The 70749-nt window shown below is 50.0% G+C and overlaps 1 protein-coding gene across 1 annotated transcript; it reads left to right on the forward strand.

Moving 5' to 3' along the window:
• Nucleotides 1-8401: 8401 nt before the first annotated feature.
• On the forward strand, nt 8402-28420 carry AHNAK (AHNAK nucleoprotein). The gene is made up of 5 exons (XM_068978780.1): nt 8402-8558; nt 8981-9168; nt 10062-14579; nt 14742-15528; nt 15934-28420. The coding sequence occupies exons 1-5, from the start codon at nt 8402-8404 to the stop codon at nt 27588-27590; spliced, it is 17307 nt and encodes a 5768-aa protein (XP_068834881.1). The 3' UTR covers nt 27591-28420.
• Nucleotides 28421-70749: the final 42329 nt, after the last annotated feature.

Below are 70749 nucleotides of genomic sequence, written 5' to 3' on the forward strand. Positions count from 1 at the left end.
AAGAAGGCGACGAAGTCAGGGGAAAGGAGAGAGGTTGAAGGTGCATTGGAAGGCATTTTAGGGCCCCCTCACCAGAGCTGGGTCTTAATTCCGGGAGTAGATTCTTCTTTGGTGCTCCCTCTCTTCTGCCCCCAGGAGGGAAATCCCTGGGGCAGGGTGTGGCGCTCACTTCCTTTCTGAAGCTCAGTGGGGAAGCTTCCTTCTCGTTGGCCCCAAAGGATGGTGGGTTGCGCTAGCCCTTGATTGGGGTGTGTTTGCCGAGTGGGGAGAGAAGGGAGCCCTCGGCTGAGGGGTGAGGTCGGGGTGTTGGGGTTGGGGGGAGAGGACGGGGAGGGGGGTGGGGGCATGAGAGGTGGTCTAGCAGAGGACAAAGGGTCTGGAGTATTAGCCACGGGGATCGGAGGGTGTCTGTGGCCCTCCCCAGAGCCTTGTCCTTAAAGGTTATACGCAGGGACATTGTTCAGGGAACCAAGACACATAAGAAGCCACATAGGTGGGGCTTACTGCAGATGCTGGGGGGGCCCCAGCAGTGATTCGGGGGTCTTTGTCAGGGCAACTTTGTGAAGAGCTGAGGACTTGAACCAGCCAGACTCCGGTTGGCTCCTCTCCCACCCACGGAGCAGTCAGCCAGTTGAGGGGGATGTAACTGCAGGTCCAGGGCTCAAAGTGGGACCCAAAGGAGTGACTCCTGGGAGACCTGTGAAGGGAGATGGCCATCATTGGGTCAAGGGCAGGGAATGGGTTGGCGGGGTCCTGGGGTCACCTTCGTCCCAGGAAGGCCTTGGCTGGGGGTTCCCCGGGCCCCACCGACCTGGATTCCTAGGCTCAGTTGGAAGGGGCTGGCTGGCCCTGGCCGAGCACACCACCCCGAGCCTGAGGAGCTGGTTTGAGAGGTTGGGGCGAAGCTGTGGAGCTGGAGGAGTGTGTGGGTCTCTGGGGCGTGGCCATCACCTTCCTCAGCACTTGGGAACCGCCTGGGGTCAGGCAGAAGCAGACTGGGAGAGCTAGTCCGACTCCTGCTGGTAACTCTCCCCTGCTGACTCTCACCTCTGCACCACACCCAGGAAACCCCAGCTTTTCTCTCTCCCTGGATCTGGGCTGACCGGGGGGCATGTGCACACGAGGCAGGGGGGTCGCCCCTGGAGAGGGGTGGGAATGGACTGGAGGTCGCTAGGGCTTTCTGCTCTCCCATTGCTCCCCGACGGGCTTCATCCAGGCTCCCAGGGAGCTGGCATTTTCCCAGGCTTTGACCATCTCGCTGGGCTCCCGGCCTTCCTGAGCTGACTGGTTTCCTCCAGGCTTGAGTGGGCCTAAGAGGCACAGTGAGGGGAGTGGGGGGTCCCCTGGGTGGGCCACAGTGGGCTCAGCCAGAATGTGTGTGTTGATGGACCCCCTCTTCTTCCCTTCAGCCTCCAGACGGCCAGATGGGCTGTTGGAGAGGAGGTCCCAGCTCTGGGGTCACTGTTTCATGGTGGCCTTGAGACTCTGACTGCTCGTGTCAGAGCCGAGAAATGAGTGTTTGTTACCTGTGAAAGGGTGTCTCTGGCTGGCAGGCCGGTCCTGAATGTGTCGTCTCTGCTTGCATCTGGGGCATAGGGGGCAGGGGGTAGCCATGGGACTCTGCCCGGTGGTGGTGGAGGTTTCATGGGGGCTGCGGGGGGCTGTAGGGAAGGACTCCAGTGAGTTTCTCCGTCTTGGACGGTTCTAGGTCCTGGAGTTTGTGTCCAGAGGCCTGAGGAAGGCTGAGCACAGGCCTGGGCGTGAGGCCGTGGCTCATGGAGGCTTCAGGGAGGGGCATCCTGCCCTGTCCCCCGGGGGCCGGAGCGGAGGTTCTAGGGGAAGGGGAAGCGCCTGGCCGGGTTGGGGGTGGCTCTTTGGCAGCTGGGCCGAGCAGCCTGGCCTGGAGCCCCTGCACTATCCGGGCCCGGCCGCTGGGCGGAGAGCTGGGCCGTGTAGCTCCCAAACTGTAATCTATCCCCCAGGGCGAGACTGGGTGAGGGAGTGAGCTCACCCCTCCTCAGCTCAGCAGGGCCCTTCCCACCCACCGACCCCACATCCTTGAGCTGGTGTCTTCATCCTAGCCGTCCTGGGTCAAGGCCTACTCTTCTCTGGAGAGGTGGCCAGGTGTGGGGACTGTTCGTATGGGGAATGTAAAGCTGCCGCAGAGCCGCCCCCCCGACCCCCCACCAAGAACTTCCCAGTCCCACAAGGAAGTCCCTCTGGGTCAGGGAAGGAAGATAGAATCTCTCTTCTGGCTGGAAGCTTGAACTTGGAGTGCTGGGGCTAGGGAAGTGTGAGGGGCCAGGGGACGGAGGTGGAGAAAGACCGCTGAGCCGAGCCCTGGAAGCAGCTGGCCCCCAAGGGTGGGGGTGGGGAGCTGCCCTGGAAGCCCAGGCGCGAGGAAACTCCAGCATGGTGGTGAGGGGCCAGGGAGAGGGACTGGGGGGGAGGAAAGGGCTGGGCGATGAGGCTGGAGAAGCTTCTTCCTGGTGGGAGGTGTGGGAGGGGCCAACGGCCCAGGCAGCCAGGGAGGAGCTCGAAGGTGCACGCAGACTCTGGACACCAGGTTAACAGAAGCAGGCTCCCTCCATGATGGACAGGGCTTGGGGCTGCCCAGACTCGAGTCTGTTGAGAACTGGCGGAGGCAGGGACTGTGAGCCTGCTCTGGGCTGGGAGGGGTTGGGGCTTCAGGAGTGTCTCTGCACGCATTGGGTGGGTCGTCTGTTGGCCTTGCGAGTCTTTGATCATCTTGCCAGTGCCCATATTGCCCGTGTCTTGCAACATGTTGGTCAGATTCTCGCTGATAATTCGACCTCCCCAACACACACACCCTATCCAAGTTGAAAGTGCCCCTGGGGGTGCGCTGCCCAGAATCAGCTGACCTCAGAGTTCTTGGTGCCAGCGTAGACTCGGGAGATAACTGCGCAGATCTACTCCATTTAGAATGGGATAGGTTTTTTTTTCAGACCAAGGTCTGGCAGCTGCATACATGGAGGTCCACTTGGAGGTTTTAGCACCCGGGAGAGAGGCCACCCCTCTCTTCCTCCTTGTCCTCTGACCTGGCCTCTGCCTGTCATGGCTGTTCCCATTTCCCAGTGAGTGGGAGTGTTTGCCTTAACCTGTCGGGGCCTGTCTCCAGATGGGGCTGTCTCTTGGTCTCACCTGCTGGGGTCCAGAGAGTCTCCAGGTGAGCTGGGTTCTGGACAGCTCAGGACTTCTGAGTCCTGGGGACACAGTGCTGATGAGCCTAGAAGCACAAGGGCCCTCAGATCCTGGGCTTTGGGATAGCTGGGGCTCTGCTCATTCTGGGTTTGGGGTCTCCGAGCTAGGTCGGGACGAGGCTGATGTGTGGGCACAGAGGCTTGTGGCCAGTCACCTTTCCTCCTATGCTTGTGACACTTGATGGGCATCAATGCTTCCTGGGGGTCTCCTGCCCCTATCCGAACCTCAAGCCCTCTCTTTCCTGTGTTTTAATGTCCCCTGAAGCATCCTGGTCCCACTGTGTGGGCCTCTCTTTGGACGAATCTGGAGGCCTGTCCGCCTCCCTGTGGGAGTGTCTCTCCGGCTCTCACTGGGCCTCCTTCCATGTAGATCTCTCTCGCCTGGGTATCTCCTTTGTGCATCTTTCTCTGTGGTTTCTCATCCTGTGTCTGTTTATTCGTGTCTTCATCCCTTTCCCTGGTTAAGACTGGTTGGCCTCAGAGTCAGAGATCCCTGGGCTTGCATTTCACTTCTGTCTCATACTCGGGCAAATCATTTAACCTCAGGGCCTGTTTCTGCACTCTAAAATAAGGATATTAATTCTTAATCACATGGGATTGTTGGGGAAAGAAAGGGGACCCCAGGCATGGAACGAGCACAGTCCTGGGGCGCTATGGGAGCTTGACAAAATTCTTTCTCTTCACCTGGGAGGGGTTGTTTCTTTTAATGTGGCTCTTTCTCTTCCTCTTTACTGCCCGGTGAGTGTTCACGAGAGTGGATGGCCCTCTGGGTGTGTCTGTCTTTTCTCTGAATATCCCAGCCCCTGCTCCTTGACTCTGTGTGTGTTCGTGGCTTTCTGGCTGGTGGAAGTCTCAGCTCTGGTTGTGAGTCATCTTGTTCTCACCTTGGGGTACTGCTTCTCCGGGGCCTGTGTGTCTGGTGGGTCAGTTTGCCCGTGTGCTGGGTAGAAGTTTCATCGCTGTCTATGTCCTCCCCATTGCGGGCTGGCGTGCTTCTTTCCGTCTTGGCATGTCACCTTCGGCGTCCTGCCTGTGGCGGGCATATGCGCAAACTCAGGTCCCCCTGCTGTGTATTTTGACTTCAGGTGTGGCGCATGGAGGCGCTGAGGCGTGCGGACCTGACTCTCAGGGTGTGTGTGTGTGTGTGTATCAGTTCCTGTCATCTTGACACTGACCTTGGCTGCGAGGTTGTCTTTGGCTGCAGCAGCAGTTCCACTGCGCCCCCTCCCTGGCTGTGTTCACACTGGCTCTTGGACAGAAGGGATTTCCTGGGACCCGTGGGAGAACATGCCCTTCTAGGGGGTCACAGCTGGCGGGGACCATCTTCCCCGGGCAAAGGGTCTGCTTCCTGGCCTTCTCCTGGGTCTGCCTGGGTGTTGCCCACCCAGGGCAGAGATCTGCAGAGATGGCATGGGCAGAACCCTGCTGCACATCCTCTTTGTGGTTTTGAATCATCAGGGCAGCTTCGTTCTCTAGCTGCTTCTGGCCTGAATTACTTGCACTCTGTCCCTGCAGCCTCAGCTGTGTGTCCTCTCTGCCTTGAAGCTGGAGTGTCCCTGCCATGTCGCTCCTTTTTTGCCCTCCAGGCAGCCCTCTGCCTTAGGGGGTCTCCACTCCAGCCCTTCCCACCAGGAAGGTTGCTGTGAGCTGGTGTCAGGTGCCGACGGGGAGCTGGCAGACCTGGGCGTTCCAGGGCCCCAGCATTCCCCCATTCTCAGGGCTCCAGACCTCACTCTCCCCATCTGTCACTAGCAGGCAGTGCCATCCCACAGAACTTTCTGCAGTGGTGGCAGTGTTCTGTATTTGCGCTTTAATGTGGTAGCCGTGCGTGGCTGTTGAGCTCATGAAATGTAGTTCCTACAACCTACGGGCTAAATGTTTAATTGAATTTAAGTTAGGGCTTCCCTGGTGGCTCAGATGGTAAAGAACCTGCCTGCAATGCAGGGGGAACCCAGGTTCAATCCTTGGGTGGGGAGGAGCCCCTGGAGAAGGGAATGGCAACCCACTCCAGTATTCCTGCCTGGAGAATCCCATGGATAGAGGAGCCACATGTGGCCTAAGGGCTCTTCCAGCTCTGACACTTGAGGAATGTGTAGAATTCCCCAAGGCTCCAAAGACTCAGCTTTGGGTGGCAGCAGGGTGGAGCCCCTAGCCCCCAGGGAAGCTGGCTTCACCTGACATGTGGGAGAAGAAGGAAGGACCCCCTGGGTTTGGTACAGGCCCCAGGGGTGGGGGAGACCACAGGCTGGGATCCAAGTGCAGAAAATAGGCCCTTGCCACTGTGGCCTCGAATTCCCTGTCAGCACCCTTGTGTCTCGCCAGGTCAGATGGAAGGGGCGGGGAGGGGAGTCTTGCCTGGCTGTGCCAGGAGGTGAGGCTTGAGCCAGGGCAGGCAGGGTGGTTGGCAGCCCCACCTGGCTGGGAAGCCAGCGGGTGCCCCGCCAGGGTCAACCTGCAGCCTCGAGTCCAGCGCCTCCCGTTCTCACAGGCTGTGGTCCCTTCTCCACTCATGATGTCCTCCTCATTAGCCCCTGGGGTGGAAGCATGTGGCTGATCCCTTCTGGGCCTCCCACTTGGGCTTCCAGGGGCTCCGGGCCGGGGGCTCCGGGCCAAGCAGCTGGCAGGGAAGCCCATTGCCTCTTCCTGGAGCCCCAGCCCCTCTGGCACCCAGGAGTCTGGCCTATGAAGCGGGTTTTAGGTGTGACCCTTGGCGTGTCTGGAGCTGTTGCAGCCACAGTGACTCACTGGGGAAGGAGGGAGGGTGGGGCTGAGATGTGGGCGAGGGTGAGCTGGCTGGCTCTCTGCCCACCTTGCTGGCTGCTGGCTCAGCACCAGGATGCGAGGCTGAAAAAAGGGGCCCTGCTCAAGGAGAAAGAGAGGGTGCCAGCACACTCGGTGGCTTCGGGGAGCTGCAGGGCCCTTGGGTGGAAGCCTTTTCCTTCCCCTCCGGGTCTGGCTCCCCCCTTGTCTGCCGGGCTGGCTACTTAGTGCTGGAGGCTGGGGGAAGGACTGTTGAAGTCCCGGCTTTTGCTGTTTCTCTGTGGGAAGGGTCAGCTGGACTTCCGATAGGAAGGGAGGAGGTGATTGCCCCAGCTAACACCTGTGCCAGCAGGCTGCCCCCTGGCTTCCTGGCGGGCACCTGCGCTGACATAAATACCACACAAGTGCGTGCAGGTGGTTGGGGAACAGGGTGTCTGTGGCTGTCTTCATCAGTATTATGATCTGCCTGACATTGGAAGTCCTACGTGCTCATGAATTTCCGTAAATCTTATCCTCAAAGACAAACTCAGTACCTTCAAGATCCCATTTAGATTTCATCCCCCCTTCAGAAGGCTCCCAAACCTTCTGGAACATTCTGAGGCCAGATTAGTCACGCCCTGAGCACCTTGCTCATAATTTATATCTGGGACAGGAACTAAATCTTTTTTTTTTTTTTTTTTGGCTTTGCCATGTGGCATGTGGGTTAGTTCCTTGATTGGGGCTGGAACTTGGCCCCTTGCATTGGGAGCTCGGAGTGTTAACCACTGGGCCATCAGGGAAGTTCCAGGAACTAGGTCTTTTAACTCTCCATACGTGGCCCGTGGAGTGCGTTTGGAGGATACATCAGTGACGTTAGGTAACAACCTAGCGGAGCGTGTAATTCAGAGCTGGGCTGAGTGCCTCCATCCCTTTCTGGTTTTCTCTGCAGCGGTCTGTACAATGATACAGGGGCGATCGGTATGCATGTATTAATTGATTGGTTGGCTGGTTTCTGGATGTCAGCGGTTTTCGGCTTAGGGCGAAACTCTCCACAACTTAATAGCACCCCCTCGTGGTTTCACAGACGTGCTTCTGGGTGGCTGCCGCTGCCATTTTGTGTGGGTGGCTGGGGGCTGGAGGCCCGCCTGCTTTCTCCCCGGGTGCCCCTGCAGCCAACAGCTGTAGCTGGAGGGTGTCTTTGCTCCTTACCTATGGGAACCTGGCTCCGGGCCCAGCCGGGGCAGCCCAATGTGACCTGGCTCGCCACATGCCCGAGATGGCACCACTGCAGCCTCTCAGGCTTGGGCCAGTGCTGAGGGGCCCGGGGCTCCCGTTGCTCAGCCTCTGCCTGTAGCAGGGCCCCTGGAGCTCCAGCTGGCAAGTGTCTGCCTGGACCCAAGGCCGGGTTAGACAGGGTGACCCAGCGTCGCTGACCGTTGGCCACCACCAGCCCAGCTTGCAGGTTGCCTGTGACCCCCAGGGCTGGAGGCTCTGAGGAGGAGGGGTCTCACACCCATTAGAGCTGCACGCTGGATGTGGTGTGTCGAGGGAAGAAAGAGTTACAGGCTCAGAGCCCAAGCTTGTTGCTCGCTTATGGTGGACCCCGGCCGGCTGGCCTCTCTGAATCTCAGTTTCTCCATCTGTGCTGTAGGGCAGTAACATCTCCCTCCTGAAGCTGTTCCAAGGGACCCAGTGAGGATGTGGATGTTGGGAGGCTCCCGTGGGCCAGAGCTTTCCACTCATGCTCTCTCTCCTTCCTTCAGCCCTCATGGGGATCCTTTAGCGTCTCCATTTGCACAGATGAGGAAATGGAGGTTCAGAGAAGTTAAGTGACTTGGCCTGGGTCACACAGCTGGCGAGATGCTGAGCCAGGATTGGAACCTGAGTCTGGCCTCTTCCAAAGCCCCTTCCCATGATCCCAGCCTTGGAGAGTCACATGTGAACGGAGTTGATGACAGTAGCAGGGTTGGGGTTTTGGTTTGGCCCCAGCTGACAGGACATCCAGCCATCTCTCTTGTAGAGCAGCTGGGGCAGGGCTTCAAGCGAGCCAGCTGTTGAGTGAGAACCTGAACATGACCTTTCCCCTAGACAGTGTGACCGAGATTCCCAAGAGATATCCTGAGGAGAGAAGAGGAAGGAGGGGCGGGCTCCTGGCAAGGCATCCGCTCCTGACCCAAGTCCTGCGAAGGTCAGTAGGAGGGAGGGGGAGGTGACTGGGTGGGGAGGGGCGGGGATCAGGGTGAGGGGCTGGTTACCTCCGTTGTGGTTGCATCCACTGGCCCATTTCCGATTTCTCCCTTGTGCCTTGAGAGCTCGCCCACAGCAGAAGCCGGCACCTTGGAGACAGTGCCCCACTCCCGGGGGACGAATCCCTGGCCTCCTCATCCCCCCATGGCCTTGCACCCCCACTGCCCTGAGCTCTGTTTTGTTACGCCAAACAGATGGAGAAAGAGGAGGAGATGACCCGGGAGCTGCTGCTGCCCAACTGGCAGGGCAGCGGCTCCCACGGGCTGACCATCACCCAGAGGGATGACGGCGTCTTTGTGCAGGAGGTGATGCAGAACTCCCCTGCGGCCCGCACTGGGGTGGTCAAGGAGGGTGAGTCTTCTCGGGGTGCGGCCGGTGCTGGCATTAGCGGGGAGGCTGGTGGAGGGGAGGGCGGGGGGCAGCACAGGCGGGTGGGTGACTGTGGAGTGCCCGGTCTCAGTGGCATCAGGATGGTCGGTACCCAAGCCCTGCCCTCCCCTGCCCACTCTTTGGTGCTTGTTCATTCACAGTCCTCGTGGGAGGTGGTCCCGTGGGTTGGAGATGTTGTGCGTCCTCTGTTCCGACTCCACCACCCAGGAGCTTGGCCGCTTTGGGCCAATTAGTTGTCCTCCCTGCCTCAGTTTCCTCATCTCTACCATGTGTGTTACCACACCTGTGAATCAGCCCAAGGGCCCAATGCAGAGTGCTGGGTTGTGGGTTGTTTCCCCGAGACTCTGGGTGGTCTTACTCACATCTTGCTCCTTCCTGCTCAGGGGACCAGATTGTGGGTGCCACCATCTACTTTGACAACCTGCAGTCGGGTGAGGTGACCCAACTGCTGAACACCATGGGCCACCATACCGTGGGCCTGAAGCTGCATCGCAAGGGGGACCGGTCCCCTGAGCCTGGCCAGACCTGGACCCACGAGGTCTTCAGTTCCCACAGCTCCGAAGTGGTTCTGGTGAGTTCCTGGCTGGCCGGCTGCTCCCTGAGCTCCTCTCGCCACTCAGCTCCCTTTCCTGGGCCTCACTTGTCCTTCCTTGCTTTTCTCTTCCACTCTCACCCTCTGCTCTCTGTCGAGCCAGCCTGTTCCTCCTATTCACGTGTGGCTGCTACTGCTGCTAAAAAGTCTACTGTTGGCCTCCTCAGTGGGGACCCACCGATCAGTCTGGTCCGAGGTGCCGGGAGGCAGGTCGGCTGCTTTGCGAGGATCTTTGAAAATTATTTTCTCGGTGCCCAGCTCTGCCTCCCAGACATCATTTTTCTGCTTCCAGAGGCCTGGACTCATCTGTGAGTCAGAGGCTGGGCAGTGAAGTCCCTGAGGGACTCTGCTCCTTCCGCTGGCTTGCTTATTTAACATATAATGAGTCCCTCAAAGTGGAAGTGTTAAGCCCAGCACAACTGGGCTCCACTGATGCTGTCTGAAGGGTCCCTGAGAGGACTCCCCTCTGGATTAAATGAACAAGGCCAGGCAGCTGAGAGCTGAGAACTGAACTAAGTCAGCACAGAGCTGGTCGCCGGGAGGCGTCTGAGAAACTTGATGGGCTGACTCGAATCTAGAATGGCTGTGAATCCTTCTCCCAGGTCCCAGTGTCCAGGAGTCTACTGTCCCCAGTCTTCCCCATGGCTTTTGCTTGCCAGAGTTTCCCCAAATAATTTGTTTTCTTCCTGTGATGTGGCTGTCAGCCCCTCTCTTTAGCCCCTCATGCTGGGTCCCAGAAGGCTCCGTGGCCCTCCCTAACGGTCCCGGCTTCTTTGGGGAGCAGGTGACCGTGTTGTCGGCTGGGCTGTGGCCGGGCGTCTGTCACTCACGCAGACTCTGCTGCAACCTGTACGGGGCGTGTGTTTCTGCAGAGCGGGGATGACGAGGAGTACCAGCGCATCTACACCACGAAGATCAAGCCTCGGCTGAAGTCAGAGGATGGAGTGGAAGGGGATGCTGGGGAGACCCAGAGCCGCACCATCACGGTGACCAGGAGGGTCACGGCCTACACTGTGGATGTGACAAGCCGTGAAGGCGCCAAGGACATTGACATCAGCAGCCCAGAGTTCAAGATCAAGATCCCACGGCACGAATTGACCGAAATCTCCACTGTGGATGTGGAGACCCAGCCTGGGAAGACAGTGATCAGACTGCCCTCAGGTTCAGGGGCTGGGTCTCCCACCGCAGGCTCCAGCGTGGACATCCAAGCAGGGTCCATTTCTGCTGCGGGCCCAGAGTTGCCAGGGGCTGGCCACTCGAAGATCCAGGTCACCGCGCCTGGGGTAAAGGTGGGAAGCCCGGGTGTCAGTGTCAATGCCAAGGGCTTGGACTTGGGTAGCAAAGGAGGGATCCAAGTCCCAGGGGTGGACGTTTCGTCCTCTCTTGGGGGCGGGGCAGTAGAGGGACAAGGCCCATGTCTTGATGGGAAGATTAAATTTCCCACCATGAAGGTGCCAAAATTTGGTGTCTCAGTAGGGCGTGAGGGCCAGGCCCCCGAGGCAGGGTTGAGCGTTTCCCCCCTTGAACTCTCTGTGGGGCACAAAGGTGGCAAACCAGGCTTGACCGTTGGTGGAAGCATCCAGACCCCTCAGCTCAAAGTCAGCACTCCCTCTGCCAATATTGAGGGGCTTGAGGGGAAGTTGAAGGGTCCCCAGATCACTGGGCCCTCCGTTGAGGGTGGCCTAGGCCTGAAAGGTGCCAAGCCACAGGGGAGTTTAGGGGTGGACATCTCTGTGCCCCAAATTGAGGGCAGCATCTCTGGCTCCAGGGTGGAAGTTCAACCTCCTGACATTGACATTCATGGGCCTGGGGGCAAAGTGAGTGTGCCCAAGGTGAAGGCCCCCCAGCTCTCTGTATCGGGTTCTAAGGGAGACAGGCCTGGCATTGATGTGGCACTGCCCACAGGGGAAGTGACGCTTCCTGGGGTCTCTGGGAATGTCGACCTGCCTGAGGTTGCTTCTGGGGATCTGGAAGGGAAGCTGAGGGGTCCTAAATTCAAGGCTCCTGAAATGACTATTCAGAAGCCCAAAATCTCCATGCAGGATGTGGATCTGAGCCTTGGGTCCTCTAAATTGAAAGGAGACATTAAGGTTTCTGCTCCTGGGGTGCAAGGTGATGTTAAAGGCCCTCAAGTGGCAGTTAAAGGTGCCAAAGTGGACATAGAGACACCCAGCCTAGAGGGAACCATGACTGGCCCCAAACTTAGTGGTCCTTCTGGGAAAGCAGGAGCCTGTAGTATCTCTATGGCAGACGTAGATTTGAATGTGGCTGTGCCAAAAGTGAAAGGGGGTGTTGATGTTATGCTTCCAAAAGTAGAGGGGAAAGTCAGTGTCCCTGAAGTTGATGTCAAAGGCCCCAAAGTGGATGTGAGTGCCCCAGATGTGGAAGTTCATGGTCCGGACTGGAATCTGAAAATGCCCAAGATGAAAATGCCCAAGTTCAGCACTCCAGGAGTCAAAGGGGAAGGGCCAGATGTAGATGTGAGTCTCCCCAAAGGTGATGTCAGTATTTCAGGGCCCAAGGTCAATGTGGATGCCCCAAATGTCAATATCGGGGGCCTGGCAGGCAACCTGAAAGGCCCTGATGTTCAGCTGCCTGAAGTGAGTGTCAAGACACCAAAGCTCTCCATTCCTGACGTGGATTTGCATGTGAAAGGCCCCAAAGTAAGAGGGGAGTATGATGTAACAGCACCAACACTTGAAGGAGAGCTGAGAGGCCCCAGAGTGGGCATCGATGTCCCAGACGTGGATAGCCAGGGCCCAGACTGGCACCTGAAGATGCCCAAGCTGAAAATGCCCAAGTTCACGGTTCCAGGGTTCAAAGCAGAGGGCCCTGAAGTCAATGTAAACCTGCCTAAGCCTGATGTGGACCTTTCTGGGCCCAAGGTAGATGTCAGTGTTCCAGATGTGAGTATTGAGGGACCAGAGGGGAAACTGAAAGGACCCAAGTTTAAGATGCCTGAGATGAATATCAAAGCACCAAAGATTTCCATACCAGATGTGGACTTACACTTAAAAGGCCCGAGTGCAAAAGGAGAATACGATGTCACAGTGCCAAAGGTTGAAGGTGAGATTAAAGTTCCTGATGTTGAACTGAAGAGTGCCAAAGTGGACATTGATGCCCCAGATGTGGACGTTCATGGCCCAGACTGGCACCTGAAGATGCCCAAGATGAAAATGCCCAAGCTCAGCATGCCTGGCTTCAAAGGAGAGGGCCCGGAAGTGGATGTGAACCTGCCCAAGACTGACATTGATATTGCTAAACCCAAGGTGGATGTTGAAGGTCCAGATGTGAATATTGAAGGACCTGAAGGAAAGCTAAAGGGTCCCAAGTTTAGGATGCCAGAGATGAATATCAAGGCCCCCAAGATCTCCATGCCTGATGTAGATCTGCATATGAAAGGTCCCAAGGTGAAGGGGGAATATGACGTTACAGTGCCAAAGCTGGAAGGGGACCTGAAGGGGCCCAAAGTAGACCTCAGTGCACCAGATGTTGACGTTCACGGTCCCGACTGGAACCTGAAGATGCCAAAGATGAAGATGCCCAAATTCACCATGCCCAGCCTTAAAGGAGAGGGCCTGGAACTGGATATGAATCTGCCCAAGGCGGATCTTGACATTTCTGCACCAAAGGTAGATATTAGTGCTCCAGATCTGAGCCTTGAAGGGCCAGAAGGAAAGTTGAAAGGCCCCAAGTTTAAGATGCCTGAGATGCACTTCAGAGCTCCTAAGATGACCCTGCCAGATGTTGACATGGATCTTAAAGGACCCAAAATGAAAGGCAGTCTCGATGTGTCTGCACCAAAAATGGAAGGTGAGATGAAAGCTCCAGAGGTGGACATCAAAGGCCCCAAATTAGATGTTAAAGCACCAGATGTGGAAGTTCAGGGTGCAGACTGGAGTCTAAAGATGCCCAAGATGAAAATGCCTAAATTCAGCATGCCAGGCTTCAAAGGCCAGGGCCCAGATGTGGACGTGAACCTGCCTAAGGCTGACATTGATGTCTCTGAGCCAAAGGTGGACATTGAAGCCCCAGATGTGAGCCTTGAGGGGCCTGAAGGAAAACTCAAGGGTCCCAAGTTCAAGATGCCCGAGATGCACATCAAGGCCCCCAAGATCTCCATGCCTGATGTGGACTTAAACTTGAAGGGCCCCAAAGTTAAAGGGGATGTGGATGTGTCTGTGCCCAAGATAGAAGGTGAAATGAAAGTGCCAGATGTGGACATCAAAGGCCCCAAAGTGGACGTCGATGTTCCAGACATGGATGTACAGGGCCCAGACTGGCACCTGAAGATGCCCAAGATGAAAATGCCCAAGTTCAGCATGCCTGGCTTTAAAGGAGAGGGCCCTGAGGTGGATGTGAATCTGCCTAAAGCTGATATTGATATCTCTGGCCCCAAGGTGGACATTGAAGCCCCAGATGTGAGCCTTGAGGGGCCTGAAGGAAAGCTCAAGGGTCCCAAGTTCAAGATGCCCGAGATGCACTTCAAGGCTCCCAAGATCTCCATGCCTGATGTGGACTTAAACTTGAAGGGCCCCAAAGTCAAAGGGGATGTGGATGTGTCTGTGCCCAAGATAGAAGGTGAAATGAAAGTGCCAGATGTGGACATCAAAGGCCCCAAAGTGGACATTGAGGTCCCAGACGTGGATGTCGAGGGCCCTGACTGGCACCTGAAGATGCCCAAGGTGAAAATGCCCAAGTTCAGCATGCCTGGCTTTAAAGGAGAGGGCCCAGAGGTGGATGTGAATCTGCCTAAAGCTGACATTGACATCTCTGGCCCCAAGGTGGACATTGAAGCCCCAGATGTGAGCCTTGAGGGGCCTGAAGGAAAGCTCAAGGGTCCCAAGTTCAAGATGCCCGAGATGCACTTCAAGGCTCCCAAGATCTCCATGCCTGATGTGGACTTAAACTTGAAGGGCCCCAAAGTCAAAGGGGATGTGGATGTGTCTGTGCCCAAGATAGAAGGTGAAATGAAAGTGCCAGATGTGGACATCAAAGGCCCCAAAGTGGACATCGATGTCCCTGATGTGGATGTTCAAGGCCCTGACTGGCACCTGAAGATGCCCAAGATGAAAATGCCTAAATTTAGCGTGCCTGGCTTCAAAGGAGAGGGCCCTGAGGTGGATGTGAATCTGCCTAAAGCTGACATTGACATCTCTGGGCCAAAGGTGGACACTGAAGCCCCAGATGTGAGCCTTGAGGGGCCAGAAGGAAAGCTCAAGGGTCCTAAGTTTAAGATGCCTGAGATGCACTTCAAAACTCCAAAGATCTCCATGCCTGACATTGATTTAAACCTCAAGGGCCCCAAGATGAAAGGGGACGTGGATGTTTCTCTGCCCAAAGTTGAAGGGGATCTGAAAGGGCCAGATGTGGGCATCAAAGGCCCCAAAGTGGACGTTGATATCCCAGATGTAGATGTTCAAGGCCCAGACTGGCACCTGAAGATGCCCAAGATAAAAATGCCCAAGTTCAGCATGCCTGGCTTCAAAGGAGAGGGCCCAGAAGTGGATGTGAATCTGCCCAAGGCCGACATAGACATCTCAGGACCAAAGGTGGATGTTGAAGTTCCAGATGTGAACATTGAAGGTCCCGATGCAAAAGTAAAAGGTCCTAAATTTAAATTGCCAGAAATGAATATAAAGCCTCAGAAGATATCCATGCCAGATGTCAGTCTGCATTTGAAAGGCCCTAAAATGAAAGGAGATTATGATGTTACAGTTCCAAAAGTAGAAGGAGAGATTAAAGCCCCTGATATTGACATTAAAGGTCCCAAAGTGGACATTAATGCACCAGATGCAGGAGTTCATGGCCCAGACTGGCACCTGAAGATGCCCAAGGTGAAAATGCCCAAGTTCAGCATGCCTGGCTTCAAAGGAGAGGGCCCAGAAGTGGATGTGAACTTGCCCAAGGCTGACATTGACATCTCAGGACCGAAGGTGGACATTGATGCCCCAGATGTAAATATTGAAGGTCCAGAGGGGAAACTAAAGGGCCCCAAATTCAAGATGCCAAGCATGCATATACAGACGCACAAAATCTCTATGCCTGATGTTGGACTTAATCTGAAATCCTCTAAACTTAAAACTGATGTAGATGTTTCTCTTCCTAAAGTGGAAGGAGACTTGAAAGGTCCTGGAATTGATGTGAAAGCCCCCAAAATGGATGTGGATGTTGGTGATATAGATATTGAATGTCCAGAAGGAAAGCTTAAGGGGCCCAAGTTCAAGATGCCTGAGATGCACTTCAAGGCTCCCAAGATCTCCATGCCGGATGTGGACTTAAACTTGAAAGGCCCCAAAGTCAAAGGGGATGTGGATGTGTCTGTGCCCAAGATAGAAGGTGAAATGGAAGTGCCAGATGTGGACATCAAAGGCCCCAAAGTGGACGTTGATGTCCCTGATGTCGATGTCAAAGGCCCTGACTGGCACCTGAAGATGCCCAAGGTGAAAATGCCCAAGTTCAGCATGCCTGGCTTTAAAGGAGAGGGCCCAGAGGTGGATGTGAATCTGCCTAAAGCTGACATTGACATCTCTGGCCCCAAGGTGGACATTGAAGCCCCAGATGTGAGTCTTGAGGGGCCAGAAGGAAAATTGAAAGGCTCTAAATTTAAGATGCCTAAGTTGAATATCAAAGCTCCCAAGATCTCCATGCCAGATGTGGACTTGAATTTGAAGGGACCGAAACTGAAAGGAGAGATGGATGTTTCTGTGCCAGAACTAGAAGGTGATCTCAAAGGTCCTCAAGTTGACATCAAAGGTCCCAGTGTCGATGTGGAGGTGCCTGATGTTGATCTGGAGTGTCCTGATGCAAAGTTGAAAGGCCCTAAATTTAAGATGCCTGAGATGCATTTCAAGGCCCCCAAGATCTCCATGCCTGATGTGGACTTACACTTGAAAGGCCCCAAAGTCAAAGGGGATTTGGATGTGTCTTTGCCAAAATTGGAGGGAGATTTGAAAGGCCCCAGTGTGGATGTGGAGGTGCCTGATGTTGATCTGGAGTGTCCTGATGCAAAGTTGAAAGGCCCTAAGTTTAAGATGCCTGAGATGCACTTCAAGGCCCCCAAGATCTCCATGCCGGATGTGGACTTAAACTTGAAAGGCCCCAAAGTTAAAGGGGATGTGGATGTGTCTGTGCCCAAGATAGAAGGTGAAATGAAAGTGCCAGATGTGGACATCAAAGGCCCCAAAGTGGACGTTGATGTTCCAGACATGGATGTACAGGGCCCAGACTGGCACCTGAAGATGCCCAAGATGAAAATGCCTAAATTCAGCATGCCAGGCTTCAAAGGCCAGGGCCCAGATGTGGACGTGAACCTGCCTAAGGCTGACATTGATGTCTCTGGGCCAAAGGTGGACATTGAAGCCCCAGATGTGAGCCTTGAGGGGCCTGAAGGAAAGCTCAAGGGTCCCAAGTTCAAGATGCCCGAGATGCACTTCAAGGCCCCCAAGATCTCCATGCCTGATGTGGACTTAAATTTGAAGGGCCCCAAAGTTAAAGGGGATGTGGATGTGTCTGTGCCCAAGATAGAAGGTGAAATGAAAGTGCCAGATGTGGACATCAAAGGCCCCAAAGTGGACGTCGATGTTCCAGACATGGATGTACAGGGCCCAGACTGGCACCTGAAGATGCCCAAGATGAAAATGCCCAAGTTCAGCATGCCTGGTTTTAAAGGAGAGGGCCCTGAGGTGGATGTGAATCTGCCTAAAGCTGACATTGACATCTCTGGCCCCAAGGTGGACATTGAAGCCCCAGATGTGAGCCTTGAGGGGCCAGAAGGAAAGCTCAAGGGTCCTAAGTTTAAGATGCCTGAGATGCACTTCAAGGCTCCCAAGATCTCCATGCCTGATGTGGACTTAAATTTGAAGGGCCCTAAAGTCAAAGGGGATGTGGATGTGTCTGTGCCCAAGATAGAAGGTGAAATGAAAGTGCCAGATGTGGACATCAAAGGCCCCAAAGTGGACATCGATGTCCCTGATGTGGATGTTCAAGGCCCTGACTGGCACCTGAAGATGCCCAAGATGAAAATGCCCAAGTTCAGCATGCCAGGCTTCAAAGGCCAGGGTCCAGATGTGAACGTGAACCTGCCCAAGGCTGACATTGATGTCTCTGGGCCAAAGGTGGACATTGAAGCCCCAGATGTGAGCCTTGAGGGGCCAGAAGGAAAGCTCAAGGGTCCTAAGTTTAAGATGCCTGAGATGCACTTCAAGGCCCCCAAGATCTCCATGCCGGATGTGGACTTAAACTTGAAAGGCCCTAAAGTCAAAGGGGATGTGGATGTGTCTGTGCCCAAGATAGAAGGTGAAATGAAAGTGCCAGATGTGGACATCAAAGGCCCCAAAGTGGACATTGATGTCCCTGATGTGGACGTTCAAGGCCCTGACTGGCACCTGAAGATGCCCAAGATGAAAATGCCTAAATTTAGTGTGCCTGGCTTCAAAGGAGAAGGCCCTGAGGTGGATGTGAACCTGCCCAAGGCTGACATTGACATCTCTGGCCCCAGGGTGGACATTGAAGGCCCAGATGTGAGCCTTGAAGGACCAGATGGAAAGTTGAAAGGTCCTAAGTTCAAGATGCCAGAGATGAACATCAAAGCTCCCAAGATCTCCATGCCTGACTTTGATTTACACCTGAAAGGTCCCAAGGTGAAAGGAGATATGGATGTTTCTCTGCCTAAGGTGGAAGGTGACCTAGAGGCCCCTGAAGTTGACATCAAAGGCCCCAAAGTGGATGTTGCTGTCCCAGATGTGGACGTTCATGGCCCAGACTGGCACCTGAAGATGCCCAAGATGAAAATGCCCAAGTTCAGCATGCCTGGCTTCAAAGGAGAGGGCCCAGAAGTGGATGTGAACCTGCCTAAAGCTGACATTGATATCTCTGGACCCAAGGTGGATATTGAAGGCCCTGATGTGAGCCTTGAAGGTCCTGAAGGGAAGCTCAAGGGTCCTAAGTTCAAGATGCCAGAGATGAACATCAAAGCCCCCAAGATCTCCATGCCTGACTTTGATCTACACCTGAAAGGCCCTAAGGTGAAAGGAGATGTGGATGTTTCTCTGCCTAAGGTGGAAGGTGACCTAAAGGCTCCTGATGTTGACATCAAAGGCCCGAAAGTGGACATTGATGTCCCAGATGTGGACGTTCATGGCCCAGACTGGCACCTGAAGATGCCCAAGATGAAAATGCCCAAGATTAGCATGCCTGGCTTCAAAGGAGAGGGCCCAGACGTGGATGTGAACTTGCCCAAAGCCGACATTGATGTCTCGGGACCCAAAGTGGACATTGAAGGCCCTGATGTTCATCTTGAAGGACCAGAAGGAAAGTGGAAAAGCCCAAAGTTTAAAATGCCTGAAATGCATTTTAAAACTCCAAAGATATCCATGCCAGATATTGATCTTAATCTGACAGGTCCAAAGATAAAAGGTGATGTGGATGTCACATGCCCCAAGGTAGAGGGAGATTTTAAAGGACCTGAAATTGACCTCAAAGGTCCCAAAGTAGACATTGATGTCCCTGATGTGGATGTTCAAGCCCCTGACTGGCACCTGAAGATGCCCAAGATGAAAATGCCCAAGTTCAGCATGCCTGGCTTCAAAGGAGAGGGCCCAGAAGTGGATGTGAACCTGCCCAAGGCTGACATTGATGCGTCAGCACCCAAGGTGGACATTGAAGGCCCTGATGTTAGCCTTGAAGGACCAGAAGGAAAGGTGAAAGGCCCTAAATTCAAGATGCCAGAGATGAACATCAAAGCCCCCAAGATCTCCATGCCTGACTTTGATTTACACCTGAAAGGTCCCAAGGTGAAAGGAGATATGGATGTTTCTCTGCCTAAGGTGGAAGGTGACTTAAAGGCCCCTGAAGTTGACATCAAAGGCCCCAAAGTGGATGTTGCTGTCCCAGATGTGGACGTTCACGGCCCAGACTGGCACCTGAAGATGCCCAAGATGAAAATGCCCAAGTTCAGCATGCCTGGCTTCAAAGGAGAGGGCCCAGAAGTGGATGTGAACCTGCCTAAAGCTGATATTGACATCTCAGGACCCAAAGTGGACATTGAAGGCCCTGATGTGAGCCTTGAAGGTCCTGAAGGGAAGCTCAAGGGTCCTAAGTTCAAGATGCCAGAGATGAACATCAAAGCCCCCAAGATCTCCATGCCTGACATTGATCTTAACCTGAAGGGCCCCAAAGTGAAGGGAGATGTTGATGTGTCTTTACCAAAAGTTGAAGGTGAGATGAAAGTTCCTGAAGTGGATATTAAAGGCCCCAAGGTGGGCGTTGATGTCCCAGATGTGGATGTTCATGGCCCAGACTGGCACCTGAAGATGCCCAAGATAAAAATGCCCAAGATGAGCATGCCTGGCTTCAAAGGAGAAGGCCCAGAAGTGGATGTGAACCTGCCCAAGGCTGATATAGATGTCTCTGGACCCAAGGTGGACATTAACGTTCCAGATGTGAACATTGAAGGTCCAGATGCTAAACTGAAGGGTCCCAAGTTCAAGATGCCAGAAATGAATATCAAAGCTCCTAAGATCTCCATGCCAGATCTGGACCTTAATCTTAAAGGCCCTAAAGTGAAAGGAGAGGTGGATGTTTCACTTCCAAATGTAGAAGGTGATTTGAAAGGGCCTTCTCTTGACATCAAAGGGCCGAAGATGGATGTAGATGCACCTGATATTGAAATTCATGGCCCAGAAGGCAAATTAAAAGGTCCAAAGCTGAAGATGCCTGACATGCATGGAAACATGCCTAAGATCTCCATGCCAGAAATTGACCTGAATTTGAAGGGCTCAAAACTTAAGGGAGATGTTGATGTTTCTGGGCCCAAATTGGAAGGTGATATTAAAGCTCCCAAGTTGGATATAAAGGGCCCAGAAGTGGACATTTCTGGTCCTAAGCTGAATATTGAAGGCAAAACAAAGAAATCACGTTTTAAGCTTCCCAAATTTAATTTTTCAGGCTCCAAAGTTCAGACACCTGAGGTAGATGTCAAGGTCAAAAAACCAGATCTTGATGTAACAGGTCCAAAAGTTGACATTAATGCTCCTGATGTTGAGGTCCAAGGAAAGGTGAAAGGACCCAAGTTCAAAATGCCTTTCCTAAGTATTTCATCTCCTAAAGTGTCAATGCCTGATGTGGAGTTAAATCTGAAAGGTCCTAAAGTCAAAGGAGACTTAGATGTTGCAGGTCCTAATTTAGAAGGTGAACTTAAAGGACCCAAAGTGGATATTAAGGCACCAGAAATTCATCTGGATGCACCTGATGTGGATGTTCATGGTCCAGACTGGAATTTGAAAATGCCCAAGATGAAAATGCCCAAGTTCAGCGTGCCTGGGTTAAAAGCAGAAGGACCAGACATGGCTGTGGATCTGCCGAAAGGAGATATCAACATAGAGGGTCCCAGAATGGACATTGAGGGCCCAGAAGTCAAAGTGGAAGGTCTAGACGGAGGCTTAAAAGGCCCCAAATTCAAGATGCCTGACATAAATATCAAAGCTCCCAAGATCTCCATGCCTGATGTTGATTTAAACTTGAAGGGCCCCACGGTGAAAGGTGATGTGGATGTGTCTTTGCCCAAAGTTGAAGGTGACCTCAAGGGCCCTGAAGTTGACATCAAAGGCCCGAAAGTGGACATTGATGTCCCAGATGTGGACGTTCATGGCCCAGACTGGCACCTGAAGATGCCCAAGGTGAAAATGCCCAAGTTCAGCATGCCTGGCTTCAAAGGAGAGGGCCCAGAAGTGGATGTGAACCTGCCCAAGGCCGACATAGATGTCTCAGGACCCAAGGTGGACATTGATGTTCCAGATGTGAACATTGAAGGTCCAGATGCAAAACTGAAGGGTCCCAAGTTCAAGATGCCAGAGATGAACATCAAAGCTCCCAAGATCTCCATGCCTGACCTTGACTTAAATCTGAAAGGACCCAAAGTAAAGGGAGACGTGGATGTTTCTCTGCCTAAGGTGGAAGGTGACCTCAAGGGCCCTGAAGTTGACATCAAGGGCCCCAAAGTGGACATTGATGTCCCAGATGTGAATATTGAATGTCCAGATGTGAAACTGAAGGGTCCCAAATTCAAGATGCCAGAGATGAACATCAAAGCTCCCAAGATCTCCATGCCTGACCTTGACTTTAATCTGAAGGGTCCCAAACTGAAGGGGGATGTGGATGTATCTTTGCCAAAAGTAGAAGGTGACCTCAGGGGTCCCGAGGTGGATATCAAGGGTCCAAAAGTAGATGTTGAAACTCCTGATATTAACATTGAAGGTTCAGAGGGTAAATTGAAGGGGCCCAAATTCAAGATGCCAGAGATGCACCTAAAGGCTCCCAAGATCTCCATGCCTGACATTGACTTAAACCTGAAAGGACCCAAAGTAAAGGGGGATGTGGATATTTCTCTGCCTAAGGTGGAAGGTGATCTCAAGGGCCCTGAAGTTGACATCAAAGGCCCCAAAGTGGACATTGATGCTCCAGATGTGGACGTTCAAGGCCCAGACTGGCACCTGAAGATGCCCAAGATAAAAATGCCCAAGATCAGCATGCCTGGCTTCAAAGGAGAAGGCCCAGAAGTGGATGTGAACCTGCCCAAGGCTGACATTGATGTGTCAGCACCCAAGGTGGACATTGAAGGCCCTGATGTTAACCTTGAAGGACCAGAAGGAAAGGTGAAAGGCCCTAAATTCAAGATGCCAGAGATGAACATCAAAGCCCCCAAGATCTCCATGCCTGACTTTGATTTACACCTGAAAGGCCCTAAGGTGAAAGGAGATGTGGATGTTTCTCTGCCTAAGGTGGAAGGTGACCTAAAGGCCCCTGAAGTTGACATCAAAGGCCCCAAAGTGGACATTGATGCTCCAGATGTGAACGTTCATGGCCCAGACTGGCACCTGAAGATGCCCAAGATAAAAATGCCCAAGATTAGCATGCCTGGCTTCAAAGGAGAGGGCCCAGAAGTGGATGTGAACCTGCCTAAAGCTGACATTGACATATCAGGTCCCAAGATGGACATAGACACTCCCGACATTGATATTCATGGTCCAGAGGGAAAACTGAAGGGTCCCAAGTTTAAAATGCCTGACCTGCACCTCAAGGCACCCAAGATCTCCATGCCTGAAGTTGACCTGAATCTGAAGGGCCCCAAGGTAAAGGGTGATGTGGACGTCTCTCTGCCCAAAGTTGAAGGTGACCTCAAGGGCCCTGAAGTTGACATCAAAGGCCCAAAAGTGGACATTGATGTCCCAGATGTGGACGTTCATGGCCCAGACTGGCACCTGAAGATGCCCAAGGTGAAAATGCCCAAGTTCAGCATGCCTGGCTTCAAAGGAGAGGGCCCAGAAGTGGATGTGAACCTGCCCAAGGCCGACATAGATGTCTCAGGACCCAAGGTGGACATTGATGTTCCAGATGTGAACATTGAAGGTCCAGATGCAAAACTGAAGGGTCCCAAGTTCAAGATGCCAGAGGTGAACATCAAAGCTCCCAAGATCTCCATGCCTGACCTTGACTTAAATCTGAAAGGACCCAAAGTAAAGGGAGACGTGGACATTTCTCTGCCTAAGGTGGAAGGTGACCTCAAGGGCCCTGAAGTTGACATCAAGGGCCCCAAAGTGGACATTGATGTCCCAGATGTGGATGTTCATGGCCCAGACTGGCACCTGAAGATGCCCAAGGTGAAAATGCCCAAGTTCAGCATGCCTGGCTTCAAGGGAGAGGGCCCAGAAGTGGATGTGAACCTGCCCAAGGCCGACATAGATGTCTCAGGACTCAAGGTGGACATGGATGTTCCAGATGTGAACATTGAAGGTCCAGATGCAAAACTGAAGGGCCCCAAGTTCAAGATGCCAGAGATGAACATCAAAGCTCCCAAGATCTCCATGCCTGACCTTGACTTCAACCTGAAGGGTCCCAAAATGAAGGGTGATGTTGATATCTCTCTGCCTAAAGTTGAGGGTGATCTCAAGGCCCCTGAGGTGGACATCAAAGGCCCCAAACTGGATATTGATGCTCCTGATATTAGTATTGAAAGCCCAGAAGGAAAACTGAAGGGGCCTAAATTTAAGATGCCAGAGATTAACATTAAAGCCCCGAAGATCTCCATGCCTGACTTTGACTTAAATCTGAAAGGGCCAAACGTAAAGGGTGATGTGGACCTTTCACTGCCTAAGGTAGAAGGCGATCTGAAAGGGCCAGAGGTGGACATTGAAGGTCCTGAAGGGAAGCTCAAAGGACCCAAATTTAAGATGCCTGATGTCCACTTCAAAACCCCACAAATCTCCATGAGTGACATTGATTTGAACTTGAAAGGACCTAAGATAAAAGGAGATTTGGATACTTCCATCCCTAAATTAGAAGGAGATCTGAAAGGCCCAAAAATAGATGTTAAAGGCCCTACGCTGGACATAGATACTCCTGACATTGACATTCATGGTCCAGAAGGAAAACTGAAGGGTCCCAAGTTTAAAATGCCTGACCTGCACCTCAAGGCACCCAAGATCTCCATGCCTGAAGTTGACCTGAATCTGAAGGGCCCCAAGGTAAAGGGTGATGTGGACGTCTCTCTGCCCAAAGTTGAAGGTGACCTCAAGGGCCCTGAAGTTGACATCAAAGGCCCGAAAGTGGACATTGATGTCCCAGATGTGGACGTTCATGGCCCAGACTGGCACCTGAAGATGCCCAAGGTGAAAATGCCCAAGTTCAGCATGCCTGGCTTCAAAGGAGAGGGCCCAGAAGTGGATGTGAACCTGCCCAAGGCCGACATAGATGTCTCAGGACCCAAGGTGGACATTGATGTTCCAGATGTGAACATTGAAGGTCCAGATGCAAAACTGAAGGGTCCCAAGTTCAAGATGCCAGAGATGAACATCAAAGCTCCCAAGATCTCCATGCCTGACCTTGACTTAAATCTGAAAGGACCCAAAGTAAAGGGAGACGTGGATGTTTCTCTGCCTAAGGTGGAAGGTGACCTCAAGGGCCCTGAAGTTGACATCAAGGGCCCCAAAGTGGACATTGATGTCCCAGATGTGGATGTTCATGGCCCAGACTGGCACCTGAAGATGCCCAAGGTGAAAATGCCCAAGTTCAGCATGCCTGGCTTCAAGGGAGAGGGCCCAGAAGTGGATGTGAACCTGCCCAAGGCCGACATAGATGTCTCAGGACCCAAGGTGGACATGGATGTTCCAGATGTGAACATTGAAGGTCCAGATGCAAAACTGAAGGGCCCCAAGTTCAAGATGCCAGAGATAAATATCAAAGCTCCCAAGATCTCCATGCCTGATGTTGACCTGGATTTGAAAGGATCCTTAGGCAAGGGTGATTTTGATGTATCTGTTCCTAAGATTGAAGGGACTTTCAAAGGCCCAGAAGTAGACCTTAAAGGTCCAGGTTTAGATGTTGAAGGCCCTGATGCCAAACTCAGTGGCCCACGTTTGAAGATGCCATCACTGGATATTTCTGCTCCTAAAGTGACTGCTCCTGACATTGATTTGCATCTCAAGACACCCAAAATTGGAATTTCTGGTCCCAAATTAGAAGGTGGTGAACTGGACCTCAAGGGACCCAAAGTTGATTTAGAAGCTCCAAGCTTAGATGTACACATGGAGAGCCCAGATGTTAACATTGAAGGGCCAGATGTAAAAATTCCCAAATTTAAGAAACCCAAGTTTGGGTTTGGGGCAAAAAGCCCCAAAGCTGACTTTAAGTCACCTACACTTGATGTGACAGTTCCTGAGGCAGAGCTGAACGTTGAGGCTCCTGAAATTAGTGTTGGTGGCAAGGGCAAGAAAAGTAAGTTTAAAATGCCAAAAATTCACATGAGTGGGCCTAAAATGAAGGCCAAGAAGCAAGGATTTGATTTGAATGCTCCTGGGGGTGAAATTGATGCCAGTCTCAAGTCTCCTGACATAGATGTCAATGTTGCGGGGCCCGACGCCTCACTGAAAGTTGACGTGAAATCTCCCAAGACCAAGAAACCTATGTTTGGGAAAATGTACTTCCCAGATGTAGAATTTGACATTAAATCTTCTAAATTTAAAGCTGAGGCATCTCTCCCTAGCCCCAAAATGGGAGGTGAAATCCAGGTGCCTGATCTGGATATTTCTTCACCAGGGATTAATGTGGAAGGTCCTGACATCAAGCTGAAGGCTCCCAAGATCAAGGCACCAGGTGTCGATGTCTCAGGGCCAAAGATAGAGGGCGACTTGAAAGGCCCCAGGGTGCAGGCAAGCCTGGATGCACCTGACATCAGCATTGAAGGCCCAGATGCTAAAGTCAAAGCACCATCATTCGGCATTTCTGCCCCTCAAGTATCCATCCCTGATGTGAATGTTAGCATGAAAGGACCAAAGATAAAGGGTGATGTCCCCAGTGTGGGACTGCAAGGACCGGATGTAGATCTGCAAGGTCCGGAATCGAAAATTAAGTTCCCTAAGTTTTCGATGCCCAAGATCGGCATCCCTGGTGTGAAAGTGGACGGTGGGGGAGCTGAGGTCCAGCTACCCTCTCTTGAAGGAGGCTTGAGCGCACCAGATGTCAAGCTTGAAGGGCCTGATGTGTCTCTCAAGGGGCCAAAAGTAGACTTGCCATCAGTGAACCTCTCTACGCCAAAAATCTCTGGACCTGACCTTGACCTGAACTTGAAAGGACCAAGTTTGAAGGGAGATCTGGATGTATCTGTTCCCAGCATGACGGTGCATGCCCCCGGGCTTGACCTCAGAGGTGCTGGTGGAAAGGTGAAGGTAGAAGGTGACGGAGTGAAGGTGCCTGGAATCGATGCCACAGCAGCCCTTGACACTGGTGTGCCGGATGTGACCCTGAAAGGACCAAGCCTGCAGGGCGACCTGGCCGTCTCTGGTGACATCAAGTGTCCCTCGGTATCAGTAGGTGCTCCTGATCTAAGCTTGGAGGCACCTGAGGGTGGTATTAAACTTCCCAAGATGAAGCTGCCCCAGTTTGGCATCTCCGCTCCAGTGTCTGACGTGGACATCAACGTCAAGGGGCCACAGGTGACTGGAGAACTCAAGGGGCCTGGCATGGACGTGAACCTCGGAGGCCTGAACCTGAAAGGGCCTCAGATCTCTGGCCCTCAAATCTCAGCGCCAGATGTGGACTTGAACTTGGAAGGACCAAAAATAAAAGGCAGCCTCGGGGCCGGTGGTGAGATGAAAGGCCCCACGGTTGGTCTTCCGGGCATCAGTGTTCAAGGCCTGGAAGGAAACCTCCAAATGCCTGGAATGAAGTCATCTGGATGTGATGTGGCGCTGCCAGGTGTGAATGTGAAACTCCCAACCGGGCAGATTTCTGGTCCTGAAATCAAAGGTGACCTGAAAGGTTCAGGGATAGGTTTCCGTGGAGCTGCTCCCGACATTGGCGTGAAAGGGCCTTCATTGAACGTGGCATCTCCTGAGTCAGATTTCGGTATCAGCTTGAAGGGCCCGAAAATCAAAGGAGGCGTGGATGTTTCAGGGGGTGTCAATGCCCCAGATATCAGCCTAGGAGAAGGGCACGTGAGTGTCAAAGGTTCCGGCGGGGAGTGGAAAGGACCCCAGGTCTCCTCTGCTCTCAACCTGGATGCACCTACGTTTGCTGGAGGACTTCATTTCTCAGGACCAAAGGTAGAAGGAGGTGTCAAAGGAGGCCAGGTTGGACTTCAGGGTCCTGGACTGAGCATGTCTGGGCCTCAAGGTCACTTGGAAAGTGGATCTGGAAAAGTAACATTCCCCAAGATGAAGATCCCCAAGTTCACCTTCTCTGGCCGGGAGCTGGTGGGCAGAGAAGTGGGGGTGGATATTAACTTCCCTAAAGTGGAGGCCAGTGTCCAGTCTGGTGCCGGAGAGGGCGAGTGGGAAGAATCGGACGTAAAACTTAAAAAGTCCAAAATCAAGATGCCCAAGTTCACCTTCTCCAAACCTAAAGGGAAAGCTGGCGTCGCCGGCTCACCAGAAGCGTCTGTTTCAGGGTCCAAAGGTGACCTGAAGAGCTCCAAGGCCAGTCTGGGTTCCCTGGAAGGCGAGGCCGAGGTCGACACGTCTTCACCCAAAGGCAAATTCTCCTTATTCAAAAGCAAGAAGCCAAGCCACCGCTCAAATTCCTTCAGTGACGAAAGGGAGCACTCTGCCCCTACGACCCCCACGGGGACTTTGGAGTTCGAGGGTGGGGAGGTGGCGCTGGAAGGCGGGAAAGTCAAAGGGAAACACGGCAAGCTGAAATTTGGTACCTTTGGTGGATTGGGGTCAAAGAGCAAAGGTCATTATGAGGTGACTGGGAGCGATGATGAGGCAGGCAAGTTACAGGGGAGTGGAGTGTCCTCGTCCTCTAAGAAGTCCCGACTGTCATCTTCTTCTAGCAATGACAGTGGGACTAAGGTTGGTGTCCAGCTTCCCGAGGTGGAGCTGACAGTTTCCACAAAGAAAGAGTAGCCGGCCTCTGTGTATGTATATATCTGTATAGAACTCCATCAGCCTTGGGTGTGTTTGTATATAAACTCCAAAGAGAAACACGCCAACAGCCTCAGCAACAATGCAAAGATCTGGCCTCTGCCAGGGGCAAGTGCTGAAAAGCCAGCCTCCTTTAGGCTCCTCCCGGAGCTTTACAGATAGGTTCCAAGTTCTTCGTCCAGCCCACGTGCAAAATCAGCAGTATTTGCCTTCAGATTTCAGTTTTTTGTTTTGTTTTCTTTTTTGCATTGAATGCTGAGAGCTCCTGTTTACTAAGCCAGCTTTTGTGTTTATTATCTTCATTTTTACTGAACATTGTTAGTGTTGGGGTCATGGAAACCCACTTTTTTCATTGTAATGACTTTTGGGAGCTTTTGTTAGTAAGGGTGGGGTGGGGTAGAAGGCAGTAGAGGGGGGACAGACCTTTTTCTCCTACAATTGGGTCTACTCAAGCAGCAAACACCCAAAGATGGCTGAGAGGAGCCGGCCAGCTGGGTGTGTGGGTGTTTGTAGAACTGTGTATCATTGCTTTTTGTTTCCCCAGGGGTGGCGGTCAGTCCCAGCCTGTTCGGTGCTCACGGGGGAGAGGGAATTAGAATCTTTGTAAATTAGGCCACCCACCCACTCGCTCCACATGAGAGCCTTCCATTCTGTGTGTTGTAAGGGAAATGTTTTCTTTGTGATCGCCACTTTCCTGATACTAGTTCTGATTTCCTTTAACAAATGTTATTGTGATTAAGAAAATTTCCAGCACTTTAATGGCAAATTAATTGAGAATGTAAGAAAATTGATGCTGTCAAGGGCAAATAAAGCTGTTTATTAACCCGGATATCCTGTGCCTTTGCATTCTGTGTTGGGAGGATGAGGCCTGGGGAGGCTGCAGGTCCAGTCCTGACAGGTCAGGCTGGGTCCACTGAGTGGCGTTTCTGGTTGCATTAGTGGGTAGTGGGAGGGATTCTTTGCTTCTCGATTCTCACAGTGAGGCTGTTTGCACCACTGCTGAGAAATCGAGAGAGACTGGGCATGTTGGCAGCCCAAACCTCAGGACCTGCCCACCAATTTGGCATCCTCAGATAGGAATATACCATACAGAAATGATTCAGACATGAATGGATAAAAAAGCCTGTTAGAGTGACAGAGAAGGATCTGGCCATGGGTCACAGGCCTGTCCGCTATTCCTGACTTGGCTGCAGGCTTGCTGACTGGCCTCATTACCTGCCATCCTGGGCCTCAGTGTCCTCTCATTTGAAATAAGGGTGCTGATCTCATGTCACATATCTTTATGATTCCTTCTAGGCCATCCGAGGGCTAAACTTTATGAAAAATATCTTCTGACAAAAGTCCCCCCCCCCCACTCCTTTTCTTTTTGGTTACGCCATGCAGCATTGTAGGATCTTAGTCCCCTGACCAGGGGTCAGATCCGTGTCCCCTACATTGGGAGCGCAGAGTCTTAACCACTGGACCACTAGGGAAGTCCAAAAGGCCCCTTTTGATTTCTAGTTCTGTGAACAATACATGGTGGGTGGAGGAGCCTCCTAGAAACTGGTTCCTGACCGTCTGTCATTGGTGGGCAGAGGGCAGTGCCTTCTTAGACCGAAATGATTGAACCAAGCTCAGCCCTGTGGCCATGTCTCAGAGTTGCCATCTTTCCGCCAGCAGAGGCAGCTCTGTTCCTCTCCGGTCATCCCTGGAATGGAGATGCCAGCTTCCACCCTCTCCAGAGCCAGTTTGTCTGTGGGTCTCTGTGCAGAGCAGTGGGATCTCCTGCCCAGAGTGAACTCCACCTGCCCTTACTTGGATTGCAAATGGGCCTCAGCCAGCTTCATCCATTCACGCCTCAGCCAGCAGAGTCTGTGTCCTTGGAGGGGTGGTTTTGGAGCTCAAGGGTGAGTCTAGGTTTTGGAAAGGATAGGTAATAAGGGAGGCACTTGATTGCCTGTGGTTTTTAAATTTTTTATTTTTTTTAATAAGTAATGCTGGTTAACAATGTCGTGTTACTTTCAAGCATACAGCAAAGTGATTCGGTTATATACATGTATTCTTCAGATTCTTTTCCCCTATAGGTTATTACAAAATGTTGAGTATATTTCCCTGTGCTATACATTGGTTCTTATTGCTCATCTATTTTGTATGTAATAGTGTACATCTGTCCATCTCAAACTCCTAATTTATCCCTCCCCTCGGTGGCTTTTTTAAAGCTGCTTTTGTGAACTGGGGAAGAGTTTCCTCACCTGTTAAAACAGGGATAGCATCCACAGGACCAGAGTCTGTTCAGGTATTTTGGTTGTCTGCTGTGCAGGGACACCACATTTAAGCGTGTAGCATTCGTGTCACAGCTGTGTTTGTTGGGAGCACAAGGGTGGGCATGGAGTCCTAGAGAGACAGGTGTGAGCCCTTGCAGACACACTGAAATGTTAGAGCGTGCACACCCACCTACATACATTTGTCTTCTAACTGGGTCTGGGCATCCCACAAGGGCGCGTCTTACAACCACAGCTCAAAGCTCAGTTCTCAATCCTTCCTCCATTCTCAAGCTGACACAGGTGTTGGGGTGGGACAGAGTGTGCATGCTACCTGAGCTATGTGGCCCTGGTGTTTGGAGAGAGGTTAAGTGGGTGACAGTGGGGTGCCCTTGTGTACACAGCCAGGGGGATGCTCACTGGGATGCTGGAAAAATCTCCTAGGCAGAACTAAGCAGGTTGTCTAATAATATAGCAATTAAAAAAATTTTTTTTTTCGCTTGAGGAAGGGGTAATGTAGGCTAGGGTGGCCCTCACTGTCCATTCACTCAACAAGTAGTTTTTGAGCATTATGTGGTTAGATGCTGTCCCAGCCCCACCTGATCTCAGAATCCTCCTCTGTCAACCTCCACAGACCTAATGCTATGATGGATGTGGGACACTGGTCTGTTCTGAACACTGGAGATATACACACTTGTAAGGGAGGCTTCTATCAGGGATGATATGGGTGATATCACATGGGGCCTGGACTTTCAGGGCGAGATCTTATTGGCTGGGACAGTCAGGGGTGGTGGGTCAGATAGATGATGAATGTGGCAATGAGCCAAAGGTGAGAAACTTCGTAGCCACCCTCCTCCCACATCAGGCCCAGGGTGGAGGCAGTAGTGGCCCCAGGATGGGATCTGTCCCCTCTGCAGTGACCCTGACCACAGACGAAGGGGCATGTAGGAGGTGCCAGGGGCTGGAGAAGCATGCGGAGGGCCCATCCCAGCGGACTTTTCTTGGCTTGTCCTGCCCCACCACTCTGAGTTCCCCCTTCGCTCTGTTCTTCTCACCTTCTCACCATTTACCCCTGCCCTCTCTCAGTCCCTGATGGGGATGGTCCAAGGTATTCCCCAAAGTCCTGTGGGGCCCAGATCCAGGAGGTCTTAACACTCTGCAGTCCCAGTGCTGGCATTCAAGGCCAGGAGTGGCCTCAGGAGACCTGGAGGGGGCAGGCCTGGGCTCCTCAGGGTCCTTGGTTGGAGCTCCAGGGCTGAGTCACAGCCCAGGGCCTTCAGCCTGTCAGTGCGCCTGGCTTTAGGCTGTGTGACTGACTGTGGATGTGGCTCAGGGGACACTTGGAAAATTCATTTATCTTGAAATGCGTCCCATGCTCACAAAAGGCAGTAAATATTTTTCAGCCACTCAAACTCATTTCTGTATGTGTCAGGGTCCCTCCCGGAAATATAGTTGAAGATAGTTCGGCTATAGAGACTTTAATGGGGGCTCTTTATGCAGTAGTGGGCCAGGACCAAGAAGCCAACAAGGTGTGTGAGACCCCCAGGGGCAGCAGGAGGCTGGTAACCCCCAGGTTACCCCTGGACCTGAAGGGGCCCGGGAAGAGATGGTGTTCCTGGAATCCAGCCGTGCAGGACCACAGCATCTGCCAGAACTGCCTGCCATAAGAAGCAGGAAGAAACACCCTGAGTTTTCCCCCTGGTGGTTGCTCGTGCTGGAGGGCAAGGGAGCCCAGTGTCACAGGTAGAGCGATCAGCCTCCTGGAGGCACAGAGCGAGGCAGAGACGCAGGGAAAAAGGGTCTGAGGGTGGAGGGCTAGATAGAGAACAACCAGGACAATGTCTTTGTCCTCATTTTTCTGTTTGGCGAGTTTGACTTTCTATATATTGAGATTTCTTTGAATAGCCACAATTATGTGGGATACATCTAAGATATGATCATAAAATACTATGACCATTTTTGTTTTGAGCTGCTGCTGCTGCTGCTAAGTCGCTTCAGTCGTGTCCAACTCTCTGCGACCCCATAGACAGCAGCCCACCAGGCTCCCCCGTCCCTGGGATTCTCCAGGCAAGAACACTGGAGTGGGTTGCCATTTCCTTCTCCATGTTTTGAGCACACACAGTTATATTTGGGAGACCCTGCACTTCTGTGAAAATTTTACTGTTAAGAATGTTTTAGTCCTCTCTCTTTAGGAAATGCTCTCAGCATCACTTGTGCATTTAAAAAATACCAGTTTCCTTGGAGAAGTACAAATCTTCCTCTCTTAAGGGCTGCAAATAGCCAAAGGGCCTGGAAGATACTCCAGGGCTCCTAGGACAGAATCCTGAAAAAAGCATTGGGCCTGAGAGTCAGTGGGATTCTCCATGACCCTGAAGAAATGAAGCCCCACCCCCACCCCCTTGGAGCCTCAGTTTCCTTATTTGTAATGTGGATAAGGCAAATATTCTTTAAGGCCCTTGCCAGTTCCAAGAGTCTCTGATCTTTACAGAAGCAAGGCTGGTTAATTATGTGGATAGAGCTGTTTGGGGTCAAAAGCAAAGCATGATTACAATGTAGTGCAACTAATTTTCCCATGTGGCCGGTAAATTTTCTCAAACATTTTGAGCAACAGCACTGTTGAAATACTGCTATGTTTCCAGGGTCCCAAAGCCGAAGTACTGCACCCCCAAGACTCTGCATGTCGCTGGCACATGTGTCTCGTTTCTTGAGTCCCATCTTAGCTCTCTGTGCTTTAGCTGTGATGTGAGAGGTGCAGCTAAGCATGTGACTGATTTTTTTTTTTAAGTGGATTTATTCACTTTAAACCTATACAGAAATTGCACAGTGAATATCCATATAACTGAGACTTCCCTGGCTGTCCAGTGGTTAAGACTCTGAGCTTCCACTGCAGGGGGCATGGGTTTGATTCCTGGTTGGGGGAACTAAAGATCCCACATGCCATGGTGCAGCCACACACACACACAAATATATCCATATAACTTTCACTTAATTTCCCAGTCTCACCTTGTTGGTTTTAATCTCTCTCTCTCTTTAGATGTTATAATTGTCATTGTATCTGCTGACTCATTTGAAAGTGAATTGCAAACACCATGACCCTTGATTCCTAAGCCCTTCAGCATGTATGGACATTCTCTTACACAACAGTATCAGAGCCAAATTTAAGAAACTAAACATTGCTACTTACTATTATCTGACATATTGCCCATGTTTAAATTTTGCCAGTTGCCTCAATGATTACAATTTCCTTCCAGCAATGCCTATTTTCCCATTGAGGCCCCAACTATCCATGATCCCACATGACATATAATTGCCATGGTCTCTTTAGTTTCTTCAACCTGGAACAGTTTCTCCTCTTTTGGTTGTCATTTGGATACTGATTTTTGAAGTGTAAGGGGCCAGTTGTTTTGCAGAAACGTCCCCAGTGTGGGTTTGTCTGAGGACATTTCTTCACGCTTTGGTTCAGGTTTTGCCTTCTGGGGCAGGGAGCGCACAGAAGTGGAGTGAGGTCCCCGCTCAGGACCCTCAGGACTCGGGTCCCTTGATGAAGGAGGAGATTGCCTAGTTTCTCCATAGTAAGAGTACCGTGCTTTTTTTCCCCTTCGGAATTAACAAGTAAACCCAAGTTTTCAAGAAAGAAGTCCAAGTTTGGGCAAGTTTATTTTGCAAGTGCACTTGAAAGAGCTGGTGGCCTGCACTCTCCAGCTGGGGTTTGGAAACCGGAGTTCTGGCTTCGGGCTCTGCAGCACAGAGCAGCTCTCTGTCCGTCCTCCCAAGGACAAAGAATTCAGTGCATGAATGCTTGCCATGGGGTGGGAATGCCAGAGTGTTTACCAGCTTCTGAATGGCCGGGTGTCAGGCATTTGATTCCCAGGGCTGACTGATCCCAGCAGAGGCGCTGCCCTGCATGGGCCGAAGCACATGTATGGGGAACATTCTGCTGAGCACGGTGATTTCAGTTCCCTTTAAAACCCTCTGTTGTTTTCCGCCACAAACTTGAGGCCTGGCCTTCATGGAAAAATTTGCCAGCAGTGAGGCCAAGGATCAGAAAGAGTTAAGGATGAAAAGACCCTCTCTAGGGACAGGGGGCCTACTGGCCCACAAAGTACCCCTCTCCTGAGATTTCACGCTGGCTTCTCCCTGTGCTTAGTCGCTCCAGTCATTACCCTTTGCGACCGCATGGACTGCAGCCTGCCAGTCTCCTCTGTCCATGTGGATTCTTCAGGCAAGAATACTGGAGTAGGTTGCCATACCCTCTTCCAGGGGATCTTCCCAACCCAGGGATTGAACCCAGGTCTCGCACAATGCAGGCAGATTTTTTACTGTCTGATCTACCAGGGAAGTCCCCTAGCCCCCCGAAAGAAGGCTACAGAAAGATGAGGTTCAGAGAAGTGAAGTAATCTGTCTCACCTCTTACAGCTGGAAAAGGTGACTCTCTCTAGGTCAGTCTAGGCATCCTGATTAAAAAAAAAAATTGCCCCCTTTCCTGTGATGCCATTGCTGTTTCTCTGAGGAAGTTGGGAATTAATTTTTTTTCTGAGGTTTTAGGAAATGACAGCTGTCTTTCAAAATTTGTAGGGTCTTGACCTTTTCAGAACTGAAATGTGTGTGCTAAGTCGCTTCAGGTCTATTCTCTGTGACCTCCTGGACTGCAGCTCGCCAGGCGCCTCTGTCCATGGGATTTCCCAGACAAGAATACTAGAGTGGTTGGCATGTTCTCTTCCAAGGGATCTTCCTGACCCAGGGGCTGAACCCTGGTCTCCTGCAGCTCCTGCACTGCAGGCGGTTTCTTTATCTCTGAGTCACCTAAATATTGTGTGCAAAGCCCTTTTCTTCAAAGGGACCTGCAGCCTAGTAGAGGAATAATAATAAAGATGATAATGATAGCTCTCAGTTCTTCTGCTTCCTAGCTGTGTGATCTTGGGCAAATTACTGCAACTCTCTGTGCCTCAGTTCTCTTATCTATAAAACGGCAATGATATGTTATCTCTCTCGTAGCTTTCTTGTGAGGATGATGCGAGTTGACACATATAAGGTGTTTGGCATATAGTAAATACTGGAAGTGTCAGCCGTTTCTACGGAATACCTACTTTGTGTTAGGCATTGTATATGTACTGTACATGCTCTATCTCTTTTGATTTCTACAACATCCCTCTAAGGTGGGCATTGCTTTCCTCACAACAAAACTGAGGCTCAGAGAGGTTAAGCAATTATTTTCAGGGTCACACAGCTAGTAAGTGGCAGAAACTGGAGAACTCGGGGCAGCTTGGCTGGTTTCTGGTCCAGCCCAGAAAAGGCTCTTATTCATCTAGAGAGTAAGAGGAGGCTCCAGGCTTCAAAAAAAGTGAACTCTTGGTATGGGTTCAGCCTCCTCAGCAGCTGCCAATCCCTCCCACCCATTATTACCCTAGGTCTTTTCCCCTTTGGAGTATTCAGAGTATTCACTCTTCTGGATGATAATAAACAAGGGAGGGTCCATAATCAAAGTGTTTGCGTTGTAACTGGCCCCACCCACTGTCCCTGACCGCAGTCCAGGCAGCCTGGAGGCCCCTTCCACCACCCTCTCCAGTGGAAGGGTTGCCCCCAGCCGTGGGAATGCAGGCTAGAGATGTTGGATACATCTCTGGGGGAGGGCCTGAGAGCATGAGGGGACTCCAGAGAGTAGTTTTGGGCAGGATATGGGTGTGTGTGCTCAGCTGTGTCCAATTCTTTGGGACCCAGCGGACTGTAGCCCACCAGGCTCCTTTGTCCATGGGATTTTCCAGGCAAGAATACTGGAGTGGGTTGCCATTTCCCACTCCAAAGGATCTTCCCAACCCTGCATTGGCCGGCGGATTCTTTACCACTGGACCACCTGGACAGTGGCTCCCAAAGTGGACAGTCTTCCTTATTCCTCCTGCCAGCTTCCTGGGCTCCAAGGCTGAAGCCTCTCAGCCCAGCCTGAGAACTCGCTAATGGTCATCTGTCACGGGAGTGAGCCAAGGACTTGCTCAGTCCCACCCACCCACCACCGGCGCCCCACCCAAAGGGAATGGGAAGGAACTGGAGCCTCCTTGAGGTTGGACCACTGGCTCTTTACTGTGGAGACTATGGGGGTCCGAGGGAAGAAGGAAGCAAAAAGCAATCTATAAGGAAAATAGAAGTGCGAGCCCGGGAGAGGACAGAGGTGGATAGGGCGGCGTGGCGGGCGGTGGGGGCCGGGAGGGAGAAGCCAGTAGGGGTGGAGCGAATCCCCAGGAAGAGGGGAGCGGAAAATGGGGAGGTTTGGAATGAGCAGCTGGGAACGTGACAGGGCGTGGTGACGGAAGGAAAGAAGAGAGGCTTTACAGGGAGCAGGGACTGTGCCAAAGGGCTTTGAGGGGATTTTAGCCCTGTTCCCCATGTCTCTAAGTCCCTCGTAGCGCCTCAAATGAATTTACGACCTAAATAAAACACCACCCTGGCAATGTCAGGTTCTTCCACTCCAAGCAGAAACTAGATGACACCCCTAAGCTCCCCATAATGTAATCACGAGACAACTAGCGTCCAAGGAGTGAGAGAACCACGCCGAGACCCGCGGTCCGGGAGAAATGAGAGGGAGCGAGGGAGTGAGGCACCCGAGAGGAGGGCGGAGGGCAGTTTCTAGGGAGCCTCTGACGCCACGCCCCCTTCGGCGGAGCAGCCAATCGCCAGGCTGCATCCTGTCCACGTGACTCGTTGCCAGGCAGATTTTTATCCACCTCTGGGCTGCTGTGAGCCCCCAACCTAGCTTTGGATGAGGAGGGTCGGGCGCGGAGCACCGCGGTCAGGGAAGAGGTGGGGAAGAAAGCAGGGGGTGGGGAGGCTTCGGAAAGTTGCTGGAGGCCAGGTTAACACTTCCCAGGGAGGGCGTGGCCGCAGGGGCTAACCCCCTCTCCCTCTTGGGTCCCTAAGCCCGAAGCCTTGCGGGGACACAGGCTTTTTCCGCAGTCAATCGACAGCTTTGTGCTCTGAGAAACTCCTGCGCTGCGGAGAGCCAGGGCCCTGTATGTTAATACTTCGAAATATTTACATGTAAAAAGAGGACTTTGGGGCCCTGAGGGGTGGGTCCGTCTTGGTGGTTATTTCAGGCCTTTGGGCAGGTCAGCTCTGAGTATTTTGGGAGAAGAGAGCCTCTTAGCAAAGCCTCACAAACAACGTGAGTAGGTGCCCGCGTGCCCGCCTTACTTTCTCCCCCAGGGGCCTGACTTGGCTTCCCGCCTGTAACCTGGAGTTTGACCCCTGCCTGCTGCCTTTTTTGTTTTGTTTGACCACACTCCCTGGCTTGTGGGGCCCTGACCAGTGGAAGCTCAGAATCTTAAACACTGGTTGTTGTTATTCAGTCGCTCAGTCCTGTCCGACGCCATGGACTGCAGCATGCCAGGCTTTCCTGTCCTTCACTGTCTCCTGGAGATTGCTCAGACTCATGTTGGTTGAGTCGGTGATGCCATCCAACTTATCTTATCCTCTGTCCCCCTCTTCTTCTTCTGCCCTTAATCTTTCCCAGCATCAGGGCCTTTTCCAGTGAGTCAGCTCTTCACATCAAGTGGCCAAAGTATTGGAGCTTCAGCTTCAGCATCAGTCCTTTCAATGAATAATTCAAGGTTGATTTCCTTTAGGATTGACTGGTTTGATCTTGCAGTCCAAGGGACTCTCAAGAGTCATCTCCAGCACCACAGTTCGAAGGCATCAATTCTTCATTGCTCAGCCTTCTTTATGGTCCAACTCTCACATCCTTACGTGACTCCTGGAAAAACCATAGCTTTTATTATATGGACCTGTGTCGGCAAATTGATGTCTCTGCTTTTTAATATGCTTCCTAGGTTTGTCATAGTTTTTCTTCCAGGGAGCAAGCGTCTTTTAATTTTATGGTTGCATTCACTGTAACCACTGGACCACCAAGGATTCCCATCCCCTGCTTGTCTTCAGGTGCCCCACTCCAACCCAGGTGAGGGTGAAGGCTTTTGACTACCTCTGGCTTTCCAGCCAGTGCCCAGTGGGTTTTATCTGGGGGTGTGGTCTCCTCCAGGGCACAGGGGTGGATCCTGGCCTCCAGTCTCTGGCTTAGTGGGCAGGCAGTGGGGAGGGCTGGAATGTGAGCAGGGAGGAGAGGATAATGCCAGGGGCCTTTTCTACTTGTAAGAGTGCAAGTTCGCTTACAACTTGAATTTCAAGTGGGCCCTTCAGGCAGATTAGGGAGGTCAAGTGAGAGTGTGGAGGCAGCCGGTGTGGATTGTCTAAATTCCTAGAAAATAAATTCTAGGAATTTAACTGCAGGAGGGAGGCGTGCCAGGTGAGTACTGCCAGTGCCATGTATGGCTGGGGTTAGAGTTGGTGGTCCAGGAGGACTGGAGGGGAGGAGGTGGCTTTTTGCTTCCCTTCCTCTATTCTAACACTCTGTATTCCAAAAGTTACTTGTTTTCTTGAATAGTATCTAAGAGACAAATGAATGCTTTTAGCTAAGGGCTTTAAAAATTTATTGCTTAAAAAAAAACAACAAACTAAGCTGCAATCCTCTTATGGAGGAGAACCAGTCCCTCTAAAATACTGTTTTGGGGAACTGCCCTTTGTTTGAAGTAATTATTGTCCCTAAAAATGGGAAATTACACATACTGTTTATCAAAAGGAAATAAACATCTTGGACTAACAGGGTTCTCGCCACTGGATGGTGATTCCAAACCTTGCCAGTAACCCAGGGAAATGGCCCTCACTGCACGTTGGGCTCATACACACTTTTGGTGTTTTGCATTTTTTAAAGGGGAAACTGTTGGATTCTGTGTGTCCCTCGAAGGCTGCTTGCCCTGTTCTTGTTATGTGATCACGGAGAACCTTTGATAGGGCTTTTTTGGAGGCCAAAATAAGTTCAGGAAAAAACACAGGGAGTGGGGCGTGTCTCCCATTCGCTTTGCTCTGACTCGGATTGGCCCCTTGGTTGTTTTGTGTTCACGGGTGTTTGGTGAGGGATGCTTTATTGAGACAGCATGTGGGTTCACACAGGGAAGAAAAGGTCGTGGAGGGGGCTCCGGGTGTGGCTCAGCCTTTCCTGCTCCACCCAAGGCCCCGGGGAGTGCTCCAGTGCTCCCCGACTTTTGACTCTGGTCATTGTCTGCAGAGACAGCCTCTGGCCAGCCTCTCCAGCCACACCCAGCTCTTTCATCCCCTGCTCGCTCTAACCTCTTGGCTTTCAACAGACTTCTCTTCCTCAAGGCTTCGAGTTTCAGCTTAGGGAATTTCCTCCTAGAAGTCTTCTTCCCGGAACACACAAAGGCCCCTCCACCCCACATCCTCTTATGGTCTGTGTGCCCATGTTGCTCTGTGCTTTCCTGTCCTCAGCACAATTTGTATTAGATCATCAGTAACTGGCCACCTCCTGCATCGGACGGTCAGCTCCTCGAGGGAGGAAGGCAGTTGGCTTGTTCACCATCATATCGCCAGCACAATGCCAGGCACGTGGTATGTGACTTGTGGCAGAAACACCATTAGCCCTATCACTCTCTTATCACTTAATACACTTCCTCTTATCAACATGGGCTCCTATTCTCCTTCTGTCCATTACTGGTACTTCCTTGATCTCCAAGGCATTCGCTTAGACTTTGGGTGAAAACCAACCAACCAAAAACAAGCAAAACAAAATCCAAAAGCAAACAAAAGAAGCGAACACCAGAACTGATTCCCTAATAGGTTATTACACAAGTTGTACAAATCAGCTGCTCTCCTGGAGCTACTGATGAGCCTGACTTAACTTCAATAAAAGAGGGAAAGTCAGCAGATTTCAAAATTCACACTTTTCCAGTGTGCAGGACAGCCTTCTTAGGGGTGGAAAAGGAGATAGAGCCAAAGCTTGGAGATTCAACCTTGTAATAAACTATAATGTAAAAGAATCTGAAATATATATATATATACACACATATACATGTATATATATAACTAAATCACTTAGCTATACATGTGAAACTAACATGTTATAAATCAACTATACTTCAGTTAAATTTTTTTAAAAAAACTAGAGACTGGAAAGATGAAGAGCTGATCTAACCTGTGGGGTGGCGGCCTCAGAGGGATGCTGAGTGGGGAAGAGATCTGTGGGGGTTTCATAGAAGACAAAGGTGAGTCAGGGGTGGGTTGGTGATGGCCCCCACCAGAATTATAGCAGAGATTTTAAAAATATTTATTTAACTGTTGGCTGCACAGGGCCTTCATTGCTGCACTTGGGCTTTCTCCAGTTGCAGTGAGTGGAGGCTACTCTTCATTGTGGTGCATGGGCTGCTCATTGCCGTGGCTTCTCTTGTGGAATCCAGGTTGTAGAGCGCCCAGCCTTCAGTAGTTGCAACACGCTGACTCAGTAGTTGTGGCACACGGGCTTAGTTGCTCTGAGGCAGGTGGAATCCTCCCAGACCAGGGATCAAACCCATTTCCCCTGCATTGGCAGGCAGATTCTTGTCCACTGCACCACCAGGGAAGTCCAGAGATTTTTTTTTTTGGCTGCACCACATGGCATGTGGGATCTTAGTTCTCTGACCGGGGATTGAACCCATGTCCCCTGCAGTGGAATCAATGGAAGCTCAGAGTCTTAACCACTGGACTGTCAGGGAAGTTCCCACAACAGGTACTTAATGGCTAAGAATTGCAGTTGAGGAAGGGGGTGGGGAAGAAAGCTGGGGTAATGAGTAGGAGAGGACTCCCCAAATCTGATCAGTTTGTTCCAGTTCCTGTGACTGGTATCTGAAATGTCACTTAAGACTGGGAAGTATGACTTTTGACTCTTCTGTTCCCAATTGATTACTTTGTTTTTATTAATTAAAAAAAATACATCTTTTGGATGAGATTCTGATGCCCCAACCAATTTGTTTTATTAAGGGAGTAATACAAAGAAAGCAATGGCACCCCACTCCAGTACTCTTGCCTGGAAAATCCCATGGACAGAGGAGCCTGGTAGGCTGCAGTCCATGGGGTCGTGAAGAGTCGGACACGACTGAGCGACTTCACTTTCACTTTTCACTTTCATGCATTGGAGAAGGAAATGGCAACCCACTCCAGGGTTCTTGCCTGGAGAATCCCAGGGATGGGGGAGCCTGGTGGGCTGCCGTCTATGGGGTTGCACAGAGTCGGACACGACTGAAGCGACTTAGCAGTAGCAGTAGCACAAAGAAAGCACCTTCATTTTTCTCCCTCCTCCCTTCCTTCCTAGTGAGATCTGTGACCAGAAACCCCAGCAGGATGTGCAGAGTTGCGTTTGCCCTCTGAAGCAAGTTGTGTTTGTTGTGGGGCTGACCCTCTCTCCGTGGCAGCTCACTGCCACCCTCCACCCAGCTCCCACTCCTTTTTGAGCTGGACAGACACAGGGACAGTGGCTCCGATTCCAGTGCAGACTGTTGCAGACTGAGAGAAAGCCCTTGTGTATTTTGCTAGGAGGCACTTGGCCGTGAAGTAGTGACATGTGAGCAGGGGCGCATGTTTGGTGACAGCCACGCCTTTTGGGTGTTTGTTTCTAAGACTTCTTTGAAGACAGTGAGACTGGTGTTTGGCAAATGTGTTTTTCTTTCTCAGGTTTGGGCAAAGTCCTTCTAGAAGTAGATTTGAAAAAGAAGATGTGGAGGCCTCGAGGTCAGATATTTCCTGGGGAAGTGGTAGGGAATTGTGTTTTAAAACAGTGTTGTGTGTTTGAGTAATGTCCACCTCCAATTGCTAAGAGAGAGACACTGTTGTCAGCCCCATGCAGATCTGTGCAAATGGTAGTTGACCCAGGTGGCCTGTGCTGGTTGCTTGTCCACAGAGCAGGGTCGTGAGCTGGGAAGGACTTCTCAGCTGAGGGTGGGAAGAAAAGATTATTACTTTAAAAATTAAAAAAGAAATTTATTCAAATTTAGTTGATTAAGAATGTTGTGTTAATTTCTGCTGTATAGCAAAATGATTCTGATACATTCTTTCTCATAATGGTTTATCATAGGATATTGAGTATAGTGCCCTGTGCTATACAGTAGGACTTTGTTGCTTATCCATTCTCTACTGAAAGGATTATTTGCTATGTGAAGTGGTGGGTCAGGAAACTCCCGGTTTATTCTCTGAGTTCAAAGTGGAAAAGATATGAAGTGGAGGTGGTTGTTAACTTGAAATCCAGTCTGGTCAATTGGGCATGGCAGTTTTAAACCCATGAGGATCTTCAGAACTCTGCAAAGCTGTTCAACCCGCCCTGTGCGTCTCCCTGTCCGGCTCTCTGCGGGACAGCACGTAGGTTTGGGAAGAACAGGTTCAGACCTGTCCCTGATCGTTAGCAGAGCCAGTCTTCACTAGCACACGTGACTCTCCAGGCCAGTCACATGACCTCCCTCTCCCAGGACCCGTGTGAATTCGTATCTCAGGAAGCTGACTGGGCCGGGTTCAGGTGGGGCAACCTGGGGCCTCTGAGGGATGATTTGAAGGCCTCAGAAGAGGCTGCCAGAACCTGAAATCGCTCCCTTGCTGGCTCATCAAGGATGTCTGCCATTTCATTATTACTGAGTCATTCCTTTGTTTGTATCGTGGGGCCCTCTCCTTGCCATCCTTCTGTGAATATGGGTTGGTCTAGGATATAGGATTCCCTTAACTTTCCCCTTTCCCCATAACTTTCCTTAACTCTTTCCCCTTAAACTGTATGTTTAATCTCTTGCATAGGCTTCCTGGGTAGCTCAGCTGATAAAGAATCTGCCTGAAATGCAGGAGACCTGGGTTTGATCCCTGGGTTGGGAAGATCCCCTGGAGGAAGGCATGGCATCCCACTCCAGTATTCTTGCCTGGAGAGTCCCCATGGACAGAGGAGCCTGGCGGGCTGCAGTCCACGGGGTCGCAAAGGGTCAGACACCACTGGGCGACCAAGCACAGCACAATCTCTTGCGTAAACTGCAAATTCAGTTCCGTTTTTACTTTTTCCAGCTTTATTGAGATGTGATCGGTATATAATATTGTGTTAGTTCTGGGTGTATGAAAGAATGATTTGATCTATGTATATACTGCAAAATGATGACTCCGTTAAGCTTGATCTCAGTTCTGCTTTTTCATGTTGGGTCTCTGTGGAGTCACTTCACCTACCCTGTTCCCTATACCGTTCAGCTTAGACAGGAAACAAAGGGAAGCCAGGTGGCCTGGGGTGGGGACAGAGGAGTGGAGGGAGGGGAAGTGAGGATGCTGGGGACCGGCAGGTTCTCTCATGCCTCCTGCACAGTCGGGGCGGCTGGGTCTTGCCCTGGCGACAGATGACACACAAAGGGAGAGATGGTCTCCCCGCTTTTGGCCGAGGTAGAGCATCGGCAGCTCCTCCGCGAGCTTGCCTCTCTAATCTCATTTCCTTCCACTCACTGTCCTCTTCCTGTCTGTCTCTTGTCCCCCTTCCTGCTGGCTCTCAGCCATCGTCATTCTTAAGTGGCCCTGTGCAGCAGGAAGGGAACTCTCTTTGGTGGCCTTAAGCACCCAGGAGCTCCTAAGTCAGACCAGGCTTGGCTGTCCCCTTTCTTCCCTCTGTAGTTTGCTCTTAATCCCTCCATGAGGCCTGGGTAGTGGCATTGCAGCTGACCAACTGCAGACACCTTTTCCTCTTTCCCTGGCCTCAAAGAGCTGACCCTGACTTGGGCATATTTTATCAACCCCTGCCTCTCTCCCAGAGACCCCGCTGCCGTCGACAAAGGAGATGATGCCATAAGCTCCTCTATAATGTAAACTTCATGAAGGCTTATATATATATAACTGATACATATGTTAGCCGCTGCACTGAGTCTTTGTTGCAGCGCATGGACTTCTCTTGTGATGGTCATGGGTTTAGTTACCCTGTGGCATGTGGGATCTTAGTTCCTTGACTAGGGATTGAACCTATGTCCCCTGCATTGCAAGGGGACCATTAGACCACCAGGAAAGTCCCCTGAAGTCAGATATCTTGAAGATTCCTCAGAGTCTAGAACAGTGCCTAGCCCTGTAGCAGGGTACTCAATAAATATCTGTTGGATGACCCTCCTCTTGTTGGAATAATCACCCTCCCGATGCTGATGGACACTTGGGTGGGCAGGTAGACATTTTTAGAGCTAACATTTCTAAAGACTTAATTTTTAATTATGCTGTGTAGCAATTAATTTTTGTAAAAATCTTAAACAAGGGACGTTCTCCTTGTCTCAAACCCATTTGCACAGTCCTCTGTAGTGCTGACCACTGTCATCACCTTGGCGTGGCCCCCTTGCAGACATTACTTGAAGTTTTTTGACATATCTGTTCAATAATCCAGATGTTTACAATTTGGTGGGTTAAAAGAAATCATAAATAAGACTATACCGTATTGTTTTGCAATATGTTTTTTTTTCTGCCTTAACGAGATGTTTTGGAGATGTTCTGTGTAGGTAGAGACAGATCGGTATCATTCTCCTTCACTGCTGTGAATTATTGCATGGCCCAAATGAAGTACTGTATATTGTATGTCATTTCCCATGTCTACAAACAGCCTGGCACGTGCCATTTTGAGCACACGTAGAAGGATTTTACTTGACTACCTAGTTGTGAAATTGCTGAGCAAAGGAGCACGTGCATGTCGCATTTTAACAGCTGCTCCCAATCACCCTCCCCAAAGACTTGTATTCTTGCGCATTCTGGGTATGAAAGCCCATGCTTTCTCTATATCCTTATTGATTTTTATTGAGCTCTGTTATTTTTCACCAATCTGTTGGTCAAAAAAAAACATGATCTCATTGTTAGAATAAAAATTTCAGTTCAGTCTTCTTGGCCAGGAAATTGTGAGTGATTCACATTAGTAGCATAATCACATGTATAGTAATAGCACTATTTAACCACTATGTGCTTGGTTACTATTTTACACTGAGTGAGTAAGGAGGTCTCTACTCTTTTGCTTGGGAATATAGTTATATATCAGTTTTCTCCACACAGTTCTCTACAGTCTTATCCATGTTAAAAAACCAGCGTCTGGGGTCTTGGAGGCCCCCTGTGGAATGGCTCCCCTCCCCCGCACCACGTATCCTCTCTTCTCTGGAGTGGCTCCAGCGAGTTCTTTGGTCACAGCCTGCCCTTCCTCCATGTCCTTTCCTGCCACACAGTGGTCATGTCCTGGAATGACGAGGCTGATTGTCCAGTCTGACACAGCAGTGCATTCTCAGCCTGGCCTCTAAAAGTTTCTCCTTTGATCAGCGCCGGACACGTCAGCAGAAGTCGTTAGCTTGGCCCTTGCTTGGCCTAGATGATATCAGGCCTGTCTTCTGGTACGTCAGAAGCTGTATCACTGGCTGGACCTTGTCTTAGTCTTTCCCAAGCTCACAGGTCACCTAGTCCAATGTTTTCCACAGAGGATTCCCTTTTATTTATTTATTATTAAAAAAATTTTTTTGGCCATGCCATGAAACATACAGGGTCTTAGTTCCCTGACCAGGGATTGAACCCAGTGTCCCCTGCAGTGGAAGTGTGGAGTCTTAACCAAAGGACCACCAGGGAGGTCCCAAGGAGTTCGTTTTAAAAAGAAAAACTTTAAGAGCATTTACAATCTTACATCATTTAATTTCATGATTCTTCCCTGTGCCCACCTCAACATCTTGGGCTCTTTCTTCCATTTCCCTCATCACCTGTATTCAGGAAAATGCTGAATTGGTGGCTGTGAAAGGATTTTTCTCCCTGAAAGTTTTCTCTGGGCTTGGTTCTCTATTACGAACATGATATAGCCTAAAATCATTTAGTGCCTTAATGTTTATCTCTGGGGATTGAATTGGACTCACCACTTAGTACGGCTGAATTTAGGTTTCTGCCCAAGGTTTACAGTTGTTAGAGAGAACACAGGATTTTAAGGCAGTGTGGCTTGTTTTGATGATTTCAGATTAATTTCCTATTTGTATCAGAAATTCATTGCTGGATGATTTATTTCCTTTCCTAAAGTCAGCTGAAAACAAATTTGTCTTTTACCCCTTTATCCAGTCCAACCGCTACAGAATCTTTTTTTTTTTAATTTAATTTAATTTATTTATTTTTTAGAATCTTTTTTTGATGGTTTATTAATGGTAGTATTATTCTGTTATTTCTAAAGCACTCAGGTTTTGGCTACAAGTTTGCCAACAGAACACAGCAATATAATCTATGTAATTAGCTTAGGACCATACTTTCTTCAGGATAACTTCTTTCAGAGATACTGGTAACTTTGCCTTGGACTTTTTTTTTTTTTTTTCTCCTTTCATGTTTTCTAATATATGCTGCAAAATGTGAGTGGATGGTTTGATGGTTTTGAGTGTGGGTTCATGAACCACATGGCCTGGTTTCAAATCCCAGCTCTAGGACTTCCCAGCTGTGTGATCATGGGCAGCTTACTTAAAGGTCTCTGTCTCAGTTTTCATGCCACTGGCTGTTAAAGAAGTGCAAGTGCAGTGAGTCCCTTACTAGGGACCTTCAAGCTGTGAACTTTCAAAGATGCCCATGTGCTTGCCGCCTCCTATTGCTGACGATCCTTCAGCTCTACCACCTCCCACGTCCCCTCCCTCCTCCAGCCAGTAACTCTTCTTGCCTGTTCACTCGATGCCAGCCCCTGTATGCTAGCTGTGATACTGCAGTACTGTACTTTTCAAGGTACTTTACTGTAAGATTAAAACGTTTATTTTTGTGTTTTTTTAAAAATATATTATTTGTGTGAAAAGTATTATAAACCTATTATAGTCCGGTACTATATAGCCAGTTGTGTTAGCCAGGTACCTAGGCTAACTTTGTTGGACTTGTGAGTGTGCTCTTGGAAAGGAACTCGTTTGTATGTAGGGGACTTACTGTGTCATTTAACTGAAAGAGCGAACACATGAAAAAAACAGCCCATGGAAGCTATTGATGTTAACTGTGTTCTCCACACACTGGTTTCCATGTTGCTGCCGGACAGGATTCTGACATTGCCCAGGGACTCCTGCACTCAGATAGGCTTTCTGTCCTGATGGGACCCCTACTTCGAGATGCTGGGTCCCCTGCATTGGAGATCTACCGCATAGATTTCAGGGACTCTTTTCATGGAATCCAATCCACTGGTTAGCCCTCCTGCCCCATGGTGCCCAGTTCAGCGTGGTACAGAGAAAAGATGCAGATTGGACAGTAACTCACACCTTCCTTTCTACACATTCTCCACTTGACAGCATCTTGTTCCTCAGTGTTGAATTGCACCTTATCTCTTTTCTTTTGCCACTGCCAAATCCTTGAGGACAGAGACTGCACTGAGGCACCTGAAATGGCATTGTCCGTCTCCATTATTTGAGGGTCACTGGACTTTAGCAGAAGGATGTCTTTCAGCTGATGCCAGCTCCCTTCTTAAGATCCTGTTATCGCTTCTACAGACAGAGCTTCCAAGCAAGGGGTGGGCTAGACTGGGATGCGGTGGGGTATAAAGGTGGGCCCCTGGTTTTATTTATGCACTATTATTTTTTAAAATTTATTATTTATTTACTTTATTATTGTTTTTATTTTTGACTGTTCTGGGTCTTTGCTGCTGTGTGTGGGCTAGCTCTAGCTGTGGTGAGTGGGGACTGCTCTGCGTTGTGGTGTGCGGGCTTCTCATTGCGGTGGTTTCTCTTGTTTCGGAGCACAGGTTCAAGGGCGTGTGGGCTTCAGCAGGTATGGTACGTGGGCACAGGAGTTGTGGTGCCTGGGCTTATCTGCCCCATGGCATGTGAGATCTTCCTGGGCCGGGGATCCAACCTGAGTCCCCTGCATTGGCAGGTGGATTCTCAGCCGCTGGACCACCAGGGAAGACCTGTTTTTGTTTTTTAAAAAATATAGTATGCATTTGAGAAACATTAACTGGTTGGATGATTTGATGTGCGACTGGTAACAACCCTTGTCCTTGTTGTTAGAACCCACCACAGCCATCAGTCCTGGAACACAAAGAGCAGAATAAACCCGAGGAAGCCACCAGCCAAGCCCAGGCAGAGTCAGTCTCCACCCCAAACACAGGTGAGAGAAGGTCACGGGGACTGAAAGAACGATGACTTGAATCGTAATAATGACGTCTCCATCCAGACATGAAGCTCACGGGAGCCTCCACAGGTGACCAAGCCTTCCTGGACCAGAAGTCACTCAGCAGAGAGCTGGTTCAGAACAACAGGGACCCCGCCCCTCCCTCTCCAGGACCTAGAAATTCCACAGGCGCCTAAGGGTTTCTTGATACTTAAGTCCTCTCTCACCTTTCAGCTGTTTGAAAAGTCAATGGAAAATGTTCTCACTCTGGAGAAATAATTGACTCCTTCCACAGGAGTCTCAGGGTTTCTTGATACTTAGAGCTGTTAACACTTGTGGCATATATGGAATGTTTACACAGTTATAGGACAGTATCTGGGTGTCCCTGGTGGCTCACACGGTAAAGAGTCCACCTGCAATGCGGGAGACCCAGGTTCGATCCTTGGGATGGAAAGATACCCTGGAGAAGGAATTGGCAACCCACTCAAGGATTCTTGCCTGGAGAATTCTGTGGACAGAGTAGCCTGGTGGGTTACAGTCCATGGGGTTGCGGAGTTGGCACGACTGAGTGACTAACACACACAGGACAGTATCTGTTGAACTTGGAGTTCAGAGTGGGGCAGACACCCAAGACTTAGAACTTCAGGGTTAGTATCTACTGGTGGAGATCCACTGGAGTCTAGGAAAAAGGCTTTTGGATCCTGTGAAGGAAATGCTTTCTCCAGAGGGGAGACGCCTACGTGAAGGGTGAGATGAGAGGAAGCAGTAACCGTGGGAAGAGGAAATCCTGCTTGCAGGGGGCTTAATTTGGGTCACAGTCAGATCTTGGGCTTACTGTATTTGAAGTGGTTGGAAACACTTGAAGAATCAGGAGATTTCCAGAAAATCGGGAATGCATTCAAAAGGAACAGCTTAGCTTCTGTTGAAATGTTTGCATCTCACGTTTCACCACCAGCTGGAGCAGAGTCACAGCCTATCCCTGGGAAACGGGTTTCCTGTCCCTTTGTCCCATGGACACCCACCCCCACCTCCTCCCTCCCCGAATTAGCCTTGCTTCCTGAGGCTAATCCCTCCAGGGGTTTCGTGCTTCCCCTTCCCTCACCTCTTTCAGTCACCCCTACTCTCCCTGGCACCCCACCTCTATCCTGGCATCTCCCAATAAATACGCAAGCTCCCCTCCCCGCTTGAAGAAACCCTCCTTCAGCCCCTCCCCCTTCTTACCGTGGTATTGTCCCTGTAGCACCAACCTGTTTGAAAAGGTCACCTGCTCTTCCCATCACCTCTGTCTCCTGTGCCACTCACTCCAGCGCTCCCCCCCCCCCCCCCCCCCCCCCCCTGCCATGGGGCTTCCTCCGTCTCCACCCAGAGCTGTTCTCGCTCATCCTTCATTCTGCCCAGGGTGGTCTCAGGGCGCTTGGCGCTGTGCTTTCTCCCTGCTGGAAGCCCCCTCCTGCCTTGGCTTCGGGATTTCTGTCTCTTTTCTGTGGGCTCTTAGGGCTTCCCTGGTGGCTCAGTGGTAAAGAATCTTCCTGCAATGCAGGAGATGTGGGTTTCATCCCTGGGTCGGGAAGATTCCCTGGAGGAGGAAACGGCAACCCACTCCAATGTTCTTGCCTGGGAAATCTCACGGACAGAGGAGCCCAGTAGGCTACAGTCCACAGGGTTGCAAAGAGTTGGACAAGACTTAGTGATTAAACAACAAAGTTCCCTGGCTAGGGATCAAACCCGGGTCCCAGCAGTGAAAGTCCTGAGTCTTAACCACTGGATGGCCAGGGAATTCTCTATGATTTTGCTTCTGTCTGCTTGGCTAGGACCACTTCGTCCTCCTTTCCCAGGCCCCTTATGGCCTCCTCTTTTCCCGTAACCTCGCAAATGGCAGAATTTCTTGAGCACCTATCCTGAGCTCTTCATTTTTCTTGCTGGGGACTCTCTGGGCAACCTCTTGGGGCTGCTGATGCTTAAACCTGCTTTCCAGCACTGGCCCAGCTCTGCCTCCCCTTGGAAAGAAAACTCAGACCCCCGTTGAGTTTTCTTTGCCTCTGATCAGCTCTGTAACCTTCTGCTTACCACGACAGTCACCCCTGCCACTCCTTAATATCCCCAACATCTTAAATTTTCGTTATTTCTGCAATTGTCTCCTAATTGGTTCGCAGTCTTAAACCTTTCCTTCATGAATGGAGTGGGCTTTAAGTAGAGGCCAGTCTAAAATAAAAATCAGATCATGTTACTCCCCTCCTTAAGATTCTTCAGAGGCTCCTCTTGACTTTCAGGGTGAAATTCATGTCGTTGACTTAGCACCCAAGGCTGCCATGACCTGCTTCCATCTCATCACCCCTCGCTTGTACCTTTCATCCCAGCCATACTCAAGTGCTTGCTGGTATCCAGGTTCCTGATGCTGGTCCCTGCTCCTGTCTTCACAATGCCCTCTGTTTATCTGGGCCTTCAAGTCACCACCCCAGACACCCCTGAGCCTCCGGGTCTGGGCTCTGTGCTCCTCCTGTGTGCTCTCTCGTAGTGTCAGGCACCCCTGTTTCAGCTCCAGCAGTACTGGGCTTCCGCCAGACTTCACATCCCCTGAGGACCTAGGAAGGTCCCCAAGACAGCATGCCTGGCACGTCAAATAGAGAGATGATGGCAGGAGCTTCTGGCTGGCTTCCCAGCACTCACGTGGCTGTGTACTCCTCTCTTGTTTTTTTGGGAGCAGCTTCTAGCCTCTCAGTGTTTGCATTTTCAGCACAGTATTTTTTTCTGGATGATGTACCTTGACATTTATTAAGTGTCTCGAGATTTAAAGATGATGGAGACTTGACCCCTTTCCCTAAAGGATTTGCTATACACCGGGTGCATCCGTCACGTGTATTCATTCAGTGAGTATTTATCAACAGCCACCATGGAAAGAGGTAGAGTTAATGCAGCCAGGCACGGGGATTCATGTAAAGTCTGCAGAGCTTAGAAGAACTTGCTGTGGTTTTTCATCTTCACAAGCTTTGCTTTAAATGACGGGAGAAAGATGGCAGTTATCCTTGCCAGGCACTCCGCTATCAGCCAGGTCAGAGGCTTTTCCCTGGTCACAAATGTTTCCTTTGAAACCTGCTTGCATGGCCCTCACTTGCATGGACTTTGAAGTCAGGGTTTTGTGTAAACATGACTTCGTCAGAAACAAACCTCTCCTGCCCCTGCCATTGGCCTCCAGCTTTCTCTGCATCAGCTTCTCAAGAGAATTCTGCTGTGTCCCTTCTTAGTTAAACACACAGCAGAGCTTGGGGCTGGCTTTCTCACGGCAACGCTGCTGTCTGCTCTTGCCATAAAGTCTCTTTTTGTAAATAAACAGAAAATCAGTGTGTCTGATCTGAGAGCCATGGCTGGACTTGGAGATAAGGCTGTGGAGTTCACACCAGTGGGGCTTTTGGATGGAGACATCTGGCCCCATGGTGTTTTAAATGCTTAAGAGGGTTTTGGACGATGAACTGCTGGAAAGTGCAATCTATAAATGTCAGCTCCCGAAGTCGCCACGCTGCATGTCACACCGTCTGGCATTGAGAGCTAGATAGCCTAGTGGTTAAGAGCTCTACTCCAGAACTCATGGGCTGCTTCGGTTTGACTTCTGTTTCCGATACTCTAATTTTCTAATGGGGTGAGTTCTAGTTTCCCCATTTCTGAAATCAGGATGATTTGAGTATTTCCCTTGAGTGGTGGTTGTGAGGATTAAGCCAGTTAGTAGCTGTGCAGGGCTTAGACACAGTAAGTACTCGGTACTGTGAGCTTTTGTATAATTATGCCCTTTTATCAGCTTCTCAGGGGATGTTAACCACTATGACTTTCTCTGGGTCACCAAAGCTGTAATCAGGTCTCCCCACCTCTGGTGGCCCACAGCATCTCTGAGCCCGTTGGCAATCCTCTTTGCTCACTTTGTATCTCTGACCATCTTATTCCAGTCTTTTCTCTCTCTCTCTCTCTTTTTTTTTTTTGGTCTGCACCGCAAGGTTCATAGGATCTTAGTTCCCCAACCCAGAATGGAAACTGGGCCCCTGGCAGCGAGAGCCCTGAGCTCTAACCACTGAACCACCAGGAAATTCCCAGTCATACCTGTTCCACATTGTTCTTTGTGCCTGGAATAGGCTTCTGTTGCATCTCTTCCCCTCCCCCAGTGCTGTCCTTCTTCCTCTTCTGAAGCCCTCTTGGTGGATTGGGTACAGGAACCATAGGGAAACTCTAGGATGATTTGATTTTTTAAAAAAATTGATTAATCTCTAAAGCCTTCTAGAGCCTTTGCCAGTGGACTAACCTGTGAGATTGCCATCTGTTTCTTTAAAATTATAAAATATGCTTAGGATTTACTGCTGTAACCATCTTTAGGTGTACAGTTCAGGGGCACGAGTACATTCACATCTGTGTGCAATCATCACTGCTCTCTGTCCCCAGAACATTTCCATCTTCCCAAACAGAAGCTCTGTACCTATTAAACAATAACTTCTCCTTTCTCCTCTCCACTTCCTGGCAACCATGATTCTGTTTTCTGTCTCTATGGATTTAACTACGTTAGGCTCCTCGTAGCAATGGAATCATGCAACGTTTGTCCTTTGGCGGCTGGCTTACTCCACTTAGCATAATATCTTTAAGGTCTGTGCATGTTGTAGGACGGGTCAGGATTTCCTTTCTTCTAAAGGCTGACTTGTATGTAAAGCCACATTTTATTTATCTGTTCATCCGTTGGTGGACATTTGAGTTGTTTCCAATTTTTTTTTTTTTTTTTGCCACTTCCCACAGCATGTGGGATCTTAGTTCCCTGACCAAGGACGGAACCTGCGCTTGCTGCATTGGAAGCGTGCAGTCCTAACCACTGGACTGCCGGGGAAGCCCCCGTTTCCACTTTTTGGCTGTTGTGAATAGCACTGCCATGAACACTGGTGTACAAGTATTAATATGTATAAGTCCCTGCTTTCAGTTCTTTTGGGTGTTATACTCAGTGGTAAAATTGCAGAGTCATAACTGTCCATCTTTTATGCACAGTTGACTTTATAAATCAAGATAAGAGCTTGAACACCTGTTGGGAGAATTCTCTTGACCTCCCTTCTCCCCCACCCCCACCCTGCCCCAGGCCCTCTCATGGACTTTATCTCCATCAGTGTCAACTCTACACTCAGGTTCTTCTGGCTAAAGCTCTGGTGTCATCCTGGACTTCTTGAATTCTTTTACATGTTTAGACAATGAGCAGTTCCCATTTGGTCCATCTTCTGTATCCAGAATTGAGTCGCTTCTCTCCATCCCACCTTTGCTGCCTGGATCCAGGCCCCACGGCTTCATCTGGATCGGGACAATGGTTTCCTGACTGCTCTCCTTGTTTTGATCTTGGTCCCCCTGTGGTCTCTTTATGAGCACAACAATTGGTTCAACCTTTTAAAGACATTCTCGGACTTCCCTGGTGGCTCAGTGGTAAGGAATCCACCTGCTAATGCAGGAGATGTGGGTTCGATCCCTGGGTCAGGAAGATCCCCTGGAGAAGGACATGGGAACCCACTCCAGTATTCTTGCCTGGAAAGTTCTTCATGGACAGAGGAGCCAGGCAGGCAATGGTGGAAAAAAGACATACAGGGTTGAGCGACTAACACTTCTAAGACATCAATCAGGTAGTGTTATTCCTGTTGACCTTCCAGCATCTCACTTTCCATCTCACTGGAGGCCAAATATAAGTGCTTGCAAAGGTCTGTATGTCCCCACTGCTCTTCTGACCCTATTTCTCCTTCCCTCCTCAGCTCAAGTCATGAGTGTCCCTTCACTGTTCTGCCTCAGGGCTTTGGAGTTTTTGGAGAACTAGCCTCGAATGTTCTTACCTTAACAAACCCTTCACCCTCCAAGGTCTCTTCTGAAGAGCGCCCTGCTCTGAAACTTTAAGGTAACAAGCTCTCACTGTCCTGATTCCAGGCATCACTCATGTCTTTTACCCACTTACTTAGCGCTTTCTGACACAGATTCACTCCCCAGTTTGTTCATTTCCTTCCTCCTCACTCGAGTGTGTGTATGCGTATATGTGTGCCCAGTCATGTCCAACTCTTTTGCGACCCCATGAACTGTAGCCTGCCAGGCTCCTCTGTCCATGGGATTCTCCAGGCAGGAATACTGGAGTGGGTTGCCATTTCCTTCTCCAGGGGACCCAGGGATCGAACCCACGACTCCTGCATCAGCAGGCCGATTCTTTACCACTAGCGCCACATGGGAAGCCCCCTTGTAAGCTTCATGATGTCATGATGTCAGGGACTTTGGTTTCCTGTCGTATTCTCAGTGCCTATAACAGGGCCAGGCACATACTAGATGCTCAGTTTGTATCTGTTCCATGAATGGATGGATGGTGCTGTGGGGTCCCCCCACTCGAATGGCCCACAGGTGTTCCTAGTCTCTGAGAGATATGCAGACACATCAAAGTCCTGCTGCTATCAGGCTCCAGTCTCATCCTTGTGGCCCAGTTCAGTTCAGTTCAGTCGCTCAGTTGTGTCTGACTCTTTGTGACCCCATGAATCGCAGAACACCAGGCCTCCCTGTTCATCACCAACTCCCGGAGTTCACTCAGACTCATGTCCATCGAGTCCGTGATGCCATCCAGCCATCTCATCCTCTGTTGTCCCCTTCTCCTCCTGCCCCCAATCCCTCCCAGCCTCAGAGTCTTTTCCAAAGAGTGAACTCTTCCCATGAGGTGGCCAAAGTTTCAGCTTTAGCATCACTCCTTCCAAAGAAATCCCAGGACTGATCTCCTTCAGAATGGACTGGTTGGATCTCCTTGCAGTCCAAGGGACTCTTAAGAGTCTTCTCCAACACCACAGTTCAAAAGCATCAATTCGGTGCTCAGCTTTCTTCATAGTCCAACTCACATCCATACATGACCACTGGAAAAACCATAGCCTTGACTAGACAGACCTTTGTTGGCAAAGTAATGTCTCTGCTTTTCAATGTTATCTAGGTTGGTCATACTTTTCTTCCAAGGAGTAAGCATCTTTTAATTTCATGGCTGCAGTCACCATCTGCAGTGATTTTGGAGCCCCCCAAAATAAAGTCTGACACTGTTTCCACTGTTTCCCCATCTATTTCCCATGAAGTGATGGGACCAGATGCCATGATCTTCGTTTTCTGAATGTTGAGCTTTAAGCCAACTTTTTCACTCTCCTCTTTCACTTTCATCAAGAAGCTTTTTAGTTCCTCTTCACTTTCTGCCATAAGGGTGGTGTCATCTGCATATCTGAGGTTATTGATATTTCTCCCGGCAATCTTGATTCCAGCTTGTGCTTCTTCCAGCCCAGCGTTTCTCATCATGTACTCTGCATATAAGTTAAATAAGCAGGGTGACAATATACAGCCTTGACGTACTCCTTTTCCTATTTGGAACCTGTCTGTTGTTCCATGTCCAGTTCTAACTGTTGCTTCCTGACCTGTGGCCCAGGGCAGCTTCAAAAGGAAGCAAACTGGGTGGATCACTTTTTGCAACTCTCTTTAGCCTTAGCAGTTCTTATAAATGCCCCTGATTGCTGCAAAGATTTATCCTATAGCAAACAGCCCTTCAAAAACCTGTATCATATTCAGGTTCCCCAAACTGGACTCCAAGTTACCTTCTCAGGGGCTCAGGGAGTCTTCGTGGTAGTCCCGCTCAGTCCTGTCTGACTCTTTGCCCTCCAGGCTCCTCTGTCCATAGAATTTTCCAGGCAAGAATATTGGAGTGGGTTGTCATTTTCTTCCCCAGGGGATCTTCTTGACCCAGGTCTTGACCTAGGTCTCCTGCATTGCAGGCACATTCTTTACTGTCTGAGCTACTGCGGCCTATATGAATCAGCTATTGTTTTTACAACAACCTAAGCGGGAAAAATGGAAACAAATTCTTGGTCTTTTAACCACTGAATTACACCTAAGGAATGTCATGTGAGTAGTGCCAAGGTGCTGTGTTTGCATTTGTGTGTGAGGTATGCTTGGTGCCCAGGGACCCCCTGAAGTGATGGTCTTTAACTCTTAGTTGCTTAAATTGGGGTCACTGGTTCATGGACGTCTTTTTGCAAATTCATGATAATCTCTTCCCCTGTAAGTGTGTCTGATGGAGAAGGCAATGGCACCCCACTCCAGTACTCTTGCCTGGAAAATCCCATGGATAGAGGAGCCTGATGGGCTGCAGTCCATGGGGTCGCGAAGAGTCGGACACGACTGAGCAACTTCACTTTCACTTTTCACTTTCATGCATTGGAGAAGGAAATGGCAACCCACTCCAGTGTTCTTGCCTGGAGAATCCCAGGGACGGGGGAGCCTGGTGGGCTGCCGTCTATGGGGTCGCACAGAGTTGGACACGACTGAAACAACTTAGCAGCAGCAAGTGTGTCTGCATGAGATATATTCAGACTGCACAGCTAATAACCATGAGCTACAGGGCAGACTGAAATACAATACAGGAGAGAAATCTTCCAGGTTCCAGGCCACAATTTCACAGGGGTCTGAGTCAGCCTGGGGAAATGGGGTATGAAGCAGAGAAAAGAACATGGTCTTAGAGTCAGGAGACTGGAGTTGGAATCAATCTTGGCTTCTGAACTAACCACGTGAACCTGGGTTTGTTGGCCCACCCCTTTCTGGGTTTCATTCTTCCTTGATAAAATGAACCAGAGAATCTCTAAGTTCTCTTCCAATTCATACTTCTCTTTTGTGAGGTATGTTGGGCAGAAATGCTCATTCGGACACCAGGAAATGTACACTGTTGGCACCAAGCCCTGAGTACTGGCCATGAGGATGATAGTGACATTTCCTGAGGTGTCAATTCAAGGCTCATCTTCTCTGAGTGGCCTTTGCTAGGACTGTACCTAGAAATCACACCTGCACTTCTATCCTGTTTATCCTAGTTGAGTTTTCTTCATATTCGTCTCCTGCATTTTTGAGGAAATCTGATCTTTATTAAAGTTATTTCTTATTACCTATCTTCTACTTCTAAAAGTAAACTCTATAAAGAGGGTTTTTTCTCTCTCTCAAGACTGTGCCCCAGTGCCTTGGAACAGTGTCTGTCTCTTAGTGGGTACCTAATCAACATTTTCTGAATGATTTGGGCACTGCCTCTGCTTTGGGTACTGTGCAAAGTGCTTTATATTTTAATCAATAAGTGTATGAAGTATTATTATTAACCTTGTGTACTGGCTGAGAAAATTGAGGCATCACAAAAATCAGATAACTTGCCTGTAAGTATCAGAGCTGAAACTTGAACCCAGGTAAGTGCACACCTTGCTGGATTCATCCTTGGCCTTGGCACCTCTCAGCCAAGAGGGCTCTAGTGCCAAGTGCATCAGGTTGTACCGTGTCTCTCTTTTTTTTTTCCCCATTCTTTTCTGCAGCTCCGTGTATAGGGATGGAGGAATTAACCTCTCATTTATTGAAGAGACTATCCTTTCCCCATTGTATATTCTTGGCTCCCTTGTTCTAAGCTAATTATAAAAGGATGGTTTTGTTTCTTGGCTCTCTATTCTGTTTCATTGATCCATGTGTCTGTTTTGACTATTATAGCTTTGTAATATAGTTTAAAATTGGGACGTGTGATGCTTCTAGCTTTGTTCTTCTTTCTCAGGATTGCTTTGGCTATTTGGAGACTTCGGGGATTTTTTTTTTTTCTATTTCTGTGAAAAATGCCTTTGGAATTTTGATAGGGATTGGATTGAATCTGAGGAGTGCTTTGGGGTAATATTGACAGAAATCAAACTCTCAGAGTCGTCCTTGACTACCTTTGTCTACTCTGACTGTGCAGAGAACTCACTGTGCAGAATTATAGAACTGAGTGGTTTGTCAGCTCTGCTCTGGTTCCAGCAATCTCTTCGTTTTAAAGCTGAAGAAATAGAGACCTGAAACAGCTGAGTGCCTCTTCACTCCCATGTTATCTTGATCTATGGACTGACTGATTCATGGACTTTCAGCAGTCTGGGTGGTAAGCCAGAAGTCCCTTGGCAGTCATGCTGGGAGCCTGCACAGCGTTGGGGCCTACCCTTCCTGATACTGTCACCATCTGCTGGCCTCTTGGGCCCTGGACCTTTGAGATCTTCCATTACTTGAGGTGCAGTTCAGTTTCCGGGAGTAGATGCTGGCTGAGGGCCCTGCCTCTGGTCAGGCCACTCCGAAGACAGTGCTTCTTGATGCGAAAACCACATCTGTCAAAATCTCATCTTCTTGGTGTTCAGATGCACCGGTAGGATGGGTTTCAGGACCATTCTGTGGGCATTTTTGTGTCTTCTGCTCCCGACGATTTGTCCCCAACTTTTCCTTTCTAGGTCTCTTAGGGGTTAAATGCTACCAGGAAGAAGCAGGGCAGTTTCTCCCCCCCTTATGCTGCTAGTTAAGAATGAGGACTATTTTATGTTCATGAATAGGCTATTGCCTATTGGTGTTCTGATCATAGATAAAATGTCCTTGTTCCTGTTTGTTACACATGGAATCACAGCAAACAGTACAAGACCGACTCTAATTAAATGGTTGAGTGATGTGGTCTCTACCATACCAGGTGTAGAAATTCAAGGAAAAGAGTATCGGAAAGGATGGGATGATCAGGTAATAATACAAATGAAATAAGAACCAACGCTTATCAAGTGCTTTCTATGTGTCAGGCACAGTAAAAAGCTTTATGTGTCTTAACTCACTTAATCCTCACAATAACCTTGCGAACTCCGTATATCCCCGTTTTGCAGTGGAGGAAACTGAGGCCCAGAAAGATGAAGTAATTTCTTGAAAGTCATTGAGAGCTGGAAGGGCAAAGCCAGGGTTTGAATTCAGACAGCCTGACTCCAGGGTCTTTTCTCTTAAATTTTGCACCTGACGGCCTTGATGAACGTTTTGCGAAGAAGATCAGACTTGAACTGGACCTTGAAGAAGGAGAGGGCCAATAGTGTGGGAACAAATCTAAGAGGTGGAGTGGGCATGGCAGATCCCAACCGGAGAGAAGGGACTGGCCTCGCTTGGCAGAATGCACGTGTTGGGAAATAGTGGGGGAGATGATGGGACAGTAGGGTGGGGACATATTATAAAAGGTCTTAGCATCAAGGCAGAGTGTTTAGACTTGATCTGGAGGGACCTTGTCTTTGAAGAGTGTTGAAGGGTGACTTGCTAGAAGCAGACGTTTTGGGAGGCTTTTGGGTGGCGGTGGTAGGTCTGGTAGGAGGTGTGCAGGCAGTAATGAGGTGCTGGAGGGTTGAGCCTGGAATGCTGGTCTCCGCTGAGCCAGCTTGGGAGGGAAGATGGATGTGGAGTCGGGAGTATGAGGGACAGCCTGGGAGAGCTCTCACCACCTGTGATCCCCATGATACAGCTACCTGCAGGACAAGCCAGGGCTCCGCACCCCAGAGTCTCACACACCCAGCCCAGAGTGGAGGGGCTGTCCCGCCACCAATGAGTGCCTGAGCCACCCCTCATCTGCCTGCCCTGCTCCACCCTCAGAGCACAAAAGGGCTTGCTTTCTCTCTGCCTTCCAAGTCCACACACCTTCTTCCTGCGGCCACCCCAACCCAGGACCCAATGGAGAGGGAATTCTGGAAATTCCACGTACAGGGTTGGCCAAAAAGTCCATTCAGGTTTTCCATTACATCTCACAGAAGCACGCAAACAAACTTTTTGGCCAACCCAATACATAGAAGATTTCTTTCATTCTTCTCTTCTCTGCCTGACCGATTTGATCGGAAAGGCTTTCACAGATGCAGCGTAAACTCTCTTAGCAAATCAGTTGCAGCCAAATATCATGGCTGACGATCTCTTGCCCTCCCTGCAAGTTCTTAATGCGTCTCACCTCGTCTCTGAACCTCCCAAAGTTTCTCTCTGTCACTTGCATGGGGACATGTGATTGTCTACAGCTGTACCCTCTGTGCTCGTTTGCTTGGGCCTCTAGGACAAAGCACTGTCAACCAGATGGCTGAACATCAGGCATTTGTTTTTGCACAGTTTGGAGACTAGAAGTCCAAGATAGAAATGTGGCAGGGAAGGTTTCTTGAGACCCCTCTTGGTCTTCTGTCTCCTCATGGTTGTCCCTCTTTAACTGTGTCTTTATTTCCTCTTGTTATAAGGACACTGGTTGTACTGTGTTAGGGCCCACCTTAATGACCTTATTTTAACTTAATTACTTCTTTAAAGTAGTCATGTATGGATGTGAGAATGGGACCATAAAGAAGGCTGAGCGCCGAAAAATTGATGCTTTCAAACTATGGTGCTGGAGAAGACTCTTGAGAGTCTCTTGGACAGCAAGGAGATCAAACCAGTCCATCCTAAAGGAAATCAACCCTGATTATTCATTGGAAGGGCTGATGCTGAAGCTGAAACGCCAATACTTTGGCCACCTGATATGAAGAGCCAACTCACTGGAAAAGACCCTGACGCTGGGAAGGACTAAGGGCAGGAGGAGAAGGGGGTGACAGAGGATGAGATGGTTGGATGGCATCACCAACTCCATGGACATGAGTTTGAGCAAACTCTGGGAGAAAATGAAGGACAGGGAAGCCTGGCAGTGCTGCAGTCCATGGGGTTGCAAAGAGTCAGACATGACTTATCAACTGAACAACAACTTCTTTAAAGACCATCTTCAGGGAATTTCCAGGCTGTCCAGTGGTGAAGACTCTGCACTTTCACTGCAGGGGTCCCAGGTTCAATCCCTGGTTGGGGAACTAAAAGCCTGAAAGATGTGGCAAGGCCAAAACAAAGCACCCACTTCAAATACTGGAGGTACTTCTACGTATGGATTTGCAGGGTAAGAGACACAATTCAGCCCAGAACACTTTCCTGCTCATCCAAGTTACCTCAGGGTGAAAGGTCACCCAGCAACTACCCAGGCTGTGCAGTTTTTGTGTCTGGTTCCTCAAGGCAGGCAGCCTCTGGGCTTTCCTGTGAAGGTCCAGGGTGTTATTCACTGATGTTCAGTTTCCTAGGCTGGGTTGTCCTCCTCCAGGCGAGGAGCATTCCTCCATGCACACATTCCAACTTGGTCAGGTCAGAAATTGTCAAATCCAGGAGGGATTTTTTTTTTTTTTAACTGAGTGCAGAATTCCTAGCATATCAGAGAGCTCAGGAAGGAAGGCCCTGCTTGAGGACAGAGGTCAAAACTTTGGTGTTCAGAGCCTCTGAGAAAGGGTTAAGCCTAATCCTGTTTGCCTGATTAGCCTCTGAATGAATGCAATGATTTAATGCAGGGGTCCCCAGCCTCGGGAATCTAATGCCTGATGATCTGAGGTGGAGCTGATGTAGTAATAATAGAAATAAAGTGCACAATACATGTAATGCACTTGAATCATCCCCAAACCATCTTCCACTCCCACCCGTCCATGGAAAAATTGTCTTGCACAAAACCAGTCCCTGGTGCCAAAAGGGTTGGAGATGCTGAATTAATGTAACCCTTGAGCTTTATTTTCTTCCAATCTTAGAGTATCAGTCACTAGGGGATCTGGAAAGGAGCAAAGAGACAAGATTGGCAAAGGAGAGGGTTGGGTGGCTCTCAGGACAGCTGGCCAGAGGGTCCAGCCTGCTTCCATAGCAGGTGTGAGTCTGGACAGAGGCCTCCCTGCCTAGCAGGAAGTGGGGGTCTGGGCAAGACTTTCCAAGGCCTGCCTACTGCTCTCCTGCTGGAAATGAGGAAGGGATGCTAACCTTCTACAGATCCAGCAAAATCAAGCCACAAGGACACCCAGCATCTTCTCTCTCTCTTCTCTGGATCCCAGCTCCCAGGCACCTGCCAAATTACCATCGCTTTTTATTCAAGTGAAAAGCACTTCACTGAAGTGAAATATTGGAGCTAGGAATACTCTAAAAAGCCATTTTGGAAAACTGTCAAGAACAGTTTCATGGGTAAAACAAAGAAAGGGACAAGACTGCACGCAAAGCTGGATCACCTGCCTGGAGAGTCTGTTCTAGAAAGACGACTTGGATTTTACGCAGAGAGGTGAAGGGAGTGGGAGGGCTGGGTTGGAGAGCTGAGGCCTGGCACTTGCCCAGTGTGTCCTCCTCGGCACGTGACAGGCCCTTGGGGAGACATCTTAATAAAGAGGTCACTAGCCACCTGGCAGACCTCCAACCCTCCTGGTACCCGAGACAAAAATGCTGGCCTGGCGAGACTGTTTAGGTAATTTCTTAGCACATTTACCACTTCACAGACCCCAAACTATGCAAGTAAATGGATCTTTTTTTTTTTTTAAAGGTATTAAAAATGCCCAACTATCTTATTACAGTAAGAGCTGAAATAGGCGTACTTTGTAATCTTAACTCTCGACATTAGAGAAACGTTTTTATCCCCAAAGGCCTGGGAGGTATTATTTGAAAGTGACTTTTGTATTGACTTAAACTTTCTTCTTTTCTAAACATAGCTAAGGGTGGTCAATTTGGGAAAAGTAAAAGAGAAAAAAAAAAAAGATGTATTTCTATTGGTGCTCGCCTGAGGTCTAGAAAGTGGTAGACCTGAACTAAGTGCCCTGGGTCTGTTTGGGAGGGGTGGGGGAGACTGGTGGCCAGAGGGGTCCAGTTTTGGTGTGAGAAGCCCTGGGATGGGAGCAACCCCACCCCTCCCAGGCCCTGGGCTCTTGCTGAGAGGAATGGAATGTTTGTGTGCTGACCAGACCTGCCTGACTGAGTCTGTGGGAGGGACAGGACATCAAGGGGCTGAAGGCTTTGAGCTCTTAAGATAACACTGTCTCCTTGGAGGGGGATTCCCTTGAGCACAAGAAAGAGATTCCAAGCTGGTTCCCAGCAGGGACTGCTGATTGGGGTGGTGGTGGTGGGGCTTTTGGGATCCAGGGCTTCTGAGTAAAACAGTCTGCATGCCAGGCTTCCTTCTATATGCCAGGCTCCCGCCTGCATCAGTATACCCTTCCCAGTGCCCACCACCTGGCTTCTGCTCCTGCCCAAACACACCAACGGCCTCTGGGCCTTTGCACATGCTGCTCCTTTGGCCAGAAGTACCCTGGCCACCCCCTAAGTCAATCAGCCCTCAGGATCTGGTGCAACCCTCACCCTTTCACGAAAGCCTGGACCCTGGCCTGTGTCCCCATCCCCTTTTACACGCTCAGAGGTCTTCCTGCCCCTCCTGCCTCTAACTTGTCCTCTCCTTCTCCTGGCCTGTGAGGGAAACTGCGGGGGATCACTGGCAGGGCTGAAGGGGTCCAGTTTTGCTGTGAGGAGGTCTTGGGGGCCAGCTCCACCCCTCCCAGCCCCTGGACTCTTGCTGAAAGGAATGGAATGTGCATGCTGACTGGATCAGCCAGGCCCAGGCCTCTAAGAGGTCAGGAACCTCCTCATTGGCTGCCAGGTGTGGCTTCTGGCAGGTAACTCTTTAGAGGCCTGAGAGTGGGGAAGGGAGACTCCTGCTTTGTGCAACAGCTGGGACTGCAGGGGTGCTGCGGGCAGACCCCTGCTTAGCTTGGTACCCAGGCTGCTCAGTAAGCGCTGTGGTGTGTGTGCGCCATTGCTCAGCTGTGTCTGACTCTCTGCGACCTCCTGGACTGTAGCCCTCCAGGGTCCTCTCTTCACAGGATTATCCTTGCAAGAATACTGGACTGGGTTGCCATTTCCTCCTCCTTGGCAATCTTTCCCAGCCAGAGATTGAACCAGCGTCTTCTGTACTGGCAGGCAAGTTGTTTACCACTGAGCCATCTGGGAAGCCCTAAACGCTTGTGGACCAACCGTCAAATTTGCTTTTGCTGGGCAGCTCCCACACACCTGGCACTTTATATTCCGCATCTCATGTAACCTGGACAAGAACAGGTGAGGAAAGTCTCGTGTCCATTTTCAGACAAGGGACTTTGGGCTGAGTACGTTCTTTGACCTGACTGAGGTTACACAGCTAAGTTGTTCGGTCACCAAGTCGTGTCTGACTCTTTTTGACCCCATGGACTGCAGCACGCCAGGTTTCCCTGTCCTCACCATCTCCTGAGTTTGCCCAAGCTCCTATCAATTGAGTTGGTGATGCCATCCAACCATCTCATCCTCTGTCACCCCCTTCTCCTCCTGCCCTTAATCTTTCCCAGCATCAGGGTCTTTCCCAGTGAGTTGGCTCTTCGCATTAAGTGGCCAAAGTATTGGAGCGTCAGCTTCAGCATCAGTCCTTCCAATGAATACTCAGGGTTGACTTCCTTTAAGATGGACTGGTTTGCTCTCCTTGCAGTCCAAGGGACTCTCAGGAGTCTTCTCCAGCCCCCCAGTTCGAAAGCATCAGTTCTTCAGCGCTCTACCTTCTTTACTGTCCCGTTCTCACATCCAGACGTGACTCCTGGGAACACAACCAAGAGGCTGTAACAATTCCTGGCTTTCACACTGAGGGGGCATAAGAACCAGTGGGGAGCTGCTTAAAAACGTGAGTTTCTTCACACTTCCCCCAAGATTCTGATTTTGTCATAGCATTTTTTTTTTATCGTGATAAAATATACAGAATGGAAAATTGACTATTTTAACCATTTTTAAATGTATAGTTTAGTGGCATTAAATACATTCACTATGTTCTGGAACCTTCACCACCAACCATCTCCAGAACTTTCTTCATTTTCCTAAACTGAAACCCTGTCCCCATTAAACAACCATGCCCCAGACCCTGGCAACCACCACTCTACTGTCTGTCTCTGAATTTGACTACTCTAAGGACCTCTATTTGGACGTTCTTGGTTCACGTAATGCTGAAACCTAGCAAGCAGGATTTTGAGCATTAACTTTACTAGTATGGGAGATGAGTGCAATTATCCAGTGATTTGAGCATTCTTTAGTACTGCCCTTCTTGGGAATTGAGATGAAGACTGACTTTTTCCAGTCCTGTGGCCACTGCTGGGTTTTCCAAATTTGCTGACAGATTGAGTGCAGCACTTTGATAGCATCATCTTCTAAGATTTTAAATAGTTCTGCTGGAATTCCATTGCCTCCACTAGCTTTATTGATAGCAGTGCTTCCTAAGGCCGATCAATCCTAAAGGAAATCAACCCTGAATACCCACTGAAAGGAGTGACGCTGAAGCTGAAGCTCCAGTACTTTGGTCACCTGATGCAAACAACCGACTCACTGAAAAAGACCCTGATGCTGGTAAAGATTGAAGGCAGAAGAGGGCAACAGAGGATGAGATGGTTGGATGGCACCACCAATGCAATGGACGTGGACTTGGGCAAACTCTAGGAGACGGTGGGGAATAAGGAGGCCTGGCGTGCTGCAGTCCATGGGGTTGTGAAGAGTCGGACATGACTTGGCAACTGAACAACAAACAACAGGGACCTCTATAAGCAGGATCACGTAGCGTGTGTCCTTTTGTGTCTGGCTTATTTCACTGTCACAGTATTTTAAACAAGGGCCCCTGGCAATCCTCCTGTAGGGGCCTGGACCTCCCTGAGGAATTCTGGCAGAGGCTGGGAGGGGGGTGAGGGAAGCACGGCCCTGCAGAGGCTTTGCAGGCTGAGTTGCACGGAAGGGAGGGCTGGGATGAGTCAGGGAGGGTGGCCTGGAAGGTAGGGAGGGAGAGGTGGCCCTGTGGTGACAGGGGGACCCTGGGGTGGGCAGTGGCTGGCTTCTGGCAGGTATTGCTCAGGGCAGGGTGTTGACCCATGCCTAGAGCTCAGGGCAGGAGGACGGGAGGGACAGTCGTGTGGACTGGTCAGTTCAGGGAGGGCCCATGAGCCCTAGCTCATAGGCCAGGGTGAGGAACCCTGTTAGTTCAGTTTAGTTCAGTTCAGTCGCTCAGTCGTGTCCGACTCTGCAACCCCATGAATCGCAGCACGCCAGGCCTCCCTGTCCATCACCGTCTCCCGGAGTTCACTCAGACTCCCGTCCATTGAGTCAGTGATGCCATCCAGCCATCTCATCCTCTGTCGTCCCCTTCTCCTCCTGCTCCCAATCCCTCCCAGCGTCAGTCTTTTCCAATGAGTCAACTTCTCGCCCCCAAGGGAAGGCCAAAGGAGGGCAGGGGTTCTAGGTTTGGAGGACTATGTGGGGTCCACAGTGGTGAGACGAATCAGAGGCGCCTGGTGGGCGAGAGCCCCCTGGGCCACGTGGAGGCTCCCACAGAAGCAGGTGTCAGACCCGCCCAGGTCTAGAGGCCTGTGGTGTAGACGGTGTGGGAACGGGGAGCAGGAGCGCCAGAGGGCAGGGTCGGAAGAGCGGGCGGTGGGCTCGGGAAGAGTTGACACAGAGCCAACCCTGCGCCCGCACAGGAGACTGCGCACCCTCCCTCTTGAAGAGGCAGGCCCCTGACCCCAGGGAGCGGTCCAGGCCCCGCGGGGCGTGGGTGTGGCAAGAAGGGCACCCGTCTCCCGCTCCAAGGAGCACAGCCCCATGGGCCTCTCCCGCCATCTCATCTCTTTCTTTCATTTCTGAGCTCCCCCTCTCCTCTTAGCTTCTTTCTCCTAACTGCTGTGGAGGATGGGGGAGGCACCGGAGGCGCGCAGGCACTGCGCCTGCGCACGCGTCTCCCTCTCCTGCCCCCGCGCCGCTGGTCTGGCCGCTGTCTGCCTGGCCTCCTATTGGTTGCCTGTCCCGGAGCGGGTCTCCATCCATCTCTAGACCTCACTTTCCCCGTTTATAACGTTTATAGTTATAGTACCAACCCCATAGGCGTGTCGTAAGGATTAAATGAGAGAATTCCTGTAAAGGGTTTAGAACAGTGCTTGTCGTAGATGGCTGTCGTCTAGCTCGGAAGTCGTACGGACAGGGAGGCCTGGCGTGCTGCGACTCATGGGGTTGCAGAGTCGGACACGACTGAGCGACTGAGCTGAACTGAACTGAACCCGACTCTTTGAGACCCATGGACTGGTTCCTTCATCCATGAGTTTTCCCAGGAAAGAATATTGGAGTGGGTTTCCATTTCTTTCTCCAGAGATCTTCCGGACCCAGGGATTGAACCCCTCATCTCTTGGGTCTCTTTCCCTGCCTGGGGGATTCTTTACCACTGAGCCACTAGAAAGCCCGTAGATTAAGTGGCCATTATGTGGCCATTATATCCATTTATAATGGACATAAAATATCCATTATTATAGGGGCTTCCCTGGTGGCTCAGACAGTAAAGAGTCTGCCTGCAGTGCAGGAGACCCAGGTTCGATCCCTGGGTAGGGAAGATCCCTTGGAGGAGGGTATGGCAACCCACTCCAGTATTCTTGCCTGGAAAATCCCATGGATGGAGGAGCCTGGCGGGCTACGGTCCATGGGGTCACAAAGAGTCAGACACTACTGAGTGACTTCACTTTCAAATATCCATTATAATTCAGAGGTTTGTGGTGTGGGGGTGTGACTAGCCCCAACTGTTTGTGTTTTGTTTTCATAGTAAGGCAAATACAGACTGGGAGGTGAGGTGGAAGACGTGTTAATAGCTGCAGGCTGAACACATAGCGTGTGTAGTGAGAGTGGTAACAGTGGGTGGTCCCCATCCCAGTTTGAGCCCCTGCTGGTCTTCTGTTGGGTAGCAACCTCTCTTTCTCTCAGCTGTATGAGAATATAGCAAGTAAGAGGTCGTCTGCAAACCAAGAAGAGGGTTCTTGCCAGAACGCCGCCATGCTGGCACTCTGATCTCAGCCTTTCAGCTTCCGCAGCTGTAAGATACAGTCCTGTTGTTTAAGCCACCACTATGGCGTATAGTATTTGGTTCATTAGCAGCTTGAACCTACTAAGACACTTGGGATGCACAGACCCATTTCCCACAACCAAGAATTATCCAGCACGAAATGTTTGCAGTGTCCCTTTGAGAAACTCTGCTCTAGGGTAGCTTAAACTCTGCTGCAGCCAGAAAGCTCTCCTCCAAGGACTGCCTGCCTCCCCACGGCTCCAGATACTGATCCCTTTATCCTCATCCTTATGGCTGCAGGAGGCTGAAGTTCTAGCCCAACTTCTCCTGTATTGCTGCAAATAAATCAGAGGTCCTTTAACTTGCAGCGGTAGACCACAGGTGGAGCAGGCATCTGGGGTGTGGCAGGGAAGGTTACCTCTGAGAGGTTGCAACAGACCCATCATAGATAATATCTCGTATTATCTATGTATTCAGCTGAAATTCACCAGCTGGGTTAGCAAGGGGTTATTGCGGACAATTTGACTCTTTAGAAGGTCCGCCACTCCCCCCTCCTCCTCCCAGAAAGCACAGAAATGAGAGATAAAGATTGGCAGGAGGTGATAATCTGCGGCAAACAGTCGTTCACAAAGTTATTGACCTTGCCCGCCTCTGATGACCACCGGTTGGACCCTTTATGTGGCATTCAAGCCTCAGTTTGTGGCTGTGTGATGAAGCAATTGGATGATTAGACGAGTTTTAATCTTCTCAGCTTTTGTGGTTTTGGTGGTTAGGGACCAGAGCTCTAGTTACACGAGTATTTTCTCAACTCTATGAGGTTTTTCCACGTAATTTTTGGTTTATGATCCAGCGTTCATACATAGATGAACTGTGCTTTCTGCCTTCCCTACCTTGTCTACACTGTAAATCTGAACAGTTTCACATGTCACCTTCTCTGTCCCTGACACCTCTCCCCCTTGTGGAAAGACCTGTTCCTTTGTTTGTACCCACACAGCCCCTTAAGCACTCTTCAACCGTGGCTCTCATTACAGTCTGGTTATGTCAGTATAATCCCAATATAATTAATGTAACTTGTATGCCGCTGCTGCTGCTGCTGCTAAGTCACTTCAGTCGTGTCTGTCTCTGTGCGACCCCATAGATGGCAGCCCACCAGGCTCCCCCGTCCCTGGGATTCTCCAGGCAGGAACACTGGAATGGGTTGCCATTTCCTTCTCCAATAATGTAACTTGTATAATTCCCCGCAATGGAAGAAGGTTCTGGAGGGGAGGAAGGACATGTTTTCTCATCCTTGAGCCTTCAAACCTGGAGCTGTGTCAGATTGCAGGATGTGTTTGCTGAGCTGAACTTCAAAAGACTAGGCCATATGCCATGATCTGATGGGTGAAAATGGCAAACCTGGGCCACTCGATATATAGATGGAAGAAAGAAACACACTGCTGTAAGTTCTAGCAGGGTAGTTGGAAACTGCCCGAGAGCATTTCCATATTTCTTTTTCAAGCCAGCTACAGCTGCTGGCATGCTTTCCTCAGTGTCAAAAGGACTGAGTGTTTCAAGATACATTTTTGGGATGCTGGGCGAGTCATGTGGAGAATAGAAACATCGAGACTTTAAGGTGTTTATAGGATATGCTTTCTGATGAGATCACTGCAAATATTTGAATTGTAGAATATGTATTTTCTTTTATATTTATTTATATTATTATATGATTTATTATATATTACTATTATATTTTATTTATTTTTTACCACGTGGCATATGGGAACTTAGTTCCCCAATTAGGGATCTGACCCATGCTCTCTACAGTGGAAATGCAGGGTTTTAACCCCTGAATCACCAGGGAAGTCCTTGCATTTTCTTTTTTTAAAATGCAACTACATTACTTTGAAGGCTATCCTTAAAGTGTTATGAACTAAGCTTCAAGGAAGAACCTAGGCTTTGCATAACCATCAAGTAAACCAGGTCTTTCAGAAATACTTGGGGACCGTTATGTGTATACAAATAATCATAATTAACAAGCAAGTTGTTTGTAAATAGTTTGTTATCCTACATAGTTTAAATGCTTCCTCATCTTAGATATACTATCAGTTTGCTTAATAATCTCTGTTTAAATGATCACAGATTCTCAATCAGGGACATTTTTGAACTGATAAGGTTTTACTAAATTCATTGATCTAACCAGTATTTATTGAAAGTTCATTATGTTCCAGGCCCTAGGAATAGCAATAAGCAAGATCAAGTCCTTGTCTTCCTGGAATATTCTAGTGAGGCAAGGCATAATGAGCATTGCAAAAATCCAAATAGCTAATATTCTGTATCATTAACTAGTTGCAATGTTAAGGCACTGTTGTATTGTCCTGGAATAGGTGAAGGTGGATACATCATTAGGAGCACATTTCTGGTCTATAGGACTTTGAGATAAAAACAGAATGACACCTTGACCCTCACCTTGGATTTATTCCATTAGGGCTGGTCACACTTACAGGATGGGGGGGGCTTCCTTGGTAGCCAAAGAATCTGCAGGAGACCCGGGTTTGATCCCTGGGTCAGGACCATCCCCTGGAGAAGGAAATGGCAACCCACTCCAGTGTTCTTATCTGGAAAATCACATAAATAGGACCCTGGTGAACTACAGTCCATGGGGTCACAAAGAGCTGGATGCGACTGAGCATGCACACACTCTTGCGGTGCAAACCCATTGCAGCCACATCATCCTTTGGTTCATCTGCAGAAACACTTCAGAGGCTTTTTTATACCCAACACTTCTTTGCAATGAACAATGACGGTGATTTGCATGAGCAACAATTTAACACTGATAGAAGTAAAAAGTTGCTGTCAAGCTTGAATTCACTGATCTTTGTATCAAAGGAGCTCAGCTGGAGTGCCTGTTTTTACTTATTCTGCCCATTCCCTTGGCAGATTTTGGATACCAGATATTTTCAGAGTAGGTGATTCAAGAAGTAGCAAAATATATGGATTTGGAGTTAGAGGGTTGAGGGTCCCGATTCACGTTATCCACCTGCAGCTTATTGGTCAGGTGACCTTATAAAAACTCTTCTAAACTGGAGTTCTTAGTTTCTTCATAAAAATGTGGCTAAAACTGCCCCTGCTGGTTACTTTGAGGGTGTAAGGACTTCATGAAAAATTTTAAATGAAAATGTCCTGGGTTGAATGATTGTGGGCTATTTCTATGATTGTTTGCAACACAGTTCCATGACTTTCTTCAGTATGTTTTCAGTTCTGTAGCTTTAATAGAGACAGAGAAACCTGCTGACCCACCGGACACAGCAGCTGAGTTTTCAATGACTGTCAGTCCTAAGGAGGGATGAGGAGCAGGACTAGAGACTAGAGATGAAGTGAGAGGGATGGGAAGAGATGGTGGGCATGAGGAACAGCGGTGTGGCCAGGTAGAGGGACTATGGTTATAGAGGAAAAGTTCTTTATTATTTTGATTGAAGTATAGTTGATTTACAGTGTTGTGTCAATCTCT

Source organism: Capricornis sumatraensis, chromosome 8 (assembly GCF_032405125.1).
Source record: "Capricornis sumatraensis isolate serow.1 chromosome 8, serow.2, whole genome shotgun sequence".
Classification (NCBI taxonomy): domain Eukaryota; kingdom Metazoa; phylum Chordata; class Mammalia; order Artiodactyla; family Bovidae; genus Capricornis; species Capricornis sumatraensis.

Coding starts and splice junctions, on each gene's coding strand:
- AHNAK (XM_068978780.1), top strand. CDS start 8,402: ATGGAGAAAGAGGAGGAGATGACCCGGGAGCTGCTGCTGCCCAACTGG. Junction 8,559..8,980: donor CACTGGGGTGGTCAAGGAGG/GTGAGTCTTCTC, acceptor CTTCCTGCTCAG/GGGACCAGATTGTGGGTGCC. Junction 9,169..10,061: donor ACAGCTCCGAAGTGGTTCTG/GTGAGTTCCTGG, acceptor GTGTTTCTGCAG/AGCGGGGATGACGAGGAGTA.